The following is a 72089-nucleotide window of genomic DNA, read 5'->3' on the forward strand; positions in this document are numbered from 1 at the left end:
TCTGATTCCGCACATCTGATTCCCTGCCTCTGATTTCCCACCTCTGATTACCCATATCTGATTCCCCGCCTCTGTTTCCCCGCCTCTGATTCCCCGCCTCTGTTTCACCGCCTCTGATTCCCCGCCTCTGTTTCCCCATATCTAATTCCCCGCCTCTGATTCCCCAACACTGATTCACCACTCTGATTCCCCAGCTCTGAATCCCCGCCTCTGATTCCCCGCATCTGATTCCCTGCCTCTGAATCCCCAACTCTGATTCCCCACCTCTGATTCCCGGCTTCTTATTCCCGGATTCTGATTCCCGGCCTCTGATTCCCAGCCTCTGATTCCCCGCTTCTGATTCTGATTCCCTGCCTCTGATTCCCCATCTCTGATTCCACACATCTGATTCCCTGCCTCTGATTCCCCGCCTCTGATTCCCTGCCTATGATTCCCTCCTCCGTTTCCCCACCTCTGATTCCCCGCCTCTGTTTCCCCATATCTAATTCCCCGCCTCTGATTCCCCAAATCTGATTCCCCGCTCTGATTCCCCAGCTCTGAATTCCCGCCTCTGATTTCCCGCATCTGATTCCCTGCCTCTGAATCCCCACCTCTGATTCCCTGCCTCTGATTCCCAACCTCTGATTTCCCTCCTCTGATTCCCCATATCTGATTCCCCTCCTCTGTTTCCCTGCCTCTGATTCCCCGCCTCTGTTACCCCATATCTGATTCCCCGCCTCTGATTCCCCAACTCTGATTCTGCACATCTGATTCCCTGCCTCTTTTTCCCCACCTCTGATTCCCGGCCTCTGATTCCCGGCCTCTGATTCCCGGCCTCTCATTCCCGGCCTCTCATTCCCCGCCTCTGATTCCCGGCCTCTGATTCCCCGCCTCTGATTCCCCGCCTCTGATTCCCTGCCTCTGATTCCCCATCTCTGATTCCGCACATCTGATTCCCTGCCTCTGATTCCCCGCCTCTGATTCCCCGCCTCTGATTCCCTGCCTCTGATTCCCAACCTCTGATTCCCCACCTCTGATTCCCCATATCTGATTCCCCGCCTCTGTTTCCCCGCCTCTGATTCCCCGCCTCTGTTTCCCCATATCTGATTCCCCGCCTCTGTTTCCCCATATCTAATTCCCCGCCTCTGATTCCCCAACTCTGATTCCCCGCTCTGATTCCCCAGCTCTGTATCCACGCCTCTGATTCCCCGCATCTGATTCACTGCCTCTGAATCCCCACCTCTGATTCCCTGCCTCTGATTCACAACCTCTGATTCCCCTCCTCTGATTCCCCATATCTGATTCCCCGCCTCCGTTTCCCTGCCTCTGATTCCCCGCCTCTGTTTCCCCAAATCTGATTCCCCGCCACCATTTCCCTGCCTCTGATTCCCCGCCTCTGTTTCCCCATATCTGATTCCCCGCCTCTGATACCCCAACTCTGATTCCCTGCCTCTGATTCCCCAGCTCTGATTCCCCGCCTCTGACTCCCCGCGTCTGATTCCCAGCCTCTGATTCCCCATGTCTTATTTCCTGCCTCTGATTCCCCGCCTCTGTTTCCCCATATCTGATTCCCCGCCTCTGATTCCCCAACTCTGATTCCCCGCCTCTGATTCCCCGTGTTTGATTCCCTGCCTCTGATTCCCCGCCTCTTATTCCCCATCTCTGATTCAGCGCCTTTGATTCACCACCTCTGATTCCCCATATCTGATGCCCCGCATCTGTTTCCCCGCCTCTGATTCCCCAACTCTGATTCCCCATATCTAATTCCCCTCCTCTGATTCCCCACGTCTGATTCCCCGCCTCAGTTTCCCTGCCTCTGATTCCCCGCCTCTGATTCCCCATATCAGATTCCCCGCCTCTGATTCCCCAACTCTTATTCCCCGCCTGTGATTCGCCAACTATGATTCCCCGCCTCTGATTCCCCGCGTCTGATTCTCTGCCTGTGATTGCCTGCCTCTGATTCCCCATCTCTGTTACCCCGCCTCTGATTCCCCACCTCTGATTCCCCATATCTGATTCCCCTCCTCTGATTCCCCAACTCTGATTCCCCGCCTCTGATTCCCCAGCTCTGATTCTCTGCCTGTGATTCCCTGCCTCTGATTCCCCATCTCTGTTACCCCGCCTCTGATTCCCCGCCTCTGATTCCCCATATCTGATTCCCCTCCTCTGATTCCCCAACTCTGATTCCCCGCCTCTGATTCCCCACCTCTGATTCCCCATCTCTGATTCACCACCTCTGATTCCCCACCTATGATTCCCCATATCTGATTCCCCGTCTCTGTTTCCCCGCCTCTGATTCCCCGCCTCTGATTCCCCATATCTGATTCCCCACCTATGATTTCCCTACTCTGATTCCCCGCCTCTGATTCGCCAGCTATGATTCCACTCCTCTGATTCCCCGCGTCTGAATCCCTGCCTCTGATTCCCCGCCTCTGATTCCAAATATCTGATTCCCCGCCTCCGTTTCCCTGCCTCTGATTCCCCGCCTCTGTTTCCCCATATCTGATTCCCCGCCTCTGATTCCCCAACTCTGATTCCCCGCCTCTGATTCCCCAGCTCTGATTCCCCGCCTCTGACTCCCCGCATCTGATTCCCAGCCTCTGATTCCCCATGTCTGATTTCCTGCCTCTGATTCCCCGCCTCTGATTCGCCATCTCTGATTCATCGCCTCTGATTCCCCACCTCTGATTCCCCATATCTTATTCCCCACCTATGTTTCCCCGCCTCTGATTCCCCTCCTCTGATTCCCCATCTCTGATTCCCACCTCTGATTCCCCATCTCTGATTCCGCACATCCGATTCCCTGCCTCTAATTCCCCGCCTCTGATGCCCCGCCTCTGATTTCATGCCTCTGTTTCCTCATATCTGATTCCCCTCCTCTGATTCCCCAACACTGATTTCCCGCCTCTGATTCCCCAGCTCTGAATCACCACCTCTGATTCCCCGCGTCTGATTCCCCTCCTCTGATTCCCTATCTCTGATTCCCTATCTCTGATTCCCCAATTCTGATTCCCCGCCTTTGATTCCCTGCCTCTGATTCCCAACCTCTGATTCCCGACCTCGGATTCCCCATATCTGATTCCCCGCCTCTGTTTCCCCGCCTCTTATTCCCCGCCTCTGTTTCCACATATCTGATTCCCTGCCTCTCATTCCCCAGCTCTGAATCCCCGCCTCTGACTTCCCGCGTCTGATTCCCAGCCTCTGATTCCCCATGTTTGATTCCCTGCCTCTGATTCCCAACCTCTGATTCCCGGCCTCTTATTCCCGTCATCTGATTCCCGGCCTCTGATTCCCGGCCTCTGATTCCCCGCTTCTGATTCTGATTCCCTGCCTCTGATTCCCCATCTCTGATTCCGCACATCTGATTCCCTGCCTTTGATTTCCCACCTCTGATTACCCATATCTGATTCCCCGCCTCTGTTTCCCCATATCTAATTCCCCGCCTCTGATTCCCCAACTCTGATTCCCCGCTCTGATTCCCCAGCTCTGTATCCACGCCTCTGATTCCCCGCATCTGATTCACTGCCTCTGAATCCCCACCTCTGATTCCCTGCCTCTGATTCACAACCTCTGATTCCCCTCCTCTGATTCCCCATATCTGATTCCCCGCCTCCGTTTCCCTGCCTCTGATTCCCCGCCTCTGTTTCCCCAAATCTGATTCCCCGCCACCATTTCCCTGCCTCTGATTCCCCGCATCTGTTTCCCCACCTCTGATTCCCCATATCTTATTCCCCACCTATGTTTCCCCGCCTCTGATTCCCCGCCTCTGATTCCCCATCTCTGATTCCCAGACTCTGATTCCCCACCTCTGATTCCCTATCTCTGATTCTGCACATCCGATTCCCTGCCTCTGATTCCCCGCCTCTGATTCCCCACCTCTGATTCCCCACCTCTGATTCCCCATATCTGATTCCCCGCCTCTGTTTCCCCGCCTCTGATTCCCTGCCTCTGTTTCCTCATATCTGATTCCCCGCCTCTGATTCCCCAACACTGATTCCCCGCCTCTGATTCCCCAGCTCTGATTCACCACCTCTGATTCCCCGCGTCTGATTCCCCGCTTCTGATTCCCGGCCTCTTATTCCCCACCACTGATTCCCGGCCTCTGATTCCCGGCCTCTGATTCCCGAACTCTCATTCCCGGCCTCTGATTCCCGGCCTCTGATTCCCCGCCTCTGATTCCCCGCCTCTGATTCCCTGCCTCTGATTCCCCATCTCTGATTCCGCACATCTGATTCCCTGCCTCTGATTCCCCGCCTCTGATTCCCTGCCTCTGATTCCCTGCCTCTGATTCCCAACCTCTGATTCCCCACCTCTGATTCCCCATAACTGATTCCCCGCCTCTGTTTCCCCGCCTCTGATTCCCCGCCTCTGTTTCCCCATATCTGATTCCCCGCCTCTGATTCCCCAACTCTGATTCCCCACCTCTGATCCCCAGCTCTGATTCCCCGCCTCTGATTCCCCGTGTTTGATTCCCTGCCTCTGATTCACTGCCTCTGATTCCCAACCTCTGATTCCCCACCTCTGATTCCCCATATCTGATTCCCCGCCTCTGTTTCCCCGCCTCTGATTCCCCGACTCTGTTTCCCCATATCTGATTCCCCGCCTTTGATTGGCCACCTCTGAATCCCCATATGTGATTCCCCGCCTCTGTTTCCCCGCATCTGATTCCCCACCTCTGATTCCCCATATCTCATTCCCCGCCTCTGATTCCCCATATCTGATTCCCTGACTCTGATTCCCCACCTCTGATTCCCGGCCTCTTTTTCCCGGCATCTGATTCCCGGCATCTGATTCCCGGCCTCTGATTCCCGGCCTCTGATTCCCCGCTTCTGATTCTGATTCCCTGCCTCTGATTCCCCATCCCTGATTCCGCACATCTGATTCCCGCCTCTGATTCCCCGCCTCTGATTCCCCATATCTCATTCCCCGCCTCTGATTCCCCGCATCTGATTCCCTACCTCTGAATCCCCACCTCTGATTCCCTGCCTCTGATTCCCAACCTCTGATTCCCCTCCTCTGATTCCCCATATCTGATTCCCCGCCTCCGTTTCCCTGCCTCTGATTGCCCGCCTCTGTTTCCCCATATCTGATTCCCCGCCTCTGATTCCCCAACTCTGATTCCCCGCCTCTGATTCCCCAGCTCTGATTCCCCGCCTCTGATTCCCCGCGTCTGATTCCCAGCCTCTGATTCCCCATGTCTGATTTCCTGCCTCTGATTCCCCGCCTCTGATTCGCCATCTCTGATTCATCGCCTCTGATTCCCCACCTCTGATTCCCCATATCTGATTCCCCACCTATGTTTCCCCGCCTCTGATGCCCCACCTCTGATTCCATGCCTCTGATTCCCAACCTCTGATTCCCCACCTCTGATTCCCCATATCTGATTCCCGCCTCTGTTTCCCCGCCTCTGATTCCCTGCCTCTGTTTCCTCATATCTGATTCCCCGCCTCTGATTCCCCAACACTGATTCCCCGCCTCTGATTCCCCAGCTCTGATTCAACACCTCTGATTCCCCGCGTCTGATTCCCCGCCTCTGATTCCCCATCTCTGATTCCCTATCTCTGATTCCCCAATTCTGATTCCCCGCCTTTGATTCCCTGCCTCTGATTCCTAACCTCTGATTCCCCACCTCTGATTCCCCGCCACTGTTTCCCCGCCTCTTATTCCCCGCCTCTGTTTCCCCATATCTGATTCCCGGCCTCTCATTCCCCAGCTCTGATTCCCCGCCTCTGATTCCCCATATCTGATTCCCCGCCGCTGATTCCCCAACTCTGATAGCCCGCCTCTGATTCCCCAGCTCTGATTCCCCGCCTCTGATTCCCCGCGTCTGAATCCCTGCCTCTGATTCCCTGCCTGTGATTCCCTGCCTCTTATTCCCTGCCTCTGATTCCCCGCCTCTGATTCCCCGCATCTGATTCCCTGCCTCTGAATCCCCACCTCTGATTCCCTGCCTCTGATTCCCAACCTCTGATTCCCCTCCTCTGATTCCCCATATCTGATTCCCCACCTCCATTTCCCTGCCTCTGATTCCCCGCCTCTGTTACCAAATATCTGATTCCCCGCCTCTGATTCCCCAACTCTGATTCTGCACTTCTGATTCCCTGCCTCTTATTCCCCACCTCTAATTCCCGGCCTCTGATTCCCGGCCTCTGATTCCCCATCTCTGATTCCCCATATCTGATTCCCGGACTCTGATTCCCCACCTCTGATTCCCGGCCTCTTATTCCCGGCATCTGATTCCCGGCCTCTGATTCCCGGCCTCTGATTCCCCGCTTCTGATTCTGATTCCCTGCCTCTGATTCCCCATCTCTGATTCCGCACATCTGATTCCCTGCCTCTGATTCCCCACTTCTGATTCCCCATATCTGATTCCCCGCCTCTGTTTCCCCGCCTCTGATTCCCCGCCTCTGTTTCCCCATATCTAATTCCTCGCATCTGATTCCCCAACTCTGATTCCCCGCACTGATTCCCCAGCTCTGAATCCCCGCCTCAGATTCCCCGCATCTGATTCCCTGCCTCTGAATCCCCATCTCTGATTCCGAACATCTGATTCCCTGCCTCTGATTCCCCACTTCAGATTCCCCATATCTGATTCCCCGCCTCTGTTTCCCCGCCTCTGATTCCCCGCCTCTGTTTCCCCATATCTAATTCCTCGCATCTGATTCCCCAACTCTGATTCCCCGCACTGATTCCCCAGCTCTGAATCCCCGCCTCAGATTCCCCGCATCTGATTCCCTGCCTCTGAATCCCCACCTCTGATTCCCTGCCTCTGATTCCCAACCTCTGATTCCCCTCCTCTGATTCCCCATATCTGATTCCCCGCCTCCGTTTCCCTGCCTCTGATTCCCCGCCTCTGTTTCCCCATATCTGATTCCCCGCCTCTGATTCCCCAACTCTGATTCCCCGCCTCTGAATCCCCAGCTCTGATTCCCCGCCTCTGATTCCCCGTGTCTGATTCCCAGCCTCTGATTCCCCGTCTTATTCCCCGCCTCTGATTCGCCATCTCTGATTCATCGCCTCTGATTCCCCACCTCTGATTCCCCATATCTGATTCCCCACCTATGTTTCCCCGCCTCTGATGCCCCACCTCTGATTCCATGCCTCTGATTCCCAACCTCTGATTCCCCACCTCTGATTCCCCATATCTGATTCCCCGCCTCTGTTTCCCCGCCTCTGATTCCCTGCCTCTGTTTCCTCATATCTGATTCCCCGCCTCTGATTCCCCAACACTGATTCCCCGCCTCTGATTCCCCAGGTCTGATTCACCACCTCTGATTCCCCGCGTCTGATTCCCCGCCTCTGATTCCCCATCTCTGATTCCCTATCTCTGATTCCCCAATTCTGATTCCCCGCCTTTGATTCCCTGCCTCTGATTCCCAACCTCTGATTCCCCACCTCTGATATCCCATATCTGATTCCCCGCCTCTGTTTCCCCGCCTCTTATTCCCCGCCTCTGTTTCCCCATATCTGATTCCCGGCCTCTCATTCCCCAGCTCTGATTCCCCGCCTCTGATTCCCCATATCTGATTCCCCGCCGCTGATTCCCCGACTCAGATAGCCCGCCTCTGATTCCCCAGCTCTGATTCCCCGCCTCTGATTCCCCGCGTCTGAATCCCTGCCTCTGATTCCCCGCCTCTGATTCCCCATCTCTGATTCACCACCTCTGATCCCCCGCTTCTGATTCCCCATGTCTGATTCACCGCCTCTGTTTCCCCACCTCTGATTCCCCGCCTCTGATTCCCCATATCTGATTCCCCGCCTCTGATTCCCCAACTCTGATTCGCCGCCTGTGATTCGCCAGCTATGATTCCCCGCATCTGATTCCCCACGTCTGATTCCCTACCTGTGTTTCCCTGCCTCTTATTCCCCGCCTCTGATTCCCCGCATCTGATTCCCTGCCTCTGAATCCCCACCTCTGATTCCCTGCCTCTGATTCCCAACCTCTTATTCCCCTCCTCTGATTCCCCATGTCAGATTCCCCACCTCCATTTCCCTGCCTCTGATTCCCTGCCTCTGTTACCCAATATCTGATTCCCCGCCTCTGATTCCCCAACTCTGATTCTGCACATCTGATTCCCTGCCTCTTATTCCCCACCTCTAATTCCCGGCCTCTGATTCCCGTCCTCTGATTCCCCACCTCTGATTCTCCATATCTGATTCCCCGCCTCTGTTTCCCCGCCTCTGATTCCCCGCCTCTGTTTCCCCATATCTGATTCACCGCCTTTGATTCGCCACCTCTGATTCCCCATATGTGATTCCCCTCCTCTGTTTCCCCGCCTCTGATTCCCCGCCTCTGATTCCCCATATCTCATTCCCCGCCTCTGATTCCCCGCATCTGATTCCCTGCCTCTGAATCCCCACCTCTGATTCCCTGCCTCTGATTCCCAACCTCTGATTCCCCTCCTCTGATTCCCCATATCTGATTCCTCGCCTCCGTTTCCCTGCCTCTGATTAACCGCCTCTGTTTCCCCATATCTGATTCCGCGCCTCTGATTCCCCAACTCTGATTCCCCGCCTCTGATTCCCCAGCTCTGATTCCCCGCCTCTGTTTCCCCGCGTCTGATTCCCAGCCTCTGATTCCCCATGTCTGATTTCCTGCCTCTGATTCCCCGCCTCTGATTCGCCATCTCTGATTCATCGCCTCTGATTCCCCACCTCTGATTCCCCATATCTTATTCCCCACCTATGTTTCCCCGCCTCTGATTCCCCGCCTCTGATTCCCCATCTCTGATTCCCGGACTCTGATTCCCCACCTCTGATTCCCTATCTCTGATTCCACACATCCGATTCCCTGCCTCTGATTCCCCGCCTCTGATGCCCCGCCTCTGATTCCCAATCTCTGATTCCCCTCCTCTGATTCCCCATATCTGATTCCCCGCCTCCGTTTCCCTGCCTCTGATTCCCCGCCTCTGTTTCCCCATATCTGATTCCCCGCCTCTGATTCCCCAACTCTGATTCCCCGCCTCTGATTCCCCAGCTCTGATTCCCCGCCTCTGATTCCCCGCGTCTGATTCCCAGCCTCTGATTCCCCATGTCTTATTCCCCGCCTCTGATTCGCCATCTCTGATTCATCGCCTCTGATTCCCCACCTCTGATTCCCCATATCTGATTCCCACCTATGTTTCCCCGCCTCTGATGCCCCGCCTCTGATTCCATGCCTCTGATTCCCAACCTCTGATTCCCCACCTCTGATTCCCCATATCTGATTCCCCGCCTCTGTTTCCCCTCCTCTGATTCCCTGCCTCTGTTTCCTCATATCGGATTCACCGCCTCTGATTCCCCAAAACTGATTCCCCTCCTCTGATTCCCCAGCTCTGATTCACCACCTCTGATTCCCCACGTCTGATTCCCCGCCTCTGATTCCCCATCTCTGATTCCCTATCTCTGATTCCCCAATTCTGATTCCCCGCCTTTGATTCCCTGCCTCTGATTCCCAACCTCTGATTCCCCACCTCTGATTCCCCATATCTGATTCCCCGCCTCTGTTTCCCCGCCTCTTATTCCCCGCCTCTGTTTCCCCATATCTGATTCCCGGCCTCTCATTCCCAAGCTCTGATTCCCCGCCTCTGATTCCCCATATCTGATTCCCCGCCGCTGATTCCCCAACTCTGATTCCCCAGCTCCGATTCCCCGCCTCTGATTCCCCACGTCTGAATCCCTGCCTCTGATTCCCCGCCTCTGATTCCCCATCTCTGATTCACCACCTCTGATCCCCCGCCTCTGATTCCCCATGTCTGATTCACCGCCTCTGTTTCCCCACCTCTGATTCCCCGCCTCTGATTCCACATATCTGATTCCCCGCCTCTGATTCCCCAACTCTGATTCCCAGCCTGTGATTCGCCAGCTATGATTCCCCGCCTCTGATTCCCCACGTCTAATTCCCTGCCTGTGATTCCCTGCCTCTTATTCCCCGCCTCTGATTCCCCGCATCTGATTCCCTGCCTCTGAATCCCCACCTCTATTCCCTGCCTCTGATTCCCAACCTCTGATTCCCCTCCTCTGATTCCCCATATCTGATTCCCCGCCTCCATTTCCCTGCCTCTGATTCCCCGCCTCTGTTACCCCATATCTGATTCCCCGCCTCTGATTCCCCAACTCTGATTCTGCACATCTGATTCCCTGCCTCTTATTCCCCACCTCTAATTCCCGGCCTCTGATTCCCGGCCTCTGATTCCCCACCTCTGATTCTCCATATCTGATTCCCCGCCTCTGTTTCCCCGCCTCTGATTCCCCACCTCTGTTTCCCCATATCTGATTCCCCGCCTCTGATTCCCCAACTCTGATTCCCCGCCTCTGATTCCCCAGGTCTGATTCCCCGCCTCTGATTCCACGTGTTTGATTACCTGCCTCTGATTCCCCGCCTCTGCTTCCCCATCTCTGATTCACCGCCTTTGATTCGCCACCTCTGATTCCCCATATGTGATTCCCCGCCTCTGTTTCCCCGCCTCTGATTCCCCGCCTCTGATTCCCCATATCTCATTCCCCGCCTCTGATTCCCCGCATCTGATTCCCTGCCTCTGAATCCCCACCTCTGATTCCCTGCCTCTGATTCCCAACCTCTGATTCCCCTCCTCTGATTCCCCATATCTGATTCCCCGCCTCCGTTTCCCTGCCTCTGATTGCCCGCCTCTGTTTCCCCATATCTGATTCCCCGCCTCTGATTCCCCAACTCTGATTCCCCGCCTCTGATTCCCCAGCTCTGATTCCCCGCCTCTGATTCCCCGCGTCTGATTCCCAGCCTCTGATTCCCCATGTCTGATTTCCTGCCTCTGATTCCCCGCCTCTGATTCGCCATCTCTGATTCATCCCCTCTGATTCCCCACCTCTGATTCCCCATATCTTATTCCCCACCTATGTTTCCCCGCCTCTGATTCCCCGCCTCTGATTCCCCATCTCTGATTCCCAGACTCTGATTCCCCACCTCTGATTCCCTATCTCTGATTCTGCACATCCGATTCCCTGCCTCTGATTCCCCGCCTCTGATTCCCCACCTCTGATTCCCCACCTCTGATTCCCCATATCTGATTCCCCGCCTCTGTTTCCCCGCCTCTGATTCCCTGCCTCTGTTTCCTCATATCTGATTCCCCGCCTCTGATTCCCCAACACTGATTCCCCGCCTCTGATTCCCCAGCTCTGATTCACCACCTCTGATTCCCCGCGTCTGATTCCCCGCTTCTGATTCCCGGCCTCTTATTCCCCACCTCTGATTCCCGGCCTCTGATTCCCGGCCTCTGATTCCCGAACTCTCATTCCCGGCCTCTGATTCCCGGCCTCTGATTCCCCGCCTCTGATTCCCCGCCTCTGATTCCCTGCCTCTGATTCCCCATCTCTGATTCCGCACATCTGATTCCCTGCCTCTGATTCCCCGCCTCTGATTCCCTGCCTCTGATTCCCTGCCTCTGATTCCCAACCTCTGATTCCCCACCTCTGATTCCCCATAACTGATTCCCCGCCTCTGTTTCCCCGCCTCTGATTCCCCGCCTCTGTTTCCCCATATCTGATTCCCCGCCTCTGATTCCCCAACTCTGATGCCCCACCTCTGATCCCCAGCTCTGATTCCCCGCCTCTGATTCCCCGTGTTTGATTCCCTGCCTCTGATTCCCTGCCTCTGATTCCCAACCTCTGATTCCCCACCTCTGATTCCCCATATCTGATTCCCCGCCTCTGTTTCCCCGCCTCTGATTCCCCGCCTCTGTTTCCCCATATCTGATTCCCCGCCTTTGATTGGCCACCTCTGAATCCCCATATGTGATTCCCCGCCTCTGTTTCCCCGCATCTGATTCCCCACCTCTGATTCCCCATATCTCATTCCCCGCCTCTGATTCCCCATATCTGATTCCCTGACTCTGATTCCCCACCTCTGATTCCCGTACTCTTTTTCCCGGCATCTGATTCCCGGCATCTGATTCCCGGCCTCTGATTCCCGGCCTCTGATTCCCCGCTTCTGATTCTGATTCCCTGCCTCTGATTCCCCATCCCTGATTCCGCACATCTGATTCCCGCCTCTGATTCCCCGCCTCTGATTCCCCATATCTCATTCCCCGCCTCTGATTCCCCGCATCTGATTCCCTACCTCTGAATCCCCACCTCTGATTCCCTGCCTCTGATTCCCAACCTCTGATTCCCCTCCTCTGATTCCCCATATCTGATTCCCCGCCTCCGTTTCCCTGCCTCTGATTGCCCGCCTCTGTTTCCCCATATCTGATTCCCCGCCTCTGATTCCCCAACTCTGATTCCCCGCCTCTGATTCCCCAGCTCTGATTCCCCGCCTCTGATTCCCCGCGTCTGATTCCCAGCCTCTGATTCCCCATGTCTGATTTCCTGCCTCTGATTCCCCGCCTCTGATTCGCCATCTCTGATTCATCGCCTCTGATTCCCCACCTCTGATTCCCCATATCTGATTCCCCACCTATGTTTCCCCGCCTCTGATGCCCCACCTCTGATTCCATGCCTCTGATTCCCAACCTCTGATTCCCCACCTCTGATTCCCCATATCTGATTCCCGCCTCTGTTTCCCCGCCTCTGATTCCCTGCCTCTGTTTCCTCATATCTGATTCCCCGCCTCTGATTCCCCAACACTGATTCCCCGCCTCTGATTCCCCAGCTCTGATTCAACACCTCTGATTCCCCGCGTCTGATTCCCCGCCTCTGATTCCCCATCTCTGATTCCCTATCTCTGATTCCCCAATTCTGATTCCCCACCTTTGATTCCCTGCCTCTGATTCCTAACCTCTGATTCCCCACCTCTGATTCCCCGCCACTGTTTCCCCGCCTCTTATTCCCCGCCTCTGTTTCCCCATATCTGATTCCCGGCCTCTCATTCCCCAGCTCTGATTCCCCGCCTCTGATTCCCCATATCTGATTCCCTGCCGCTGATTCCCCAACTCTGATAGCCCGCCTCTGATTCCCCAGCTCTGATTCCCCGCCTCTGATTCCCCGCGTCTGAATCCCTGCCTCTGATTCCCCGCCTCTGATTCCCCATATCTCATTCCCCGCCTCTGATTCCCCGCATCTGATTCCCTGCCTCTGAATCCCCACCTCTGATTCCCTGCCTCTGATTCCCAACCTCTGATTCCCCTCCTCTGATTCCCCATATCTGATTCCCCGCCTCCGTTTCCCTGCCTCTGATTAACCGCCTCTGTTTCCCCATATCTGATTCCCCGCCTCTGATTCCCCAACTCTGATTCCCCGCCTCTGATTCCCCAGCTCTGATTCCCCACCTCTGATTCCCCGCGTCTGATTCCCAGCCTCTGATTCCCCATGTCTGATTTCCTGCCTCTGATTCCCCGCCTCTGATTCGCCATCTCTGATTCATCGCCTCTGATTCCCCACCTCTGATTCCCCATATCTTATTCCCCACCTATGTTTCCCCGCCTCTGATTCCCCGCCTCTGATTCCCCATCTCTGATTCCCGGACTCTGATTCCCCACCTCTGATTCCCTATCTCTGATTCCACACATCCGATTCCCCGCCTCTGTTTCCCCATATCTGATGCCCCGCCTCTGATTCCCCAACTCTGATTCCCCGCCTCTGATTCCCCAGCTCTGATTCCCCGCCTCTGATTCCCCGCGTCTGATTCCCAGGCTCTGATTCCCCATGTCTTATTCCCCGCCTCTGATTCGCCATCTCTGATTCATCGCCTCTGATTCCCCACCTCTGATTCCCCATATCTGATTCCCACCTATGTTTCCCCGCCTCTGATGCCCCGCCTCTGATTCCATGCCTCTGATTCCCAACCTCTGATTCCCCACCTCTGATTCCCCATATCTGATTCCCCGCCTCTGTTTCCCCTCCTCTGATTCCCTGCCTCTGTTTCCTCATATCGGATTCCCCGCCTCTGATTCCCCAAAACTGATTCCCCTCCTCTGATTCCCCAGCTCTGATTCACCACCTCTGATTCCCCACGTCTGATTCCCCGCCTCTGATTCCCCATCTCTGATTCCCGATCTCTGATTCCCCAATTCTGATTCCCCGCCTTTGATTCCCTGCCTCTGATTCCCAACCTCTGATTCCCCACCTCTGATTCCCCATATCTGATTCCCCGCCTCTGTTTCCCCGCCTCTTATTCCCCGCCTCTGTTTCCCCATATCTGATTCCCGGCCTCTCATTCCCAAGCTCTGATTCCCCGCCTCTGATTCCCCATATCTGATTCCCCACCGCTGATTCCCCAACTCTGATTCCCCAGCTCCGATTCCCCGCCTCTGATTCCCCACGTCTGAATCCCTGCCTCTGATTCCCCGCCTCTGATTCCCCATCTCTGATTCACCACCTCTGATCCCCCGCCTCTGATTCCCCATGTCTGATTCACCGCCTCTGTTTCCCCACCTCTGATTCCCCGCCTCTGATTCCACATATCTGATTCCCCGCCTCTGATTCCCCAACTCTGATTCCCAGCCTGTGATTCGCCAGCTATGATTCCCCGCCTCTGATTCCCCACGTCTAATTCCCTGCCTGTGATTCCCTGCCTCTTATTCCCCGCCTCTGATTCCCCGCATCTGATTCCCTGCCTCTGAATCCCCACCTCTATTCCCTGCCTCTGATTCCCCACCTCTGATTCCCTGCCTCTGATTCCCAACCTCTTATTCCCCTCCTCTGATTCCCCATGTCAGATTCCCCACCTCCATTTCCCTGCCTCTGATTCCCCGCCTCTGTTACCCAATATCTGATTCCCCGCCTCTGATTCCCCAACTCTGATTCTGCACATCTGATTCCCTGCCTCTTATTCCCCACCTCTAATTCCCGGCCTCTGATTCCCGTCCTCTGATTCCCCACCTCTGATTCTCCATATCTGATTCCCCGCCTCTGTTTCCCCGCCTCTGATTCCCCGCCTCTGTTTCCCCATATCTGATTCACCGCCTTTGATTCGCCACCTCTGATTCCCCATATGTGATTCCCCTCCTCTGTTTCCCCGCCTCTGATTCCCCGCCTCTGATTCCCCATATCTCATTCCCCGCCTCTGATTCCCCGCATCTGATTCCCTGCCTCTGAATCCCCACCTCTGATTCCCTGCCTCTGATTCCCAACCTCTGATTCCCCTCCTCTGATTCCCCATATCTGATTCCTCGCCTCCGTTTCCCTGCCTCTGATTAACCGCCTCTGTTTCCCCATATCTGATTCCGCGCCTCTGATTCCCCAACTCTGATTCCCCGCCTCTGATTCCCCAGCTCTGATTCCCCGCCTCTGTTTCCCCGCGTCTGATTCCCAGCCTCTGATTCCCCATGTCTGATTTCCTGCCTCTGATTCCCCGCCTCTGATTCGCCATCTCTGATTCATCGCCTCTGATTCCCCACCTCTGATTCCCCATATCTTATTCCCCACCTATGTTTCCCCGCCTCTGATTCCCCGCCTCTGATTCCCCATCTCTGATTCCCGGACTCTGATTCCCCACCTCTGATTCCCTATCTCTGATTCCACACATCCGATTCCCTGCCTCTGATTCCCCGCCTCTGATGCCCCGCCTCTGATTCCCAATCTCTGATTCCCCTCCTCTGATTCCCCATATCTGATTCCCCGCCTCCGTTTCCCTGCCTCTGATTCCCCGCCTCTGTTTCCCCATATCTGATTCCCCGCCTCTGATTCCCCAACTCTGATTCCCCGCCTCTGATTCCCCAGCTCTGATTCCCCGCCTCTGATTCCCCGCGTCTGATTCCCAGCCTCTGATTCCCCATGTCTTATTCCCCGCCTCTGATTCGCCATCTCTGATTCATCGCCTCTGATTCCCCACCTCTGATTCCCCATATCTGATTCCCACCTATGTTTCCCCGCCTCTGATGCCCCGCCTCTGATTCCATGCCTCTGATTCCCAACCTCTGATTCCCCACCTCTGATTCCCCATATCTGATTCCCCGCCTCTGTTTCCCCTCCTCTGATTCCCTGCCTCTGTTTCCTCATATCGGATTCCCCGCCTCTGATTCCCCAAAACTGATTCCCCTCCTCTGATTCCCCAGCTCTGATTCACCACCTCTGATTCCCCACGTCTGATTCCCCGCCTCTGATTCCCCATCTCTGATTCCCTATCTCTGATTCCCCAATTCTGATTCCCCGCCTTTGATTCCCTGCCTCTGATTCCCAACCTCTGATTCCCCACCTCTGATTCCCCATATCTGATTCCCCGCCTCTGTTTCCCCGCCTCTTATTCCCCGCCTCTGTTTCCCCATATCTGATTCCCGGCCTCTCATTCCCAAGCTCTGATTCCCCGCCTCTGATTCCCCATATCTGATTCCCCGCCGCTGATTCCCCAACTCTGATTCCCCAGCTCCGATTCCCCGCCTCTGATTCCCCACGTCTGAATCCCTGCCTCTGATTCCCCGCCTCTGATTCCCCATCTCTGATTCACCACCTCTGATCCCCCGCCTCTGATTCCCCATGTCTGATTCACCGCCTCTGTTTCCCCACCTCTGATTCCCCGCCTCTGATTCCACATATCTGATTCCCCGCCTCTGATTCCCCAACTCTGATTCCCAGCCTGTGATTCGCCAGCTATGATTCCCCGCCTCTGATTCCCCACGTCTAATTCCCTGCCTGTGATTCCCTGCCTCTTATTCCCCGCCTCTGATTCCCCGCATCTGATTCCCTGCCTCTGAATCCCCACCTCTATTCCCTGCCTCTGATTCCCAACCTCTGATTCCCCTCCTCTGATTCCCCATATCTGATTCCCCGCCTCCATTTCCCTGCCTCTGATTCCACGCCTCTGTTACCCCATATCTGATTCCCCGCCTCTGATTCCCCAACTCTGATTCTGCACATCTGATTCCCTGCCTCTTATTCCCCACCTCTAATTCCCGGCCTCTGATTCCCGGCCTCTGATTCCCCACCTCTGATTCTCCATATCTGATTCCCCGCCTCTGTTTCCCCGCCTCTGATTCCCCACCTCTGTTTCCCCATATCTGATTCCCCGCCTCTGATTCCCCAACTCTGATTCCCCGCCTCTGATTCCCCAGGTCTGATTCCCCGCCTCTGATTCCACGTGTTTGATTACCTGCCTCTGATTCCCCGCCTCTGCTTCCCCATCTCTGATTCACCGCCTTTGATTCGCCACCTCTGATTCCCCATATGTGATTCCCCGCCTCTGTTTCCCCGCCTCTGATTCCCCGCCTCTGATTCCCCATATCTCATTCCCCGCCTCTGATTCCCCGCATCTGATTCCCTGCCTCTGAATCCCCACCTCTGATTCCCTGCCTCTGATTCCCAACCTCTGATTCCCCTCCTCTGATTCCCCATATCTGATTCCCCGCCTCCGTTTCCCTGCCTCTGATTGCCCGCCTCTGTTTCCCCATATCTGATTCCCCGCCTCTGATTCCCCAACTCTGATTCCCCGCCTCTGATTCCCCAGCTCTGATTCCCCGCCTCTGATTCCCCGCGTCTGATTCCCAGCCTCTGATTCCCCATGTCTGATTTCCTGCCTCTGATTCCCCGCCTCTGATTCGCCATCTCTGATTCATCCCCTCTGATTCCCCACCTCTGATTCCCCATATCTTATTCCCCACCTATGTTTCCCCGCCTCTGATTCCCCGCCTCTGATTCCCCATCTCTGATTCCCAGACTCTGATTTCCCACCTCTGATTCCCTATCTCTGATTCTGCACATCCGATTCCCTGCCTCTGATTCCCCGCCTCTGATTCCCCACCTCTGATTCCCCACCTCTGATTCCCCATATCTGATTCCCCGCCTCTGTTTCCCCGCCTCTGATTCCCTGCCTCTGTTTCCTCATATCTGATTCCCCGCCTCTGATTCCCCAACACTGATTCCCCGCCTCTGATTCCCCAGCTCTGATTCACCACCTCTGATTCCCCGCGTCTGATTCCCCGCTTCTGATTCCCGGCCTCTTATTCCCCACCTCTGATTCCCGGCCTCTGATTCCCGGCCTCTGATTCCCGAACTCTCATTCCCGGCCTCTGATTCCCGGCCTCTGATTCCCCGCCTCTGATTCCCCGCCTCTGATTCCCTGCCTCTGATTCCCCATCTCTGATTCCGCACATCTGATTCCCTGCCTCTGATTCCCCGCCTCTGATTCCCTGCCTCTGATTCCCTGCCTCTGATTCCCAACCTCTGATTCCCCACCTCTGATTCCCCATAACTGATTCCCCGCCTCTGTTTCCCCGCCTCTGATTCCCCGCCTCTGTTTCCCCATATCTGATTCCCCGCCTCTGATTCCCCAACTCTGATGCCCCACCTCTGATCCCCAGCTCTGATTCCCCGCCTCTGATTCCCCGTGTTTGATTCCCTGCCTCTGATTCCCTGCCTCTGATTCCCAACCTCTGATTCCCCACCTCTGATTCCCCATATCTGATTCCCCGCCTCTGTTTCCCCGCCTCTGATTCCCCGCCTCTGTTTCCCCATATCTGATTCCCCGCCTTTGATTGGCCACCTCTGAATCCCCATATGTGATTCCCCGCCTCTGTTTCCCCGCATCTGATTCCCCACCTCTGATTCCCCATATCTCATTCCCCGCCTCTGATTCCCCATATCTGATTCCCTGACTCTGATTCCCCACCTCTGATTCCCGTACTCTTTTTCCCGGCATCTGATTCCCGGCATCTGATTCCCGGCCTCTGATTCCCGGCCTCTGATTCCCCGCTTCTGATTCTGATTCCCTGCCTCTGATTCCCCATCCCTGATTCCGCACATCTGATTCCCGCCTCTGATTCCCCGCCTCTGATTCCCCATATCTCATTCCCCGCCTCTGATTCCCCGCATCTGATTCCCTACCTCTGAATCCCCACCTCTGATTCCCTGCCTCTGATTCCCAACCTCTGATTCCCCTCCTCTGATTCCCCGTATCTGATTCCCCGCCTCCGATTCCCTGCCTCTGATTGCCCGCCTCTGTTTCCCCATATCTGATTCCCCGCCTCTGATTCCCCAACTCTGATTCCCCGCCTCTGATTCCCCAGCTCTGATTCCCCGCCTCTGATTCCCCGCGTCTGATTCCCAGCCTCTGATTCCCCATGTCTGATTTCCTGCCTCTGATTCCCCGCCTCTGATTCGCCATCTCTGATTCATCGCCTCTGATTCCCCACCTCTGATTCCCCATATCTGATTCCCCACCTATGTTTCCCCGCCTCTGATGCCCCACCTCTGATTCCATGCCTCTGATTCCCAACCTCTGATTCCCCACCTCTGATTCCCCATATCTGATTCCCGCCTCTGTTTCCCCGCCTCTGATTCCCTGCCTCTGTTTCCTCATATCTGATTCCCCGCCTCTGATTCCCCAACACTGATTCCCCGCCTCTGATTCCCCAGCTCTGATTCAACACCTCTGATTCCCCGCGTCTGATTCCCCGCCTCTGATTCCCCATCTCTGATTCCCTATCTCTGATTCCCCAATTCTGATTCCCCACCTTTGATTCCCTGCCTCTGATTCCTAACCTCTGATTCCCCACCTCTGATTCCCCGCCACTGTTTCCCCGCCTCTTATTCCCCGCCTCTGTTTCCCCATATCTGATTCCCGGCCTCTCATTCCCCAGCTCTGATTCCCCGCCTCTGATTCCCCATATCTGATTCCCTGCCGCTGATTCCCCAACTCTGATAGCCCGCCTCTGATTCCCCAGCTCTGATTCCCCGCCTCTGATTCCCCGCGTCTGAATCCCTGCCTCTGATTCCCCGCCTCTGATTCCCCATATCTCATTCCCCGCCTCTGATTCCCCGCATCTGATTCCCTGCCTCTGAATCCCCACCTCTGATTCCCTGCCTCTGATTCCCAACCTCTGATTCCCCTCCTCTGATTCCCCATATCTGATTCCCCGCCTCCGTTTCCCTGCCTCTGATTAACCGCCTCTGTTTCCCCATATCTGATTCCCCGCCTCTGATTCCCCAACTCTGATTCCCCGCCTCTGATTCCCCAGCTCTGATTCCCCGCCTCTGATTCCCCGCGTCTGATTCCCAGCCTCTGATTCCCCATGTCTGATTTCCTGCCTCTGATTCCCCGCCTCTGATTCGCCATCTCTGATTCATCGCCTCTGATTCCCCACCTCTGATTCCCCATATCTTATTCCCCACCTATGTTTCCCCGCCTCTGATTCCCCGCCTCTGATTCCCCATCTCTGATTCCCGGACTCTGATTCCCCACCTCTGATTCCCTATCTCTGATTCCACACATCCGATTCCCCGCCTCTGTTTCCCCATATCTGATGCCCCGCCTCTGATTCCCCAACTCTGATTCCCCGCCTCTGATTCCCCAGCTCTGATTCCCCGCCTCTGATTCCCCGCGTCTGATTCCCAGGCTCTGATTCCCCATGTCTTATTCCCCGCCTCTGATTCGCCATCTCTGATTCATCGCCTCTGATTCCCCACCTCTGATTCCCCATATCTGATTCCCACCTATGTTTCCCCGCCTCTGATGCCCCGCCTCTGATTCCATTCCTCTGATTCCCAACCTCTGATTCCCCACCTCTGATTCCCCATATCTGATTCCCCGCCTCTGTTTCCCCTCCTCTGATTCCCTGCCTCTGTTTCCTCATATCGGATTCCCCGCCTCTGATTCCCCAAAACTGATTCCCCTCCTCTGATTCCCCAGCTCTGATTCACCACCTCTGATTCCCCACGTCTGATTCCCCGCCTCTGATTCCCCATCTCTGATTCCCGATCTCTGATTCCCCAATTCTGATTCCCCGCCTTTGATTCCCTGCCTCTGATTCCCAACCTCTGATTCCCCACCTCTGATTCCCCATATCTGATTCCCCGCCTCTGTTTCCCCGCCTCTTATTCCCCGCCTCTGTTTCCCCATATCTGATTCCCGGCCTCTCATTCCCAAGCTCTGATTCCCCGCCTCTGATTCCCCATATCTGATTCCCCACCGCTGATTCCCCAACTCTGATTCCCCAGCTCCGATTCCCCGCCTCTGATTCCCCACATCTGAATCCCTGCCTCTGATTCCCCGCCTCTGATTCCCCATCTCTGATTCACCACCTCTGATCCCCCGCCTCTGATTCCCCATGTCTGATTCACCGCCTCTGTTTCCCCACCTCTGATTCCCCGCCTCTGATTCCACATATCTGATTCCCCGCCTCTGATTCCCCAACTCTGATTCCCAGCCTGTGATTCGCCAGCTATGATTCCCCGCCTCTGATTCCCCACGTCTAATTCCCTGCCTGTGATTCCCTGCCTCTTATTCCCCGCCTCTGATTCCCCGCATCTGATTCCCTGCCTCTGAATCCCCACCTCTATTCCCTGCCTCTGATTCCCAACCTCTGATTCCCCTCCTCTGATTCCCCATATCTGATTCCCCGCCTCCATTTCCCTGCCTCTGATTCCCCGCCTCTGTTACCCCATATCTGATTCCCCGCCTCTGATTCCCCAACTCTGATTCCCCGCCTCTGATTCCCCAGGTCTGATTCCCCGCCTCTGATTCCACGTGTTTGATTACCTGCCTCTGATTCCCCGCCTCTGCTTCCCCATCTCTGATTCACCGCCTTTGATTCGCCACCTCTGATTCCCCATATGTGATTCCCCGCCTCTGTTTCCCCGCCTCTGATTCCCCGCCTCTGATTCCCCATATCTCATTCCCCGCCTCTGATTCCCTGCATCTGATTCCCTGCCTCTGAATCCCCACCTCTGATTCCCTGCCTCTGATTCCCAACCTCTGATTCCCCTCCTCTGATTCCCCATATCTGATTCCCCGCCTCCGTTTCCCTGCCTCTGATTGCCCGCCTCTGTTTCCCCATATCTGATTCCCCGCCTCTGATTCCCCAACTCTGATTCCCCGCCTCTGATTCCCCAGCTCTGATTCCCCGCCTCTGATTCCCCGCGTCTGATTCCCACCCTCTGATTCCCCATGTCTGATTTCCTGCCTCTGATTCCCCGCCTCTGATTCGCCATCTCTGATTCATCCCCTCTGATTCCCCACCTCTGATTCCCCATATCTTATTCCCCACCTATGTTTCCCCGCCTCTGATTCCCCGCCTCTGATTCCCCATCTCTGATTCCCAGACTCTGATTCCCCACCTCTGATTCCCTATCTCTGATTCTGCACATCCGATTCCCTGCCTCTGATTCCCCGCCTCTGATTCCCCACCTCTGATTCCCCACCTCTGATTCCCCATATCTGATTCCCCGCCTCTGTTTCCCCGCCTCTGATTCCCTGCCTCTGTTTCCTCATATCTGATTCCCCGCCTCTGATTCCCCAACACTGATTCCCCGCCTCTGATTCCCCAGCTCTGATTCACCACCTCTGATTCCCCGCGTCTGAATCCCCGCTTCTGATTCCCGGCCTCTTATTCCCCACCTCTGATTCCCGGCCTCTGATTCCCGGCCTCTGATTCCCGAACTCTCATTCCCGGCCTCTGATTCCCGGCCTCTGATTCCCCGCCTCTGATTCCCCGCCTCTGATTCCCTGCCTCTGATTCCCCATCTCTGATTCCGCACATCTGATTCCCTGCCTCTGATTCCCCGCCTCTGATTCCCTGCCTCTGATTCCCTGCCTCTGATTCCCAACCTCTGATTCCCCACCTCTGATTCCCCATAACTGATTCCCCGCCTCTGTTTCCCCGCCTCTGATTCCCCGCCTCTGTTTCCCCATATCTGATTCCCCGCCTCTGATTCCCCAACTCTGATTCCCCACCTCTGATCCCCAGCTCTGAATCCCTGCCTCTGATTCCCCGCCTCTGATTCCCCATCTCTGATTCACCACCTCTGATCCCCCGCTTCTGATTCCCCATGTCTGATTCACCGCCTCTGTTTCCCCACCTCTGATTCCCCGCCTCTGATTCCCCATATCTGATTCCCCGCCTCTGATTCCCCAACTCTGATTCGCCGCCTGTGATTCGCCAGCTATGATTCCCCGCATCTGATTCCCCACGTCTGATTCCCTACCTGTGTTTCCCTGCCTCTTATTCCCCGCCTCTGATTCCCCGCATCTGATTCCCTGCCTCTGAATCCCCTCCTCTGATTCCCTGCCTCTGATTCCCAACCTCTTATTCCCCTCCTCTGATTCCCCATGTCAGATTCCCCACCTCCATTTCCCTGCCTCTGATTCCCCGCCTCTGTTACCCAATATCTGATTCCCCGCCTCTGATTCCCCAACTCTGATTCTGCACATCTGATTCCCTGCCTCTTATTCCCCACCTCTAATTCCCGGCCTCTGATTCCCGTCCTCTGATTCCCCACCTCTGATTCTCCATATCTGATTCCCCGCCTCTGTTTCCCCGCCTCTGATTCCCCGCCTCTGTTTCCCCATATCTGATTCACCGCCTTTGATTCGCCACCTCTGATTCCCCATATGTGATTCCCCTCCTCTGTTTCCCCGCCTCTGATTCCCCGCCTCTGATTCCCCATATCTCATTCCCCGCCTCTGATTCCCCGCATCTGATTCGCTGCCTCTGAATCCCCACCTCTGATTCCCTGCCTCTGATTCCCAACCTCTGATTCCCCTCCTCTGATTCCCCATATCTGATTCCTCGCCTCCGTTTCCCTGCCTCTGATTAACCGCCTCTGTTTCCCCATATCTGATTCCGCGCCTCTGATTCCCCAACTCTGATTCCCCGCCTCTGATTCCCCAGCTCTGATTCCCCGCCTCTGTTTCCCCGCGTCTGATTCCCAGCCTCTGATTCCCCATGTCTGATTTCCTGCCTCTGATTCCCCGCCTCTGATTCGCCATCTCTGATTCATCGCCTCTGATTCCCCACCTCTGATTCCCCATATCTTATTCCCCACCTATGTTTCCCCGCCTCTGATTCCCCGCCTCTGATTCCCCATCTCTGATTCCCGGACTCTGATTCCCCACCTCTGATTCCCTATCTCTGATTCCACACATCCGATTCCCTGCCTCTGATTCCCCGCCTCTGATGCCCCGCCTCTGATTCCCAATCTCTGATTCCCCTCCTCTGATTCCCCATATCTGATTCCCCGCCTCCGTTTCCCTGCCTCTGATTCCCCGCCTCTGTTTCCCCATATCTGATTCCCCGCCTCTGATTCCCCAACTCTGATTCCCCGCCTCTGATTCCCCAGCTCTGATTCCCCGCCTCTGATTCCCCGCGTCTGATTCCCAGCCTCTGATTCCCCATGTCTTATTCCCCGCCTCTGATTCGCCATCTCTGATTCATCGCCTCTGATTCCCCACCTCTGATTCCCCATATCTGATTCCCACCTATGTTTCCCCGCCTCTGATGCCCCGCCTCTGATTCCATGCCTCTGATTCCCAACCTCTGATTCCCCACCTCTGATTCCCCATATCTGATTCCCCGCCTCTGTTTCCCCTCCTCTGATTCCCTGCCTCTGTTTCCTCATATCGGATTCCCCGCCTCTGATTCCCCAAAACTGATTCCCCTCCTCTGATTCCCCAGCTCTGATTCACCACCTCTGATTCCCCACGTCTGATTCCCCGCCTCTGATTCCCCATCTCTGATTCCCTATCTCTGATTCCCCAATTCTGATTCCCCGCCTTTGATTCCCTGCCTCTGATTCCCAACCTCTGATTCCCCACCTCTGATTCCCCATATCTGATTCCCCGCCTCTGTTTCCCCGCCTCTTATTCCCCGCCTCTGTTTCCCCATATCTGATTCCCGGCCTCTCATTCCCAAGCTCTGATTCCCCGCCTCTGATTCCCCATATCTGATTCCCCGCCGCTGATTCCCCAACTCTGATTCCCCAGCTCCGATTCCCCGCCTCTGATTCCCCACGTCTGAATCCCTGCCTCTGATTCCCCGCCTCTGATTCCCCATCTCTGATTCACCACCTCTGATCCCCCGCCTCTGATTCCCCATGTCTGATTCACCGCCTCTGTTTCCCCACCTCTGATTCCCCGCCTCTGATTCCACATATCTGATTCCCCGCCTCTGATTCCCCAACTCTGATTCCCAGCCTGTGATTCGCCAGCTATGATTCCCCGCCTCTGATTCCCCACGTCTAATTCCCTGCCTGTGATTCCCTGCCTCTTATTCCCCGCCTCTGATTCCCCGCATCTGATTCCCTGCCTCTGAATCCCCACCTCTATTCCCTGCCTCTGATTCCCAACCTCTGATTCCCCTCCTCTGATTCCCCATATCTGATTCCCCGCCTCCATTTCCCTGCCTCTGATTCCCCGCCTCTGTTACCCCATATCTGATTCCCCGCCTCTGATTCCCCAACTCTGATTCTGCACATCTGATTCCCTGCCTCTTATTCCCCACCTCTAATTCCCGGCCTCTGATTCCCGGCCTCTGATTCCCCACCTCTGATTCTCCATATCTGATTCCCCGCCTCTGTTTCCCCGCCTCTGATTCCCCACCTCTGTTTCCCCATATCTGATTCCCCGCCTCTGATTCCCCAACTCTGATTCCCCGCCTCTGATTCCCCAGGTCTGATTCCCCGCCTCTGATTCCACGTGTTTGATTACCTGCCTCTGATTCCCCGCCTCTGCTTCCCCATCTCTGATTCACCGCCTTTGATTCGCCACCTCTGATTCCCCATATGTGATTCCCCGCCTCTGTTTCCCCGCCTCTGATTCCCCGCCTCTGATTCCCCATATCTCATTCCCCGCCTCTGATTCCCCGCATCTGATTCCCTGCCTCTGAATCCCCACCTCTGATTCCCTGCCTCTGATTCCCAACCTCTGATTCCCCTCCTCTGATTCCCCATATCTGATTCCCCGCCTCCGTTTCCCTGCCTCTGATTGCCCGCCTCTGTTTCCCCATATCTGATTCCCCGCCTCTGATTCCCCAACTCTGATTCCCCGCCTCTGATTCCCCAGCTCTGATTCCCCGCCTCTGATTCCCCGCGTCTGATTCCCAGACTCTGATTCCCCATGTCTGATTTCCTGCCTCTGATTCCCCGCCTCTGATTCGCCATCTCTGATTCATCCCCTCTGATTCCCCACCTCTGATTCCCCATATCTTATTCCCCACCTATGTTTCCCCGCCTCTGATTCCCCGCCTCTGATTCCCCATCTCTGATTCCCAGACTCTGATTCCCCACCTCTGATTCCCTATCTCTGATTCTGCACATCCGATTCCCTGCCTCTGATTCCCCGCCTCTGATTCCCCACCTCTGATTCCCCACCTCTGATTCCCCATATCTGATTCCCCGCCTCTGTTTCCCCGCCTCTGATTCCCTGCCTCTGTTTCCTCATATCTGATTCCCCGCCTCTGATTCCCCAACACTGATTCCCCGCCTCTGATTCCCCAGCTCTGATTCACCACCTCTGATTCCCCGCGTCTGATTCCCCGCTTCTGATTCCCGGCCTCTTATTCCCCACCTCTGATTCCCGGCCTCTGATTCCCGGCCTCTGATTCCCGAACTCTCATTCCCGGCCTCTGATTCCCGGCCTCTGATTCCCCGCCTCTGATTCCCCGCCTCTGATTCCCTGCCTCTGATTCCCCATCTCTGATTCCGCACATCTGATTCCCTGCCTCTGATTCCCCGCCTCTGATTCCCTGCCTCTGATTCCCTGCCTCTGATTCCCAACCTCTGATTCCCCACCTCTGATTCCCCATAACTGATTCCCCGCCTCTGTTTCCCCGCCTCTGATTCCCCGCCTCTGTTTCCCCATATCTGATTCCCCGCCTCTGATTCCCCAACTCTGATGCCCCACCTCTGATCCCCAGCTCTGATTCCCCGCCTCTGATTCCCCGTGTTTGATTCCCTGCCTCTGATTCCCTGCCTCTGATTCCCAACCTCTGATTCCCCACCTCTGATTCCCCATATCTGATTCCCCGCCTCTGTTTCCCCGCCTCTGATTCCCCGCCTCTGTTTCCCCATATCTGATTCCCCGCCTTTGATTGGCCACCTCTGAATCCCCATATGTGATTCCCCGCCTCTGTTTCCCCGCATCTGATTCCCCACCTCTGATTCCCCATATCTCATTCCCCGCCTCTGATTCCCCATATCTGATTCCCTGACTCTGATTCCCCACCTCTGATTCCCGTACTCTTTTTCCCGGCATCTGATTCCCGGCATCTGATTCCCGGCCTCTGATTCCCGGCCTCTGATTCCCCGCTTCTGATTCTGATTCCCTGCCTCTGATTCCCCATCCCTGATTCCGCACATCTGATTCCCGCCTCTGATTCCCCGCCTCTGATTCCCCATATCTCATTCCCCGCCTCTGATTCCCCGCATCTGATTCCCTACCTCTGAATCCCCACCTCTGATTCCCTGCCTCTGATTCCCAACCTCTGATTCCCCTCCTCTGATTCCCCATATCTGATTCCCCGCCTCCGTTTCCCTGCCTCTGATTGTCCGCCTCTGTTTCCCCATATCTGATTCCCCGCCTCTGATTCCCCAACTCTGATTCCCCGCCTCTGATTCCCCAGCTCTGATTCCCCGCCTCTGATTCCCCGCGTCTGATTCCCAGCCTCTGATTCCCCATGTCTGATTTCCTGCCTCTGATTCCCCGCCTCTGATTCGCCATCTCTGATTCATCGCCTCTGATTCCCCACCTCTGATTCCCCATATCTGATTCCCCACCTATGTTTCCCCGCCTCTGATGCCCCACCTCTGATTCCATGCCTCTGATTCCCAACCTCTGATTCCCCACCTCTGATTCCCCATATCTGATTCCCGCCTCTGTTTCCCCGCCTCTGATTCCCTGCCTCTGTTTCCTCATATCTGATTCCCCGCCTCTGATTCCCCAACACTGATTCCCCGCCTCTGATTCCCCAGCTCTGATTCAACACCTCTGATTCCCCGCGTCTGATTCCCCGCCTCTGATTCCCCATCTCTGATTCCCTATCTCTGATTCCCCAATTCTGATTCCCCACCTTTGATTCCCTGCCTCTGATTCATAACCTCTGATTCCCCACCTCTGATTCCCCGCCACTGTTTCCCCGCCTCTTATTCCCCGCCTCTGTTTCCCCATATCTGATTCCCGGCCTCTCATTCCCCAGCTCTGATTCCCCGCCTCTGATTCCCCATATCTGATTCCCTGCCGCTGATTCCCCAACTCTGATAGCCCGCCTCTGATTCCCCAGCTCTGATTCCCCGCCTCTGATTCCCCGCGTCTGAATCCCTGCCTCTGATTCCCCGCCTCTGATTCCCCATATCTCATTCCCCGCCTCTGATTCCCCGCATCTGATTCCCTGCCTCTGAATCCCCACCTCTGATTCCCTGCCTCTGATTCCCAACCTCTGATTCCCCTCCTCTGATTCCCCATATCTGATTCCCCGCCTCCGTTTCCCTGCCTCTGATTAACCGCCTCTGTTTCCCCATATCTGATTCCCCGCCTCTGATTCCCCAACTCTGATTCCCCGCCTCTGATTCCCCAGCTCTGATTCCCCACCTCTGATTCCCCGCGTCTGATTCCCAGCCTCTGATTCCCCATGTCTGATTTCCTGCCTCTGATTCCCCGCCTCTGATTCGCCATCTCTGATTCATTGCCTCTGATTCCCCACCTCTGATTCCCCATATCTTATTCCCCACCTATGTTTCCCCGCCTCTGATTCCCCGCCTCTGATTCCCCATCTCTGATTCCCGGACTCTGATTCCCCACCTCTGATTCCCTATCTCTGATTCCACACATCCGATTCCCCGCCTCTGTTTCCCCATATCTGATGCCCCGCCTCTGATTCCCCAACTCTGATTCCCCGCCTCTGATTCCCCAGCTCTGATTCCCCGCCTCTGATTCCCCGCGTCTGATTCCCAGGCTCTGATTCCCCATGTCTTATTCCCCGCCTCTGATTCGCCATCTCTGATTCATCGCCTCTGATTCCCCACCTCTGATTCCCCATATCTGATTCCCACCTATGTTTCCCCGCCTCTGATGCCCCGCCTCTGATTCCATGCCTCTGATTCCCAACCTCTGATTCCCCACCTCTGATTCCCCATATCTGATTCCCCGCCTCTGTTTCCCCTCCTCTGATTCCCTGCCTCTGTTTCCTCATATCGGATTCCCCGCCTCTGATTCCCCAAAACTGATTCCCCTCCTCTGATTCCCCAGCTCTGATTCACCACCTCTGATTCCCCACGTCTGATTCCCCGCCTCTGATTCCCCATCTCTGATTCCCGATCTCTGATTCCCCAATTCTGATTCCCCGCCTTTGATTCCCTGCCTCTGATTCCCAACCTCTGATTCCCCACCTCTGATTCCCCATATCTGATTCCCCGCCTCTGTTTCCCCGCCTCTTATTCCCCGCCTCTGTTTCCCCATATCTGATTCCCGGCCTCTCATTCCCAAGCTCTGATTCCCCGCCTCTGATTCCCCATATCTGATTCCCCACCGCTGATTCCCCAACTCTGATTCCCCAGCTCCGATTCCCCGCCTCTGATTCCCCACGTCTGAATCCCTGCCTCTGATTCCCCGCCTCTGATTCCCCATCTCTGATTCACCACCTCTGATCCCCCGCCTCTGATTCCCCATGTCTGATTCACCGCCTCTGTTTCCCCACCTCTGATTCCCCGCCTCTGATTCCACATATCTGATTCCCCGCCTCTGATTCCCCAACTCTGATTCCCAGCCTGTGATTCGCCAGCTATGATTCCCCGCCTCTGATTCCCCACGTCTAATTCCCTGCCTGTGATTCCCTGCCTCTTATTCCCCGCCTCTGATTCCCCGCATCTGATTCCCTGCCTCTGAATCCCCACCTCTATTCCCTGCCTCTGATTCCCCACCTCTGATTCCCTGCCTCTGATTCCCAACCTCTTATTCCCCTCCTCTGATTCCCCATGTCAGATTCCCCACCTCCATTTCCCTGCCTCTGATTCCCCGCCTCTGTTACCCAATATCTGATTCCCCGCCTCTGATTCCCCAACTCTGATTCTGCACATCTGATTCCCTGCCTCTTATTCCCCACCTCTAATTCCCGGCCTCTGATTCCCGTCCTCTGATTCCCCACCTCTGATTCTCCATATCTGATTCCCCGCCTCTGTTTCCCCGCCTCTGATTCCCCGCCTCTGTTTCCCCATATCTGATTCACCGCCTTTGATTCGCCACCTCTGATTCCCCATATGTGATTCCCCTCCTCTGTTTCCCCGCCTCTGATTCCCCGCCTCTGATTCCCCATATCTCATTCCCCGCCTCTGATTCCCCGCATCTGATTCCCTGCCTCTGAATCCCCACCTCTGATTCCCTGCCTCTGATTCCCAACCTCTGATTCCCCTCCTCTGATTCCCCATATCTGATTCCTCGCCTCCGTTTCCCTGCCTCTGATTAACCGCCTCTGTTTCCCCATATCTGATTCCGCGCCTCTGATTCCCCAACTCTGATTCCCCGCCTCTGATTCCCCAGCTCTGATTCCCCGCCTCTGTTTCCCCGCGTCTGATTCCCAGCCTCTGATTCCCCATGTCTGATTTCCTGCCTCTGATTCCCCGCCTCTGATTCGCCATCTCTGATTCATCGCCTCTGATTCCCCACCTCTGATTCCCCATATCTTATTCCCCACCTATGTTTCCCCGCCTCTGATTCCCCGCCTCTGATTCCCCATCTCTGATTCCCGGACTCTGATTCCCCACCTCTGATTCCCTATCTCTGATTCCACACATCCGATTCCCTGCCTCTGATTCCCCGCCTCTGATGCCCCGCCTCTGATTCCCAATCTCTGATTCCCCTCCTCTGATTCCCCATATCTGATTCCCCGCCTCCGTTTCCCTGCCTCTGATTCCCCGCCTCTGTTTCCCCATATCTGATTCCCCGCCTCTGATTCCCCAACTCTGATTCCCCGCCTCTGATTCCCCAGCTCTGATTCCCCGCCTCTGATTCCCCGCGTCTGATTCCCAGCCTCTGATTCCCCATGTCTTATTCCCCGCCTCTGATTCGCCATCTCTGATTCATCGCCTCTGATTCCCCACCTCTGATTCCCCATATCTGATTCCCACCTATGTTTCCCCGCCTCTGATGCCCCGCCTCTGATTCCATGCCTCTGATTCCCAACCTCTGATTCCCCACCTCTGATTCCCCATATCTGATTCCCCGCCTCTGTTTCCCCTCCTCTGATTCCCTGCCTCTGTTTCCTCATATCGGATTCCCCGCCTCTGATTCCCCAAAACTGATTCCCCTCCTCTGATTCCCCAGCTCTGATTCACCACCTCTGATTCCCCACGTCTGATTCCCCGCCTCTGATTCCCCATCTCTGATTCCCTATCTCTGATTCCCCAATTCTGATTCCCCGCCTTTGATTCCCTGCCTCTGATTCCCAACCTCTGATTCCCCACCTCTGATTCCCCATATCTGATTCCCCGCCTCTGTTTCCCCGCCTCTTATTCCCCGCCTCTGTTTCCCCATATCTGATTCCCGGCCTCTCATTCCCAAGCTCTGATTCCCCGCCTCTGATTCCCCATATCTGATTCCCCGCCGCTGATTCCCCAACTCTGATTCCCCAGCTCCGATTCCCCGCCTCTGATTCCCCACGTCTGAATCCCTGCCTCTGATTCCCCGCCTCTGATTCCCCATCTCTGATTCACCACCTCTGATCCCCCGCCTCTGATTCCCCATGTCTGATTCACCGCCTCTGTTTCCCCACCTCTGATTCCCCGCCTCTGATTCCACATATCTGATTCCCCGCCTCTGATTCCCCAACTCTGATTCCCAGCCTGTGATTCGCCAGCTATGATTCCCCGCCTCTGATTCCCCACGTCTAATTCCCTGCCTGTGATTCCCTGCCTCTTATTCCCCGCCTCTGATTCCCCGCATCTGATTCCCTGCCTCTGAATCCCCACCTCTATTCCCTGCCTCTGATTCCCAACCTCTGATTCCCCTCCTCTGATTCCCCATATCTGATTCCCCGCCTCCATTTCCCTGCCTCTGATTCCACGCCTCTGTTACCCCATATCTGATTCCCCGCCTCTGATTCCCCAACTCTGATTCTGCACATCTGATTCCCTGCCTCTTATTCCCCACCTCTAATTCCCGGCCTCTGATTCCCGGCCTCTGATTCCCCACCTCTGATTCTCCATATCTGATTCCCCGCCTCTGTTTCCCCGCCTCTGATTCCCCACCTCTGTTTCCCCATATCTGATTCCCCGCCTCTGATTCCCCAACTCTGATTCCCCGCCTCTGATTCCCCAGGTCTGATTCCCCGCCTCTGATTCCACGTGTTTGATTACCTGCCTCTGATTCCCCGCCTCTGCTTCCCCATCTCTGATTCACCGCCTTTGATTCGCCACCTCTGATTCCCCATATGTGATTCCCCGCCTCTGTTTCCCCGCCTCTGATTCCCCGCCTCTGATTCCCCATATCTCATTCCCCGCCTCTGATTCCCCGCATCTGATTCCCTGCCTCTGAATCCCCACCTCTGATTCCCTGCCTCTGATTCCCAACCTCTGATTCCCCTCCTCTGATTCCCCATATCTGATTCCCCGCCTCCGTTTCCCTGCCTCTGATTGCCCGCCTCTGTTTCCCCATATCTGATTCCCCGCCTCTGATTCCCCAACTCTGATTCCCCGCCTCTGATTCCCCAGCTCTGATTCCCCGCCTCTGATTCCCCGCGTCTGATTCCCAGCCTCTGATTCCCCATGTCTGATTTCCTGCCTCTGATTCCCCGCCTCTGATTCGCCATCTCTGATTCATCCCCTCTGATTCCCCACCTCTGATTCCACATATCTTATTCCCCACCTATGTTTCCCCGCCTCTGATTCCCCGCCTCTGATTCCCCATCTCTGATTCCCAGACTCTGATTCCCCACCTCTGATTCCCTATCTCTGATTCTGCACATCCGATTCCCTGCCTCTGATTCCCCGCCTCTGATTCCCCACCTCTGATTCCCCACCTCTGATTCCCCATATCTGATTCCCCGCCTCTGTTTCCCCGCCTCTGATTCCCTGCCTCTGTTTCCTCATATCTGATTCCCCGCCTCTGATTCCCCAACACTGATTCCCCGCCTCTGATTCCCCAGCTCTGATTCACCACCTCTGATTCCCCGCGTCTGATTCCCCGCTTCTGATTCCCGGCCTCTTATTCCCCACCTCTGATTCCCGGCCTCTGATTCCCGGCCTCTGATTCCCGAACTCTCATTCCCGGCCTCTGATTCCCGGCCTCTGATTCCCCGCCTCTGATTCCCCGCCTCTGATTCCCTGCCTCTGATTCCCCATCTCTGATTCCGCACATCTGATTCCCTGCCTCTGATTCCCCGCCTCTGATTCCCTGCCTCTGATTCCCTGCCTCTGATTCCCAACCTCTGATTCCCCACCTCTGATTCCCCATAACTGATTCCCCGCCTCTGTTTCCCCGCCTCTGATTCCCCGCCTCTGTTTCCCCATATCTGATTCCCCGCCTCTGATTCCCCAACTCTGATGCCCCACCTCTGATCCCCAGCTCTGATTCCCCGCCTCTGATTCCCCGTGTTTGATTCCCTGCCTCTGATTCCCTGCCTCTGATTCCCAACCTCTGATTCCCCACCTCTGATTCCCCATATCTGATTCCCCGCCTCTGTTTCCCCGCCTCTGATTCCCCGCCTCTGTTTCCCCATATCTGATTCCCCGCCTTTGATTGGCCACCTCTGAATCCCCATATGTGATTCCCCGCCTCTGTTTCCCCGCATCTGATTCCCCACCTCTGATTCCCCATATCTCATTCCCCGCCTCTGATTCCCCATATCTGATTCCCTGACTCTGATTCCCCACCTCTGATTCCCGTACTCTTTTTCCCGGCATCTGATTCCCGGCATCTGATTCCCGGCCTCTGATTCCCGGCCTCTGATTCCCCGCTTCTGATTCTGATTCCCTGCCTCTGATTCCCCATCCCTGATTCCGCACATCTGATTCCCGCCTCTGATTCCCCGCCTCTGATTCCCCATATCTCATTCCCCGCCTCTGATTCCCCGCATCTGATTCCCTACCTCTGAATCCCCACCTCTGATTCCCTGCCTCTGATTCCCAACCTCTGATTCCCCTCCTCTGATTCCCCATATCTGATTCCCCGCCTCCGTTTCCCTGCCTCTGATTGCCCGCCTCTGTTTCCCCATATCTGATTCCCCGCCTCTGATTCCCCAACTCTGATTCCCCGCCTCTGATTCCCCAGCTCTGATTCCCCGCCTCTGATTCCCCGCGTCTGATTCCCAGCCTCTGATTCCCCATGTCTGATTTCCTGCCTCTGATTCCCCGCCTCTGATTCGCCATCTCTGATTCATCGCCTCTGATTCCCCACCTCTGATTCCCCATATCTGATTCCCCACCTATGTTTCCCCGCCTCTGATGCCCCACCTCTGATTCCATGCCTCTGATTCCCAACCTCTGATTCCCCACCTCTGATTCCCCATATCTGATTCCCGCCTCTGTTTCCCCGCCTCTGATTCCCTGCCTCTGTTTCCTCATATCTGATTCCCCGCCTCTGATTCCCCAACACTGATTCCCCGCCTCTGATTCCCCAGCTCTGATTCAACACCTCTGATTCCCCGCGTCTGATTCCCCGCCTCTGATTCCCCATCTCTGATTCCCTATCTCTGATTCCCCAATTCTGATTCCCCACCTTTGATTCCCTGCCTCTGATTCCTAACCTCTGATTCCCCACCTCTGATTCCCCGCCACTGTTTCCCCGCCTCTTATTCCCCGCCTCTGTTTCCCCATATCTGATTCCCGGCCTCTCATTCCCCAGCTCTGATTCCCCGCCTCTGATTCCCCATATCTGATTCCCTGCCGCTGATTCCCCAACTCTGATAGCCCGCCTCTGATTCCCCAGCTCTGATTCCCCGCCTCTGATTCCCCGCGTCTGAATCCCTGCCTCTGATTCCCCGCCTCTGATTCCCCATATCTCATTCCCCGCCTCTGATTCCCCGCATCTGATTCCCTGCCTCTGAATCCCCACCTCTGATTCCCTGCCTCTGATTCCCAACCTCTGATTCCCCTCCTCTGATTCCCCATATCTGATTCCCCGCCTCCGTTTCCCTGCCTCTGATTAACCGCCTCTGTTTCCCCATATCTGATTCCCCGCCTCTGATTCCCCAACTCTGATTCCCCGCCTCTGATTCCCCAGCTCTGATTCCCCACCTCTGATTCCCCGCGTCTGATTCCCAGCCTCTGATTCCCCATGTCTGATTTCCTGCCTCTGATTCCCCGCCTCTGATTCGCCATCTCTGATTCATCGCCTCTGATTCCCCACCTCTGATTCCCCATATCTTATTCCCCACCTATGTTTCCCCGCCTCTGATTCCCCGCCTCTGATTCCCCATCTCTGATTCCCGGACTCTGATTCCCCACCTCTGATTCCCTATCTCTGATTCCACACATCCGATTCCCCGCCTCTGTTTCCCCATATCTGATGCCCCGCCTCTGATTCCCCAACTCTGATTCCCCGCCTCTGATTCCCCAGCTCTGATTCCCCGCCTCTGATTCCCCGCGTCTGATTCCCAGGCTCTGATTCCCCATGTCTTATTCCCCGCCTCTGATTCGCCATCTCTGATTCATCGCCTCTGATTCCCCACCTCTGATTCCCCATATCTGATTCCCACCTATGTTTCCCCGCCTCTGATGCCCCGCCTCTGATTCCATGCCTCTGATTCCCAACCTCTGATTCCCCACCTCTGATTCCCCATATCTGATTCCCCGCCTCTGTTTCCCCTCCTCTGATTCCCTGCCTCTGTTTCCTCATATCGGATTCCCCGCCTCTGATTCCCCAAAACTGATTCCCCTCCTCTGATTCCCCAGCTCTGATTCACCACCTCTGATTCCCCACGTCTGATTCCCCGCCTCTGATTCCCCATCTCTGATTCCCGATCTCTGATTCCCCAATTCTGATTCCCCGCCTTTGATTCCCTGCCTCTGATTCCCAACCTCTGATTCCCCACCTCTGATTCCCCATATCTGATTCCCCGCCTCTGTTTCCCCGCCTCTTATTCCCCGCCTCTGTTTCCCCATATCTGATTCCCGGCCTCTCATTCCCAAGCTCTGATTCCCCGCCTCTGATTCCCCATATCTGATTCCCCACCGCTGATTCCCCAACTCTGATTCCCCAGCTCCGATTCCCCGCCTCTGATTCCCCACGTCTGAATCCCTGCCTCTGATTCCCCGCCTCTGATTCCCCATCTCTGATTCACCACCTCTGATCCCCCGCCTCTGATTCCCCATGTCTGATTCACCGCCTCTGTTTCCCCACCTCTGATTCCCCGCCTCTGATTCCACATATCTGATTCCCCGCCTCTGATTCCCCAACTCTGATTCCCAGCCTGTGATTCGCCAGCTATGATTCCCCGCCTCTGATTCCCCACGTCTAATTCCCTGCCTGTGATTCCCTGCCTCTTATTCCCCGCCTCTGATTCCCCGCATCTGATTCCCTGCCTCTGAATCCCCACCTCTATTCCCTGCCTCTGATTCCCCACCTCTGATTCCCTGCCTCTGATTCCCAACCTCTTATTCCCCTCCTCTGATTCCCCATGTCAGATTCCCCACCTCCATTTCCCTGCCTCTGATTCCCCGCCTCTGTTACCCAATATCTGATTCCCCGCCTCTGATTCCCCAACTCTGATTCTGCACATCTGATTCCCTGCCTCTTATTCCCCACCTCTAATTCCCGGCCTCTGATTCCCGTCCTCTGATTCCCCACCTCTGATTCTCCATATCTGATTCCCCGCCTCTGTTTCCCCGCCTCTGATTCCCCGCCTCTGTTTCCCCATATCTGATTCACCGCCTTTGATTCGCCACCTCTGATTCCCCATATGTGATTCCCCTCCTCTGTTTCCCCACCTCTGATTCCCCGCCTCTGATTCCCCATATCTCATTCCCCGCCTCTGATTCCCCGCATCTGATTCCCTGCCTCTGAATCCCCACCTCTGATTCCCTGCCTCTGATTCCCAACCTCTGATTCCCCTCCTCTGATTCCCCATATCTGATTCCTCGCCTCCGTTTCCCTGCCTCTGATTAACCGCCTCTGTTTCCCCATATCTGATTCCGCGCCTCTGATTCCCCAACTCTGATTCCCCGCCTCTGATTCCCCAGCTCTGATTCCCCGCCTCTGTTTCCCCGCGTCTGATTCCCAGCCTCTGATTCCCCATGTCTGATTTCCTGCCTCTGATTCCCCGCCTCTGATTCGCCATCTCTGATTCATCGCCTCTGATTCCCCACCTCTGATTCCCCATATCTTATTCCCCACCTATGTTTCCCCGCCTCTGATTCCCCGCCTCTGATTCCCCATCTCTGATTCCCGGACTCTGATTCCCCACCTCTGATTCCCTATCTCTGATTCCACACATCCGATTCCCTGCCTCTGATTCCCCGCCTCTGATGCCCCGCCTCTGATTCCCAATCTCTGATTCCCCTCCTCTGATTCCCCATATCTGATTCCCCGCCTCCGTTTCCCTGCCTCTGATTCCCCGCCTCTGTTTCCCCATATCTGATTCCCCGCCTCTGATTCCCCAACTCTGATTCCCCGCCTCTGATTCCCCAGCTCTGATTCCCCGCCTCTGATTCCCCGCGTCTGATTCCCAGCCTCTGATTCCCCATGTCTTATTCCCCGCCTCTGATTCGCCATCTCTGATTCATCGCCTCTGATTCCCCACCTCTGATTCCCCATATCTGATTCCCACCTATGTTTCCCCGCCTCTGATGCCCCGCCTCTGATTCCATGCCTCTGATTCCCAACCTCTGATTCCCCACCTCTGATTCCCCATATCTGATTCCCCGCCTCTGTTTCCCCTCCTCTGATTCCCTGCCTCTGTTTCCTCATATCGGATTCCCCGCCTCTGATTCCCCAAAACTGATTCCCCTCCTCTGATTCCCCAGCTCTGATTCACCACCTCTGATTCCCCACGTCTGATTCCCCGCCTCTGATTCCCCATCTCTGATTCCCTATCTCTGATTCCCCAATTCTGATTCCCCGCCTTTGATTCCCTGCCTCTGATTCCCAACCTCTGATTCCCCACCTCTGATTCCCCATATCTGATTCCCCGCCTCTGTTTCCCCGCCTCTTATTCCCCGCCTCTGTTTCCCCATATCTGATTCCCGGCCTCTCATTCCCAAGCTCTGATTCCCCGCCTCTGATTCCCCATATCTGATTCCCCGCCGCTGATTCCCCAACTCTGATTCCCCAGCTCCGATTCCCCGCCTCTGATTCCCCACGTCTGAATCCCTGCCTCTGATTCCCCGCCTCTGATTCCCCATCTCTGATTCACCACCTCTGATCCCCCGCCTCTGATTCCCCATGTCTGATTCACCGCCTCTGTTTCCCCACCTCTGATTCCCCGCCTCTGATTCCACATATCTGATTCCCCGCCTCTGATTCCCCAACTCTGATTCCCAGCCTGTGATTCGCCAGCTATGATTCCCCGCCTCTGATTCCCCACGTCTAATTCCCTGCCTGTGATTCCCTGCCTCTTATTCCCCTCCTCTGATTCCCCATATCTGATTCCCCGCCTCCATTTCCCTGCCTCTGATTCCACGCCTCTGTTACCCCATATCTGATTCCCCGCCTCTGATTCCCCAACTCTGATTCTGCACATCTGATTCCCTGCCTCTTATTCCCCACCTCTAATTCCCGGCCTCTGATTCCCGGCCTCTGATTCCCCACCTCTGATTCTCCATATCTGATTCCCCGCCTCTGTTTCCCCGCCTCTGATTCCCCACCTCTGTTTCCCCATATCTGATTCCCCGCCTCTGATTCCCCAACTCTGATTCCCCGCCTCTGATTCCCCAGGTCTGATTCCCCGCCTCTGATTCCACGTGTTTGATTACCTGCCTCTGATTCCCCGCCTCTGCTTCCCCATCTCTGATTCACCGCCTTTGATTCGCCACCTCTGATTCCCCATATGTGATTCCCCGCCTCTGTTTCCCCGCCTCTGATTCCCCGCCTCTGATTCCCCATATCTCATTCCCCGCCTCTGATTCCCCGCATCTGATTCCCTGCCTCTGAATCCCCACCTCTGATTCCCTGCCTCTGATTCCCAACCTCTGATTCCCCTCCTCTGATTCCCCATATCTGATTCCCCGCCTCCGTTTCCCTGCCTCTGATTGCCCGCCTCTGTTTCCCCATATCTGATTCCCCGCCTCTGATTCCCCAACTCTGATTCCCCGCCTCTGATTCCCCAGCTCTGATTCCCCGCCTCTGATTCCCCGCGTCTGATTCCCAGCCTCTGATTCCCCATGTCTGATTTCCTGCCTCTGATTCCCCGCCTCTGATTCGCCATCTCTGATTCATCCCCTCTGATTCCCCACCTCTGATTCCCCATATCTTATTCCCCACCTATGTTTCCCCGCCTCTGATTCCCCGCCTCTGATTCCCCATCTCTGATTCCCAGACTCTGATTTCCCACCTCTGATTCCCTATCTCTGATTCTGCACATCCGATTCCCTGCCTCTGATTCCCCGCCTCTGATTCCCCACCTCTGATTCCCCACCTCTGATTCCCCATATCTGATTCCCCGCCTCTGTTTCCCCGCCTCTGATTCCCTGCCTCTGTTTCCTCATATCTGATTCCCCGCCTCTGATTCCCCAACACTGATTCCCCGCCTCTGATTCCCCAGCTCTGATTCACCACCTCTGATTCCCCGCGTCTGATTCCCCGCTTCTGATTCCCGGCCTCTTATTCCCCACCTCTGATTCCCGGCCTCTGATTCCCGGCCTCTGATTCCCGAACTCTCATTCCCGGCCTCTGATTCCCGGCCTCTGATTCCCCGCCTCTGATTCCCCGCCTCTGATTCCCTGCCTCTGATTCCCCATCTCTGATTCCGCACATCTGATTCCCTGCCTCTGATTCCCCGCCTCTGATTTCCTGCCTCTGATTCCCTGCCTCTGATTCCCAACCTCTGATTCCCCACCTCTGATTCCCCATAACTGATTCCCCGCCTCTGTTTCCCCGCCTCTGATTCCCCGCCTCTGTTTCCCCATATCTGATTCCCCGCCTCTGATTCCCCAACTCTGATGCCCCACCTCTGATCCCCAGCTCTGATTCCCCGCCTCTGATTCCCCGTGTTTGATTCCCTGCCTCTGATTCCCTGCCTCTGATTCCCAACCTCTGATTCCCCACCTCTGATTCCCCATATCTGATTCCCCGCCTCTGTTTCCCCGCCTCTGATTCCCCGCCTCTGTTTCCCCATATCTGATTCCCCGCCTTTGATTGGCCACCTCTGAATCCCCATATGTGATTCCCCGCCTCTGTTTCCCCGCATCTGATTCCCCACCTCTGATTCCCCATATCTCATTCCCCGCCTCTGATTCCCCATATCTGATTCCCTGACTCTGATTCCCCACCTCTGATTCCCGTACTCTTTTTCCCGGCATCTGATTCCCGGCATCTGATTCCCGGCCTCTGATTCCCGGCCTCTGATTCCCCGCTTCTGATTCTGATTCCCTGCCTCTGATTCCCCATCCCTGATTCCGCACATCTGATTCCCGCCTCTGATTCCCCGCCTCTGATTCCCCATATCTCATTCCCCGCCTCTGATTCCCCGCATCTGATTCCCTACCTCTGAATCCCCACCTCTGATTCCCTGCCTCTGATTCCCAACCTCTGATTCCCCTCCTCTGATTCCCCGTATCTGATTCCCCGCCTCCGATTCCCTGCCTCTGATTGCCCGCCTCTGTTTCCCCATATCTGATTCCCCGCCTCTGATTCCCCAACTCTGATTCCCCGCCTCTGATTCCCCAGCTCTGATTCCCCGCCTCTGATTCCCCGCGTCTGATTCCCAGCCTCTGATTCCCCATGTCTGATTTCCTGCCTCTGATTCCCCGCCTCTGATTCGCCATCTCTGATTCATCGCCTCTGATTCCCCACCTCTGATTCCCCATATCTGATTCCCCACCTATGTTTCCCCGCCTCTGATGCCCCACCTCTGATTCCATGCCTCTGATTCCCAACCTCTGATTCCCCACCTCTGATTCCCCATATCTGATTCCCGCCTCTGTTTCCCCGCCTCTGATTCCCTGCCTCTGTTTCCTCATATCTGATTCCCCGCCTCTGATTCCCCAACACTGATTCCCCGCCTCTGATTCCCCAGCTCTGATTCAACACCTCTGATTCCCCGCGTCTGATTCCCCGCCTCTGATTCCCCATCTCTGATTCCCTATCTCTGATTCCCCAATTCTGATTCCCCACCTTTGATTCCCTGCCTCTGATTCCTAACCTCTGATTCCCCACCTCTGATTCCCCGCCACTGTTTCCCCGCCTCTAATTCCCCGCCTCTGTTTCCCCATATCTGATTCCCGGCCTCTCATTCCCCAGCTCTGATTCCCCGCCTCTGATTCCCCATATCTGATTCCCTGCCGCTGATTCCCCAACTCTGATAGCCCGCCTCTGATTCCCCAGCTCTGATTCCCCGCCTCTGATTCCCCGCGTCTGAATCCCTGCCTCTGATTCCCCGCCTCTGATTCCCCATATCTCATTCCCCGCCTCTGATTCCCCGCATCTGATTCCCTGCCTCTGAATCCCCACCTCTGATTCCCTGCCTCTGATTCCCAACCTCTGATTCCCCTCCTCTGATTCCCCATATCTGATTCCCCGCCTCCGTTTCCCTGCCTCTGATTAACCGCCTCTGTTTCCCCATATCTGATTCCCCGCCTCTGATTCCCCAACTCTGATTCCCCGCCTCTGATTCCCCAGCTCTGATTCCCCGCCTCTGATTCCCCGCGTCTGATTCCCAGCCTCTGATTCCCCATGTCTGATTTCCTGCCTCTGATTCCCCGCCTCTGATTCGCCATCTCTGATTCATCGCCTCTGATTCCCCACCTCTGATTCCCCATATCTTATTCCCCACCTATGTTTCCCCGCCTCTGATTCCCCGCCTCTGATTCCCCATCTCTGATTCCCGGACTCTGATTCCCCACCTCTGATTCCCTATCTCTGATTCCACACATCCGATTCCCCGCCTCTGTTTCCCCATATCTGATGCCCCGCCTCTGATTCCCCAACTCTGATTCCCCGCCTCTGATTCCCCAGCTCTGATTCCCCGCCTCTGATTCCCCGCGTCTGATTCCCAGGCTCTGATTCCCCATGTCTTATTCCCCGCCTCTGATTCGCCATCTCTGATTCATCGCCTCTGATTCCCCACCTCTGATTCCCCATATCTGATTCCCACCTATGTTTCCCCGCCTCTGATGCCCCGCCTCTGATTCCATTCCTCTGATTCCCAACCTCTGATTCCCCACCTCTGATTCCCCATATCTGATTCCCCGCCTCTGTTTCCCCTCCTCTGATTCCCTGCCTCTGTTTCCTCATATCGGATTCCCCGCCTCTGATTCCCCAAAACTGATTCCCCTCCTCTGATTCCCCAGCTCTGATTCACCACCTCTGATTCCCCACGTCTGATTCCCCGCCTCTGATTCCCCATCTCTGATTCCCGATCTCTGATTCCCCAATTCTGATTCCCCGCCTTTGATTCCCTGCCTCTGATTCCCAACCTCTGATTCCCCACCTCTGATTCCCCATATCCGATTCCCCGCCTCTGTTTCCCCGCCTCTTATTCCCCGCCTCTGTTTCCCCATATCTGATTCCCGGCCTCTCATTCCCAAGCTCTGATTCCCCGCCTCTGATTCCCCATATCTGATTCCCCACCGCTGATTCCCCAACTCTGATTCCCCAGCTCCGATTCCCCGCCTCTGATTCCCCACATCTGAATCCCTGCCTCTGATTCCCCGCCTCTGATTCCCCATCTCTGATTCACCACCTCTGATCCCCCGCCTCTGATTCCCCATGTCTGATTCACCGCCTCTGTTTCCCCACCTCTGATTCCCCGCCTCTGATTCCACATATCTGATTCCCCGCCTCTGATTCCCCAACTCTGATTCCCAGCCTGTGATTCGCCAGCTATGATTCCCCGCCTCTGATTCCCCACGTCTAATTCCCTGCCTGTGATTCCCTGCCTCTTATTCCCCGCCTCTGATTCCCCGCATCTGATTCCCTGCCTCTGAATCCCCACCTCTATTCCCTGCCTCTGATTCCCAACCTCTGATTCCCCTCCTCTGATTCCCCATATCTGATTCCCCGCCTCCATTTCCCTGCCTCTGATTCCCCGCCTCTGTTACCCCATATCTGATTCCCCGCCTCTGATTCCCCAACTCTGATTCCCCGCCTCTGATTCCCCAGGTCTGATTCCCCGCCTCTGATTCCACGTGTTTGATTACCTGCCTCTGATTCCCCGCCTCTGCTTCCCCATCTCTGATTCACCGCCTTTGATTCGCCACCTCTGATTCCCCATATGTGATTCCCCGCCTCTGTTTCCCCGCCTCTGATTCCCCGCCTCTGATTCCCCATATCTCATTCCCCGCCTCTGATTCCCCGCATCTGATTCCCTGCCTCTGAATCCCCACCTCTGATTCCCTGCCTCTGATTCCCAACCTCTGATTCCCCTCCTCTGATTCCCCATATCTGATTCCCCGCCTCCGTTTCCCTGCCTCTGATTGCCCGCCTCTGTTTCCCCATATCTGATTCCCCGCCTCTGATTCCCCAACTCTGATTCCCCGCCTCTGATTCCCCAGCTCTGATTCCCCGCCTCTGATTCCCCGCGTCTGATTCCCACCCTCTGATTCCCCATGTCTGATTTCCTGCCTCTGATTCCCCGCCTCTGATTCGCCATCTCTGATTCATCCCCTCTGATTCCCCACCTCTGATTCCCCATATCTTATTCCCCACCTATGTTTCCCCGCCTCTGATTCCCCGCCTCTGATTCCCCATCTCTGATTCCCAGACTCTGATTCCCCACCTCTGATTCCCTATCTCTGATTCTGCACATCCGATTCCCTGCCTCTGATTCCCCGCCTCTGATTCCCCACCTCTGATTCCCCACCTCTGATTCCCCATATCTGATTCCCCGCCTCTGTTTCCCCGCCTCTGATTCCCTGCCTCTGTTTCCTCATATCTGATTCCCCGCCTCTGATTCCCCAACACTGATTCCCCGCCTCTGATTCCCCAGCTCTGATTCACCACCTCTGATTCCCCGCGTCTGAATCCCCGCTTCTGATTCCCGGCCTCTTATTCCCCACCTCTGATTCCCGGCCTCTGATTCCCGGCCTCTGATTCCCGAACTCTCATTCCCGGCCTCTGATTCCCGGCCTCTGATTCCCCGCCTCTGATTCCCCGCCTCTGATTCCCTGCCTCTGATTCCCCATCTCTGATTCCGCACATCTGATTCCCTGCCTCTGATTCCCCGCCTCTGATTCCCTGCCTCTGATTCCCTGCCTCTGATTCCCAACCTCTGATTCCCCACCTCTGATTCCCCATAACTGATTCCCCGCCTCTGTTTCCCCGCCTCTGATTCCCCGCCTCTGTTTCCCCATATCTGATTCCCCGCCTCTGATTCCCCAACTCTGATTCCCCACCTCTGATCCCCAGCTCTGATTCCCCGCCTCTGATTCCCCGTGTTTGATTCCCTGCCTCTGATTCCCTGCCTCTGATTCCCAACCTCTGATTCCCCACCTATGATTCCCCATATCTGATTCCCCGCCTCTGTTTCCCCGCCTCTGATTCCCCGCCTCTGTTTCCCCATATCTGATTCCCCGCCTTTGATTGGCCACCTCTGAATCCCCATATGTGATTCCCCGCCTCTGTTTCCCCGCATCTGATTCCCCACCTCTGATTCCCCATATCTCATTCCCCGCCTCTGATTCCCCATATCTGATTCCCTGACTCTGATTCCCCACCTCTGATTCCCGTACTCTTTTTCCCGGCATCTGATTCCCGGCATCTGATTCCCGGCCTCTGATTCCCCATCCCTGATTCCGCACATCTGATTCCCGCCTCTGATTCCCCGCCTCTGATTCCCCATATCTCATTCCCCGCCTCTGATTCCCCGCATCTGATTCCCTACCTCTGAATCCCCACCTCTGATTCCCTGCCTCTGATTCCCAACCTCTGATTCCCCTCCTCTGATTCCCCATATCTGATTCCCCGCCTCCGTTTCCCTGCCTCTGATTGCCCGCCTCTGTTTCCCCATATCTGATTCCCCGCCTCTGATTCCCCAACTCTGATTCCCCGCCTCTGATTCCCCAGCTCTGATTCCCCGCCTCTGATTCCCCGCATCTGATTCCCAGCCTCTGATTCCCCATGTCTGATTTCCTGCCTCTGATTCCCCGCCTCTGATTCGCCATCTCTGATTCATCGCCTCTGATTCCCCACCTCTGATTCCCCATATCTGATTCCCCACCTATGTTTCCCCGCCTCTGATGCCCCACCTCTGATTCCATGCCTCTGATTCCCAAACTCTGATTCCCCACCTCTGATTCCCCATATCTGATTCCCGCCTCTGTTTCCCCGCCTCTGATTCCCTGCCTCTGTTTCCTCATATCTGATTCCCCGCCTCTGATTCCCCAACACTGATTCCCCGCCTCTGATTCCCCAGCTCTGATTCAACACCTCTGATTCCCCGCGTCTGATTCCCCGCCTCTGATTCCCCATCTCTGATTCCCTATCTCTGATTCCCCAATTCTGATTCCCCACCTTTGATTCCCTGCCTCTGATTCCTAACCTCTGATTCCCCACCTCTGATTCCCCGCCACTGTTTCCCCGCCTCTTATTCCCCGCCTCTGTTTCCCCATATCTGATTCCCGGCCTCTCATTCCCCAGCTCTGATTCCCCGCCTCTGATTCCCCATATCTGATTCCCCGCCGCTGATTCCCCAACTCTGATAGCCCGCCTCTGATTCCCCAGCTCTGATTCCCCGCCTCTGATTCCCCGCGTCTGAATCCCTGCCTCTGATTCCCCGCCTCTGATTCCCCATCTCTGATTCACCACCTCTGATCCCCCGCCTCTGATTCCCCATGTCTGATTCACCGCCTCTGTTTCCCCACCTCTGATTCCCCGCCTCTGATTCCCCATATCTGATTCCCCGCCTCTGATTCCCTGCCTCTTATTCCCCGCCTCTGATTCCCCGCATCTGATTCCCCACGTCTGATTCCCTGCCTGTGATTCCCTGCCTCTTATTCCCTGCCTCTGATTCCCCGCCTCTGATTCACCGCATCTGATTCCCTGCCTCTGAATCCCCACCTCTGATTCCCTGCCTCTGATTCCCAACCTCTGATTCCCCTCCTCTGATTCCCCATATCTGATTCCCCACCTCCATTTCCCTGCCTCTGATTCCCCGCCTCTGTTACCCAATATCTGATTCCCCGCCTCTGATTCCCCAACTCTGATTCTGCACATCTGATTCCCTGCCTCTTATTCCCCACCTCTAATTCCCGGCCTCTGATTCCCGGCCTCTGATTCCCCACCTCTGATTCCCCATATCTGATTCCCGGACTCTGATTCCCCACCTCTGATTCCCGGCCTCTTATTCCCGGCATCTGATTCCCGGCCTCTGGTTCCCGGCCTCTGATTCCCCGCTTCTGATTCTGATTCCCTGCCTCTGATTCCCCATCTCTGATTCCGCACATCTGATTCCCTGCCTCTGATTCCCCACTTCTGATTCCCCATATCTGATTCCCCGCCTCTGTTTCCCCGCCTCTGATTCCCCGCCTCTGTTTCCCCATATCTAATTCCTCGCATCTGATTCCCCAACTCTGATTCCCCGCACTGATTCCCCAGCTCTGAATCCCCGCCTCAGATTCCCCGCATCTGATTCCCTGCCTCTGAATCCCCATCTCTGATTCCGCACATCTGATTCCCTGCCTCTGATTCCCCACTTCTGATTCCCCATATCTGATTCCCCGCCTCTGTTTCCCCGCCTCTGATTCCCCGCCTCTGTTTCCCCATATCTAATTCCTCGCATCTGATTCCCCAACTCTGATTCCCCGCACTGATTCCCCAGCTCTGAATCCCCGCCTCAGATTCCCCGCATCTGATTCCCTGCCTCTGAATCCCCACCTCTGATTCCCTGCCTCTGATTCCCAACCTCTGATTCCCCTCCTCTGATTCCCCATATCTGATTCCCCGCCTCCGTTTTCCTGCCTCTGATTCCCCGCCTCTGTTTCCCCATATCTGATTCCCCGCCTCTGATTCCCCAACTCTGATTCCCCGCCTCTGATTCCCCAGCTCTGATTCCCCGCCTCTGATTCCCCGCGTCTGATTCCCAGCCTCTGATTCCCCGTCTTATTCCCCGCCTCTGATTCGCCATCTCTGATTCATCGCCTCTCGTTCCCCACCTCTGATTCCCCATATCTGATTCCCCACCTATGTTTCCCCGCCTCTGATGCCCCACCTCTGATTCCATGCCTCTGATTCCCAACCTCTGATTCCCCACCTCTGATTCCCCATATCTGATTCCCCGCCTCTGTTTCCCCGCCTCTGATTCCCTGCCTCTGTTTCCTCATATCTGATTCCCCGCCTCTGATTCCCCAACACTGATTCCCCGCCTCTGATTCCCCAGGTCTGATTCACCACCTCTGATTCCCCGCGTCTGATTCCCCGCCTCTGATTCCCCATCTCTGATTCCCTATCTCTGATTCCCCAATTCTGATTCCCCGCCTTTGATTCCCTGCCTCTGATTCCCAACCTCTGATTCCCCACCTCTGATATCCCATATCTGATTCCCCGCCTCTGTTTCCCCGCCTCTTATTCCCCGCCTCTGTTTCCCCATATCTGATTCCCGGCCTCTCATTCCCCAGCTCTGATTCCCCGCCTCTGATTCCCCATATCTGATTCCCCGCCGCTGATTCCCCAACTCAGATAGCCCGCCTCTGATTCCCCAGCTCTGATTCCCCGCCTCTGATTCCCCGCGTCTGAATCCCTGCCTCTGATTCCCCGCCTCTGATTCCCCATCTCTGATTCACCACCTCTGATCCCCCGACTCTGATTCCCCATGTCTGATTCACCGCCTCTGTTTCCCCACCTCTGATTCCCCGCCTCTGATTCCCCATATCTGATTCCCCGCCTCTGATTCCCCAACTCTGATTCGCCGCCTGTGATTCGCCAGCTATGATTCCCCGCATCTGATTCCCCACGTCTGATTCCCTACCTGTGATTCCCTGCCTCTTATTCCCCGCCTCTGATTCCCCGCATCTGATTCCCTGCCTCAGAATCCCCACCTCTGATTCCCTGCCTCTGATTCCCAACCTCTTATTCCCCTCCTCTGATTCCCCATATCTGATTCCCCACCTCCATTTCCCTGCCTCTGATTCCCCGCCTCTGTTACCCAATATCTGATTCCCCGCCTCTGATTCCCCAACTCTGATTCTGCACATCTGATTCCCTGCCTCTTATTCCCCACCTCTAATTCCCGGCCTCTGATTCCCGGCCTCTGATTCCCCACCTCTGATTCTCCATATCTGATTCCCCGCCTCTGTTTCCCCGCCTCTGATTCCCCGCCTCTGTTTCCCCATATCTGATTCACCGCCTCTGATTCCCCAACTCTGATTCCCCGCCTCTGATTCCCCAGCTCTGATTCCCCGCCTCTGATTCCCCGCGTCTGATTCCCAGCCTCTGATTCCCCGTCTTATTCCCCGCCTCTGATTCGCCATCTCTGATTCATCGCCTCTGATTCCCCACCTCTGATTCCCCATATCTGATTCCCCACCTATGTTTCCCCGCCTCTGATGCCCCACCTCTGATTCCATGCCTCTGATTCCCAACCTCTGATTCCCCACCTCTGATTCCCCATATCTGATTCCCCGCCTCTGTTTCCCCGCCTCTGATTCCCTGCCTCTGTTTCCTCATATCTGATTCCCCGCCTCTGATTCCCCAACACTGATTCCCCGCCTCTGATTCCCCAGGTCTGATTCACCACCTCTGATTCCCCGCGTCTGATTCCCCGCCTCTGATTCCCCATCTCTGATTCCCTATCTCTGATTCCCCAATTCTGATTCCCCGCCTTTGATTCCCTGCCTCTGATTCCCAACCTCTGATTCCCCACCTCTGATATCCCATATCTGATTCCCCGCCTCTGTTTCCCCGCCTCTTATTCCCCGCCTCTGTTTCCCCATATCTGATTCCCGGCCTCTCATTCCCCAGCTCTGATTCCCCGCCTCTGATTCCCCATATCTGATTCCCCGCCGCTGATTCCCCAACTCAGATAGCCCGCCTCTGATTCCCCAGCTCTGATTCCCCGCCTCTGATTCCCCGCGTCTGAATCCCTGCCTCAGATTCCCCGCCTCTGATTCCCCATCTCTGATTCACCACCTCTGATCCCCCGACTCTGATTCCCCATGTCTGATTCACCGCCTCTGTTTCCCCACCTCTGATTCCCCGCCTCTGATTCCCCATATCTGATTCCCCGCCTCTGATTCCCCAACTCTGATTCGCCGCCTGTGATTCGCCAGCTATGATTCCCCGCATCTGATTCCCCACGTCTGATTCCCTACCTGTGATTCCCTGCCTCTTATTCCCCGCCTCTGATTCCCCGCATCTGATTCCCTGCCTCAGAATCCCCACCTCTGATTCCCTGCCTCTGATTCCCAACCTCTTATTCCCCTCCTCTGATTCCCCATATCTGATTCCCCACCTCCATTTCCCTGCCTCTGATTCCCCGCCTCTGTTACCCAATATCTGATTCCCCGCCTCTGATTCCCCAACTCTGATTCTGCACATCTGATTCCCTGCCTCTTATTCCCCACCTCTAATTCCCGGCCTCTGATTCCCGGCCTCTGATTCCCCACCTCTGATTCTCCATATCTGATTCCCCGCCTCTGTTTCCCCGCCTCTGATTCCCCGCCTCTGTTTCCCCATATCTGATTCACCGCCTTTGATTCGCCACCTCTGATTCCCCATATGTGATTCCCCTCCTCTGTTTCCCCGCCTCTGATTCCCCGCCTCTGATTCCCCATATCTCATTCCCCGCCTCTGATTCCCCGCATCTGATTCCCTGCCTCTGAATCCCCACCTCTGATTCCCTGCCTCTGATTCCCAACCTCTGATTCCCCTCCTCTGATTCCCCATATCTGATTCCTCGCCTCCGTTTCCCTGCCTCTGATTAACCGCCTCTGTTTCCCCATATCTGATTCCGCGCCTCTGATTCCCCAACTCTGATTCCCCGCCTCTGATTCCCCAGCTCTGATTCCCCGCCTCTGTTTCCCCGCGTCTGATTCCCAGCCTCTGATTCACCATGTCTGATTTCCTGCCTCTGATTCCCCGCCTCTGATTCGCCATCTCTGATTCATCACCTCTGATTCCCCACCTCTGATTCCCCATATCTTATTCCCCACCTATGTTTCCCCGCCTCTGATTCCCCGCCTCTGATTCCCCATCTCTGATTCCCGGACTCTGATTCCCCACCTCTGATTCCCTATCTCTGATTCCGCACATCCGATTCCCTGCCTCTGATTCCCCGCCTCTGATGCCCCGCCTCTGATTCCCAACCTCTGATTCCCCTCCTCTGATTCCCCATATCTGATTCCCCGCCTCCGTTTCCCTGCCTCTGATTCCCCGCCTCTGTTTCCCCATATCTGATTCCCCGCCTCTGATTCCCCAACTCTGATTCCCCGCCTCTGATTCCCCAGCTCTGATTCCCCGCCTCTGATTCCCCACGTCTGATTCCCAGCCTCTGATTCCCCATGTCTTATTCCCCGCCTCTGATTCCCCGCCTCTGATTCGCCATCTCTGATTCATCGCCTCTGATTCCCCACCTCTGATTCCCCATATCTGATTCCCACCTATGTTTCCCCGCCTCTGATGCCCCGCCTCTGATTCCATGCCTCTGATTCCCAACCTCTGATTCCCCACCTCTGATTCCCCATATCTGATTCCCCGCCTCTGTTTCCCCGCCTCTGATTCCCTGCCTCTGTTTCCTCATATCTGATTCCCCGCCTCTGATTCCCCAACACTGATTCCCCTCCTCTGATACCCCAGCTCTGATTCACCACCTCTGATTCCCCGCATCTGATTCCCCACCTCTGATTCCCCATTTCTGATTCCCTATCTCTGATTCCCCAATTCTGATTCCCCGCCTTTGATTCCCTGCCTCTGATTCCCAACCTCTGATTCCCCACCTCTGATTCCCCAGCTCTGATTCCCCGCCTCTGATTCCCCGCGTCTGAATCCCTGCCTCTGATTCCCCGCCTCTGATTCCCCATCTCTGATTCACCACCTCTGATCCCCCGCCTCTGATTCCCCATGTCTGATTCACCGCCTCTGTTTCCCCACCTCTGATTCCCCGCCTCTGATTCCCCATATCTGATTCCCCGCCTCTGATTCCCTGACTCTGTTTCCCCGCCTCTGATTCCCCGCCTCTGATTCCCCATATCTCATTCCCCGCCTCTGATTCCCCGCATCTGATTCCCTGCCTCTGAATCCCCACCTCTGATTCCCTGCCTCTGATTCCCAACCTCTGATTCCCCTCCTCTGATTCCCCATATCTGATTCCCCGCCTCCGTTTCCCTGCCTCTGATTCCCCGCCTCTGTTTCCCCATATCTGATTCCCCGCCTCTGATTCCCCAACTCTGATTCCCCGCCTCTGATTCCCCAGCTCTGATTCCCCGCCTCTGATTCCCCGCGTCTGATTCCCAGCCTCTGATTCCCCATGTCTTATTCCCCGCCTCTGATTCCCCGCCTCTGATTCGCCATCTCTGATTCATCGCCTCTGATTCCCCACCTCTGATTCCCCATATCTGATTCCCACCTATGTTTCCCCGCCTCTGATGCTCCGCCTCTGATTCCATGCCTCTGATTCCCAACCTCTGATTCCCCACCTCTGATTCCCCATATCTGATTCCCCGCCTCTGTTTCCCCGCCTCTGATTCCCTGCCTCTGTTTCCTCATATCTGATTCCCCGCCTCTGATTCCCCAACACTGATTCCCCTCCTCTGATACCCCAGCTCTGATTCACCACCTCTGATTCCCCGCGTCTGATTCCCCGCCTCTGATTCCCCATCTCTGATTCCCTATCTCTGATTCCCCAATTCTGATTCCCCGCCTTTGATTCCCTGCCTCTGATTCCCAACCTCTGATTCCCAACCTCTGATTCCCCATATCTGATTCCCCGCCTCTGTTTCCCCGCCTCTTATTCCCCGCCTCTGTTTCCCCATATCTGATTCCCGGCCTCTCATTCCCCAACACTGATTCCCCGCCTCTGATTCCCCATATCTGATTCCCCGCCGCTGATTCCCCAACTCTGATTCCCCAGCTCTGATTCCCCGCCTCTGATTCCCCGCGTCTGAATCCCTGCCTCTGATTCCCCGCCTCTGATTCCCCATCTCTGATTCACCACCTCTGATCCCCCGCCTCTGATACCCCATGTCTGATTCACCGCCTCTGTTTCCCCACCTCTGATTCCCCGCCTCTGATTCCCCATATCTGATTCCCCGCCTCTGATTCCCCAACTCTGATTCCCCGCCTGTGATTCGCCAGCTATGATTCCCCGCCTCTGATTCCCCACGTCTGATTCCCTGCCTGTGATTCCCTGCCTCTTATTCCCCGCCTCTGATTCCCCGCATCTGATTCCCAACCTCTGATTCCCCTCCTCTTATTCCCCATATCTGATTCCCCGCCTCCATTTCCCTGCCTCTGATTCCCCGCCTCTGTTACCCCATATCTGATTCCCCGCCTCTGATTCCCCAACTCTGATTCTGCACATCTGATTCCCTGCCTCTTATTCCCCACCTCTAATTCCCGGCCTCTGATTCCCGGCCTCTGATTCCCCACCTCTGATTCTCCATATCTGATTCCCCGCCTCTGTTTCCCCGCCTCTGATTCCCCGCCTCTGTTTCCCCATATCTGATTCCCCGCCTCTGATTCCCCAACTCTGATTCCCCGCCTCTGATTCCCCGCCTCTGATTCCCCATATCTCATTCCCCGCCTCTGATTCCCCGCATCTGATTCCCTGCCTCTGAATCCCAACCTCTGATTCCCTGCCTCTGATTCCCAACCTCTGATTCCCCTCCTCTGATTCCCCATATCTGATTCCCCGCCTCCGTTTCCCTGCCTCTGATTGCCCGCCTCTGTTTCCCCATATCTGATTCCCCGCCTCTGATTCCCCAACTCTGATTCCCCGCCTCTGATTCCCCAGCTCTGATTCCCCGCCTCTGATTCCCCGCGTCTGATTCCCAGCCTCTGATTCCCCATGTCTGATTTCCTGCCTCTGATTCCCCGCCTCTGATTCGCCATCTCTGATTCATCCCCTCTGATTCCCCACCTCTGATTCCCCATATCTTATTCCCCACCTATGTTTCCCCGCCTCTGATTCCCCGCCTCTGATTCCCCATCTCTGATTCCCAGACTCTGATTCCCCACCTCTGATTCCCTATCTCTGATTCTGCACATCCGATTCCCTGCCTCTGATTCCCCGCCTCTGATTCCCCACCTCTGATTCCCCACCTCTGATTCCCCATATCTGATTCCCCGCCTCTGTTTCCCCGCCTCTGATTCCCTGCCTCTGTTTCCTCATACCTGATTCCCCGCCTCTGATTCCCCAACACTGATTCCCCGCCTCTGATTCCCCAGCTCTGATTCACCACCTCTGATTCCCCGCGTCTGATTCCCCGCTTCTGATTCCCGGCCTCTTATTCCCCACCTCTGATTCCCGGCCTCTGATTCCCGGCCTCTGATTCCCGAACTCTCATTCCCGGCCTCTGATTCCCGGCCTCTGATTCCCCGCCTCTGATTCCCCGCCTCTGATTCCCTGCCTCTGATTCCCCATCTCTGATTCCGCACATCTGATTCCCTGCCTCTGATTCCCCGCCTCTGATTCCCTGCCTCTGATTCCCTGCCTCTGATTCCCAACCTCTGATTCCCCACCTCTGATTCCCCATAACTGATTCCCCGCCTCTGTTTCCCCGCCTCTGATTCCCCGCCTCTGTTTCCCCATATCTGATTCCCCGCCTCTGATTCCCCAACTCTGATTCCCCACCTCTGATCCCCAGCTCTGATTCCCCGCCTCTGATTCCCCGTATTTGATTCCCTGCCTCTGATTACCTGCCTCTGATTCCCAACCTCTGATTCCCCACCTCTGATTCCCCATATCTGATTCCCCGCCTCTGTTTCCCCGCCTCTGATTCCCCGCCTCTGTTTCCCCATATCTGATTCCCCGCCTTTGATTGGCCACCTCTGAATCCCCATATGTGATTCCCCGCCTCTGTTTCCCCGCATCTGATTCCCCACCTCTGATTCCCCATATCTCATTCCCCGCCTCTGATTCCCCATATCTGATTCCCTGACTCTGATTCCCCACCTCTGATTCCCGTACTCTTTTTCCCGGCATCTGATTCCCGGCATCTGATTCCCGGCCTCTGATTCCCGGCCTCTGATTCCCCGCTTCTGATTCTGATTCCCTGCCTCTGATTCCCCATCCCTGATTCCGCACATCTGATTCCCGCCTCTGATTCCCCACCTCTGATTCCCCATATCTCATTCCCCGCCTCTGATTCCCCGCATCTGATTCCCTACCTCTGAATCCCCACCTCTGATTCCCTGCCTCTGATTCCCAACCTCTGATTCCCCTCCTCTGATTCCCCATATCTGATTCCCCGCCTCCGTTTCCCTGCCTCTGATTGCCCGCCTCTGTTTCCCCATATCTGATTCCCCGCCTCTGATTCCCCAACTCTGATTCCCCGCCTCTGATTCCCCAGCTCTGATTCCCCGCCTCTGATTCCCCGCGTCTGATTCCCAGCCTCTGATTCCCCATGTCTGATTTCCTGCCTCTGATTCCCCGCCTCTGATTCGCCATCTCTGATTCATCGCCTCTGATTCCCCACCTCTGATTCCCCATATCTGATTCCCCACCTATGTTTCCCCGCCTCTGATGCCCCACCTCTGATTCCATGCCTCTGATTCCCAACCTCTGATTCCCCACCTCTGATTCCCCATATCTGATTCCCGCCTCTGTTTCCCCGCCTCTGATTCCCTGCCTCTGTTTCCTCATATCTGATTCCCCGCCTCTGATTCCCCAACACTGATTCCCCGCCTCTGATTCCCCAGCTCTGATTCAACACCTCTGATTCCCCGCGTCTGATTCCCCGCCTCTGATTCCCCATCTCTGATTCCCTATCTCTGATTCCCCAATTCTGATTCCCCGCCTTTGATTCCCTGCCTCTGATTCCTAACCTCTGATTCCCCACCTCTGATTCCCCGCCACTGTTTCCCCGCCTCTTATTCCCCGCCTCTGTTTCCCCATATCTGATTCCCGGCCTCTCATTCCCCAGCTCTGATTCCCCGCCTCTGATTCCCCATATCTGATTCCCCGCCGCTGATTCCCCAACTCTGATAGCCCGCCTCTGATTCCCCAGCTCTGATTCCCCGCCTCAGATTCCCCGCGTCTGAATCCCTGCCTCTGATTCCCCGCCTCTGATTCCCCATCTCTGATTCACCACCTCTGATCCCCCGCCTCTGATTCCCCATGTCTGATTCACCGCCTCTGTTTCCCCACCTCTGATTCCCCGCCTCTGATTCCCCATATCTGATTCCCCGCCTCTGATTCCCTGCCTCTTATTCCCCGCCTCTGATTCCCCGCATCTGATTCCCCACGTCTGATTCCCTGCCTGTGATTCCCTGCCTCTTATTCCCTGCCTCTGATTCCCCGCCTCTGATTCCCCGCATCTGATTCCCTGCCTCTGAATCCCCACCTCTGATTCCCTGCCTCTGATTCCCAACCTCTGATTCCCCTCCTCTGATTCCCCATATCTGATTCCCCACCTCCATTTCCCTGCCTCTGATTCCCCGCCTCTGTTACCAAATATCTGATTCCCCGCCTCTGATTCCCCAACTCTGATTCTGCACATCTGATTCCCTGCCTCTTATTCCCCACCTCTAATTCCCGGCCTCTGATTCCCGGCCTCTGATTCCCCACCTCTGATTCCCCATATCTGATTCCCGGACTCTGATTCCCCACCTCTGATTCCCGGCCTCTTATTCCCGGCATCTGATTCCCGGCCTCTGATTCCCGGCCTCTGATTCCCCGCTTCTGATTCTGATTCCCTGCCTCTGATTCCCCATCTCTGATTCCGCACATCTGATTCCCTGCCTCTGATTCCCCACTTCTGATTCCCCATATCTGATTCCCCGCCTCTGTTTCCCCGCCTCTGATTCCCCGCCTCTGTTTCCCCATATCTAATTCCTCGCATCTGATTCCCCAACTCTGATTCCCCGCACTGATTCCCCAGCTCTGAATCCCCGCCTCAGATTCCCCGCATCTGATTCCCTGCCTCTGAATCCCCATCTCTGATTCCGCACATCTGATTCCCTGCCTCTGATTCCCCACTTCTGATTCCCCATATCTGATTCCCCGCCTCTGTTTCCCGGCCTCTGATTCCCCGCCTCTGTTTCCCCATATCTAATTCCTCGCATCTGATTCCCCAACTCTGATTCCCCGCACTGATTCCCCAGCTCTGAATCCCCGCCTCAGATTCCCCGCATCTGATTCCCTGCCTCTGAATCCCCACCTCTGATTCCCTGCCTCTGATTCCCAACCTCTGATTCCCCTCCTCTGATTCCCCATATCTGATTCCCTGCCTCCGTTTCCCTGCCTCTGATTCCCCGCCTCTGTTTCCCCATATCTTATTCCCCGCCTCTGATTCCCCAACTCTGATTCCCCGCCTCTGATTCCCCAGCTCTGATTCCCCGCCTCTGATTCCCCGCGTCTGATTCCCAGCCTCTGATTCCCCGTCTTATTCCCTGCCTCTGATTCGCCATCTCTGATTCATCGCCTCTGATTCCCCACCTCTGATTCCCCATATCTGATTCCCCACCTATGTTTCCCCGCCTCTGATGCCCCACCTCTGATTCCATGCCTCTGATTCCCAACCTCTGATTCCCCACCTCTGATTCCCCATATCTGATTCCCCGCCTCTGATTCCCTGCCTCTGTTTCCTCATATCTGATTCCCCGTCTCTGATTCCCCAACACTGATTCCCCGCCTCTGATTCCCCAGGTCTGATTCACCACCTCTGATTCCCCGCGTCTGATTCCCCGCCTCTGATTCCCCATCTCTGATTCCCTATCTCTGATTCCCCAATTCTGATTCCCCGCCTTTGATTCCCTGCCTCTGATTCCCAACCTCTGATTCCCCACCTCTGATATCCCATATCTGATTCCCCGCCTCTGTTTCCCCGCCTCTTATTCCCCGCCTCTGTTTCCCCATATCTGATTCCCGGCCTCTCATTCCCCAGCTCTGATTCCCCGCCTCTGATTCCCCATATCTGATTCCCCGCCGCTGATTCCCCAACTCAGATAGCCCGCCTCTGATTCCCCAGCTCTGATTCCCCGCCTCTGATTCCCCGCGTCTGAATCCCTGCCTCTGATTCCCCGCCTCTGATTCCCCATCTCTGATTCACCACCTCTGATCCCCCGCTTCTGATTCCCCATGTCTGATTCACCGCCTCTGTTTCCCCACCTCTGATTCCCCGCCTCTGATTCCCCATATCTGATTCCCCGCCTCTGATTCCCCAACTCTGATTCGCCGCCTGTGATTCGCCAGCTATGATTCCCCGCATCTGATTCCCCACGTCTGATTCCCTACCTGTGATTCCCTGCCTCTTATTCCCCGCCTCTGATTCCCCACATCTGATTCCCTGCCTCTGAATCCCCACCTCTGATTCCCTGCCTCTGATTCCCAACCTCTTATTCCCCTCCTCTGATTCCCCATGTCAGATTCCCCACCTCCATTTCCCTGCCTCTGATTCCCCGCCTCTGTTACCCAATATCTGATTCCCCGCCTCTGATTCCCCAACTCTGATTCTGCACATCTGATTCCCTGCCTCTTATTCCCCATCTCTAATTCCCGGCCTCTGATTCCCGGCCTCTGATTCCCCACCTCTGATTCTCCATATCTGATTCCCCGCCTCTGTTTCCCCGCCTCTGATTCCCCGCCTCTGTTTCCCCATATCCGATTCACCGCCTTTGATTCGCCACCTCTGATTCCCCATATGTGATTCCCCTCCTCTGTTTCCCCGCCTCTGATTCCCCGCCTCTGATTCCCCATATCTCATTCCCCGCCTCTGATTCCCCGCATCTGATTCCCTGCCTCTGAATCCCCACCTCTGATTCCCTGCCTCTGATTCCCAACCTCTGATTCCCCTCCTCTGATTCCCCATATCTGATTCCTCGCCTCCGTTTCCCTGCCTCTGATTAACCGCCTCTGTTTCCCCATATCTGATTCCGCGCCTCTGATTCCCCAACTCTGATTCCCCGCCTCTGATTCCCCAGCTCTGATTCCCCGCCTCTGTTTCCCCGCGTCTGATTCCCAGCCTCTGATTCCCCATGTCTGATTTCCTGCCTCTGATTCCCCGCCTCTGATTCGCCATCTCTGATTCATCGCCTCTGATTCCCCACCTCTAATTCCCCATATCTTATTCCCCACCTATGTTTCCCCGCCTCTGATTCCCCGCCTCTGATTCCCCATCTCTGATTCCCGGACTCTGATTCCCCACCTCTGATTCCCTATCTCTGATTCCGCACATCCGATTCCCTGCCTCTGATTCCCCGCCTCTGATGCCCCGCCTCTGATTCCCAACCTCTGATTCCCCTCCTCTGATTCCCCATATCTGATTCCCCGCCTCCGTTTCCCTGCCTCTGATTCCCCGCCTCTGTTTCCCCATATCTGATTCCCCGCCTCTGATTCCCCAACTCTGATTCCCCGCCTCTGATTCCCCAGCTCTGATTCCCCGCCTCTGATTCCCCGCGTCTGATTCCCAGCCTCTGATTCCCCATGTCTTATTCCCCGCCTCTGATTCCCCGCCTCTGATTCGCCATCTCTGATTCATCGCCTCTGATTCCCCACCTCTGATTCCCCATATCTGATTCCCACCTATGTTTCCCCGCCTCTGATTCCATGCCTCTGATTCCCAACCTCTGATTCCCCACCTCTGATTCCCCATATCTGATTCCCCGCCTCTGTTTCCCCGCCTCTGATTCCCTGCCTCTGTTTCCTCATATCTGATTCCCCGCCTCTGATTCCCCAACACTGATTCCCCTCCTCTGATACCCCAGCTCTGATTCACCACCTCTGATTCCCCGCATCTGATTCCCCACCTCTGATTCCCCATCTCTGATTCCCTATCTCTGATTCCCCAATTCTGATTCCCCGCCTTTGATTCCCTGCCTCTGATTCCCAACCTCTGATTCCCCACCTCTGATTCCCCATCTCTGATTCACCACCTCTGATCCCCCGCCTCTGATTCCCCATGTCTGATTCACCGCCTCTGTTTCCCCACCTCTGATTCCCCGCCTCTGATTCCCCATATCTGATTCCCCGCCTCTGATTCCCTGACTCTGTTTCCCCGCCTCTGATTCCCCGCCTCTGATTCCCCATATCTCATTCCCCGCCTCTGATTCCCCGCATCTGATTCCCTGCCTCTGAATCCCCACCTCTGATTCCCTGCCTCTGATTCCCAACCTCTGATTCCCCTCCTCTGATTCCCCATATCTGATTCCCCGCCTCCGTTTCCCTGCCTCTGATTCCCCGCCTCTGTTTCCCCATATCTGATTCCCCGCCTCTGATTCCCCAACTCTGATTCCCTGCCTCTGATTCCCCAGCTCTGATTCCCCGCCTCTGATTCCCCGCGTCTGATTCCCAGCCTCTGATTCCCCATGTCTTATTCCCCGCCTCTGATTCCCCGCCTCTGATTCGCCATCTCTGATTCATCACCTCTGATTCCCCACCTCTGATTCCCCATATCTGATTCCCACCTATGTTTCCCCGCCTCTGATGCTCCGCCTCTGATTCCATGCCTCTGATTCCCAACCTCTGATTCCCCACCTCTGATTCCCCATATCTGATTCCCCGCCTCTGTTTCCCCGCCTATGATTCCCTGCCTCTGTTTCCTCATATCTGATTCCCCGCCTCTGATTCCCCAACACTGATTCCCCTCCTCTGATACCCCAGCTCTGATTCACCACCTCTGATTCCCCGCGTCTGATTCCCCGCCTCTGATTCCCCATCTCTGATTCCCTATCTCTGATTCCCCAATTCTGATTCCCCGCCTTTGATTCCCTGCCTCTGATTCCCAACCTCTGATTCCCAACCTCTGATTCCCCATATCTGATTCCCCGCCTCTGTTTCCCCGCCTCTTATTCCCCGCCTCTGTTTCCCCATATCTGATTCCCGGCCTCTCATTCCCCAGCTCTGATTCCACGCCTCTGATTCCCCATATCTGATTCCCCGCTGCTGATTCCCCAACTCTGATTCCCCAGCTCTGATTCCCCGCCTCTGATTCCCCGCGTCTGAATCCCTGCCTCTGATTCCCCGCCTCTGATTCCCCATCTCTGATTCACCACCTCTGATCCCCCGCCTCTGATACCCCATGTCTGATTCACCGCCTCTGTTTCCCCACCTCTGATTCCCCGCCTCTGATTCCCCATATCTGATTCCCCGCCTCTGATTCCCCAACTCTGATTCCCCGCCTGTGATTCGCCAGCTATGATTCCCCGCCTCTGATTCCTCACGTCTGATTCCCTGCCTGTGATTCCCTGCCTCTTATTCCCCGCCTCTGATTCCCCGCATCTGATTCCCAATCTCTGATTCCCCTCCTCTTATTCCCCATATCTGATTCCCCGCCTCCATTTCCCTGCCTCTGATTCCCCGCCTCTGTTACCCCATATCTGATTCCCCGCCTCTCATTCCCCAACTCTGATTCTGCACATCTGATTCCCTGCCTCTTATTCCCCACCTCTAATTCCCGGACTCTGATTCCCGGCCTCTGATTCCCCACCTCTGATTCTCCATATCTGATTCCCCGCCTCTGTTTCCCCGCCTCTGATTCCCCGCCTCTGTTTCCCCATATCTGATTCCCCGCCTCTGATTCCCCAACTCTGATTCCCCGCCTCTGATTCCCCAGGTCTGATTCCCCGCCTCTGATTCCACGTGTTTGATTACCTGCCTCTGATTCCCCGCCTCTGCTTCCACATCTCTGATTCACCGCCTTTGATTCGCCACCTCTGATTCCCCATATGTGATTCCCCGCCTCTGTTTTCCCGCCTCTGATTCCCCGCCTCTGATTCCCCATATCTCATTCCCCGCCTCTGATTCCCCGCATCTGATTCCCTGCCTCTGAATCCCCACCTCTGATTCCCTGCCTCTGATTCCCAACCTCTGATTCCCCTCCTCTGATTCCCCATATCTGATTCCCCGCCTCCGTTTCCCTGCCTCTGATTCCCCGCCTCTGTTTCCCCATATCTGATTCCCCGCCTCTGATTCCCCAACTCTGATTCCTCGCCTCTGATTCCCCAGCTCTGATTCCCCGCCTCTGATTCCCCGCGTCTGATTCCCAGCCTCTGATTCCCCATGTCTTATTCCCCGCCTCTGATTCGCCATCTCTGATTCATCGCCTCTGATTCCCCACCTCTGATTCCCCATATCTGATTCCCCACCTATGTTTCCCCGCCTCTGATGCCCCACTTCTGATTCCATGCCTCTGATTCCCAACCTCTGATTCCCCACCTGTGATTCCCCATATCTGATTCCCCGCCTCTGTTTCCCCGCCTCTGATTCCCTGCCTCTGTTTCCTCATATCTGATTCCCCGCCTCTGATTCCCCAACACTGATTCCCCGCCTCTGATTCCCCAGGTCTGATTCACCACCTCTGATTCCCCGCGTCTGATTCCCCGCCTCTGATTCCCCATCTCTGATTCCCTATCTCTGATTCCCCAATTCTGATTCCCCGCCTTTGATTCCCTGCCTCTGATTCCCAACCTCTGATTCCCCACCTCTGATATCCCATATCTGATTCCCCGCCTCTGTTTCCCCGCCTCTTATTCCCCGCCTCTGTTTCCCCATATCTGATTCCCGGCCTCTCGTTCACCACCTCTGATTCCCTGCCTCTGATTCCCAACCTCTGATTCCCCTCCTCTGATTCCCCATATCTGATTCCCCGCCTCCGTTTCCCTGCCTCTGATTGCCCGCCTCTGTTTCCCCATATCTGATTCCCCGCCTCTGATTCCCCAACTCTGATTCCCCGCCTCTGATTCCCCATCTCTGATTCACCACCTCTGATCCCCCGCCTCTGATTCCCCATGTCTGATTCACCGCCTCTGTTTCCCCACCTCTGATTCCCCGCCTCTGATTCCCCATATCTGATTCCCCGCCTCTGATTCCCTGACTCTGTTTCCCCGCCTCTGATTCCCCGCCTCTGATTCCCCATATCTCATTCCCCGCCTCTGATTCCCCGCATCTGATTCCCTGCCTCTGAATCCCCACCTCTGATTCCCTGCCTCTGATTCCCAACCTCTGATTCCCCTCCTCTGATTCCTCATATCTGATTCCCCGCCTCCGTTTCCCTGCCTCTGATTCCCCGCCTCTGTTTCCCCATATCTGATTCCCCGCCTCTGATTCCCCAACTCTGATTCCCTGCCTCTGATTCCCCAGCTCTGATTCCCCGCCTCTGATTCCCCGCGTCTGATTCCCAGCCTCTGATTCCCCATGTCTTATTCCCCGCCTCTGATTCCCCGCCTCTGATTCGCCATCTCTGATTCATCACCTCTGATTCCCCACCTCTGATTCCCCATATCTGATTCCCACCTATGTTTCCCCGCCTCTGATGCTCCGCCTCTGATTCCATGCCTCTGATTCCCAACCTCTGATTCCCCACATCTGATTCCCCATATCTGATTCCCCGCCTCTGTTTCCCCGCCTATGATTCCCTGCCTCTGTTTCCTCATATCTGATTCCCCGCCTCTGATTCCCCAACACTGATTCCCCTCCTCTGATACCCCAGCTCTGATTCACCACCTCTGATTCCCCGCGTCTGATTCCCCGCCTCTGATTCCCCATCTCTGATTCCCTATCTCTGATTCCCCAATTCTGATTCCCCGCCTTTGATTCCCTGCCTCTGATTCCCAACCTCTGATTCCCAACCTCTGATTCCCCATATCTGATTCCCCGCCTCTGTTTCCCCGCCTCTTATTCCCCGCCTCTGTTTCCCCATATCTGATTCCCGGCCTCTCATTCCCCAGCTCTGATTCCACGCCTCTGATTCCCCATATCTGATTCCCCGCTGCTGATTCCCCAACTCTGATTCCCCAGCTCTGATTCCCCGCCTCTGATTCCCCGCGTCTGAATCCCTGCCTCTGATTCCCCGCCTCTGATTCCCCATCTCTGATTCACCACCTCTGATCCCCCGCCTCTGATACCCCATGTCTGATTCACCGCCTCTGTTTCCCCACCTCTGATTCCCCGCCTCTGATTCCCCATATCTGATTCCCCGCCTCTGATTCCCCAACTCTGATTCCCCGCCTGTGATTCGCCAGCTATGATTCCCCGCCTCTGATTCCTCACGTCTGATTCCCTGCCTGTGATTCCCTGCCTCTTATTCCCCGCCTCTGATTCCCCGCATCTGATTCCCAATCTCTGATTCCCCTCCTCTTATTCCCCATATCTGATTCCCCGCCTCCATTTCCCTGCCTCTGATTCCCCGCCTCTGTTACCCCATATCTGATTCCCCGCCTCTGATTCCCCAACTCTGATTCTGCACATCTGATTCCCTGCCTCTTATTCCCCACCTCTAATTCCCGGACTCTGATTCCCGGCCTCTGATTCCCCACCTCTGATTCTCCATATCTGATTCCCCGCCTCTGTTTCCCCGCCTCTGATTCCCCGCCTCTGTTTCCCCATATCTGATTCCCCGCCTCTGATTCCCCAACTCTGATTCCCCGCCTCTGATTCCCCAGGTCTGATTCCCCGCCTCTGATTCCACGTGTTTGATTACCTGCCTCTGATTCCCCGCCTCTGCTTCCACATCTCTGATTCACCGCCTTTGATTCGCCACCTCTGATTCCCCATATGTGATTCCCCGCCTCTGTTTTCCCGCCTCTGATTCCCCGCCTCTGATTCCCCATATCTCATTCCCCGCCTCTGATTCCCCGCATCTGATTCCCTGCCTCTGAATCCCCACCTCTGATTCCCTGCCTCTGATTCCCAACCTCTGATTCCCCTCCTCTGATTCCCCATATCTGATTCCCCGCCTCCGTTTCCCTGCCTCTGATTCCCCGCCTCTGTTTCCCCATATCTGATTCCCCGCCTCTGATTCCCCAACTCTGATTCCTCGCCTCTGATTCCCCAGCTCTGATTCCCCGCCTCTGATTCCCCGCGTCTGATTCCCAGCCTCTGATTCCCCATGTCTTATTCCCCGCCTCTGATTCGCCATCTCTGATTCATCGCCTCTGATTCCCCACCTCTGATTCCCCATATCTGATTCCCCACCTATGTTTCCCCGCCTCTGATGCCCCACCTCTGATTCCATGCCTCTGATTCCCAACCTCTGATTCCCCACCTCTGATTCCCCATATCTGATTCCCCGCCTCTGTTTCCCCGCCTCTGATTCCCTGCCTCTGTTTCCTCATATCTGATTCCCCGCCTCTGATTCCCCAACACTGATTCCCCGCCTCTGATTCCCCAGGTCTGATTCACCACCTCTGATTCCCCGCGTCTGATTCCCCGCCTCTGATTCCCCATCTCTGATTCCCTATCTCTGATTCCCCAATTCTGATTCCCCGCCTTTGATTCCCTGCCTCTGATTCCCAACCTCTGATTCCCCACCTCTGATATCCCATATCTGATTCCCCGCCTCTGTTTCCCCGCCTCTTATTCCCCGCCTCTGTTTCCCCATATCTGATTCCCGGCCTCTCGTTCACCACCTCTGATTCCCTGCCTCTGATTCCCAACCTCTGATTCCCCTCCTCTGATTCCCCATATCTGATTCCCCGCCTCCGTTTCCCTGCCTCTGATTGCCCGCCTCTGTTTCCCCATATCTGATTCCCCGCCTCTGATTCCCCAACTCTGATTCCCCGCCTCTGATTCCCCAGCTCTGATTCCCCGCCTCTGATTCCCCGCGTCTGATTCCCAGCCTCTGATTCCCCATGTCTGATTTCCTGCCTCTGATTCCCCGCCTCTGATTCGCCATCTCTGATTCATCGCCTCTGATTCCCCACCTCTGATTCCCCATATCTGATTCCCCACCTATGTTTCCCCGCCTCTGATGCCCCACCTCTGATTCCATGCCTCTGATTCCCAACCTCTGATTCCCCACCTCTGATTCCCCATATCTGATTCCCGCCTCTGTTTCCCCGCCTCTGATTCCCTGCCTCTGTTTCCTCATATCTGATTCCCCGCCTCTGATTCCCCAACACTGATTCCCCGCCTCTGATTCCCCAGCTCTGATTCAACACCTCTGATTCCCCGCGTCTGATTCCCCGCCTCTGATTCCCCATCTCTGATTCCCTATCTCTGATTCCCCAATTCTGATTCCCCGCCTTTGATTCCCTGCCTCTGATTCCTAACCTCTGATTCCCCACCTCTGATTCCCCGCCACTGTTTCCCCGCCTCTTATTCCCCGCCTCTGTTTCCCCATATCTGATTCCCGGCCTCTCATTCCCCAGCTCTGATTCCCCGCCTCTGATTCCCCATATCTGATTCCCCGCCGCTGATTCCCCAACTCTGATAGCCCGCCTCTGATTCCCCAGCTCTGATTCCCCGCCTCTGATTCCCCGCGTCTGAATCCCTGCCTCTGATTCCCCGCCTCTGATTCCCCATCTCTGATTCACCACCTCTGATCCCCCGCCTCTGATTCCCCATGTCTGATTCACCGCCTCTGTTTCCCCACCTCTGATTCCCCGCCTCTGATTCCCCATATCTGATTCCCCGCCTCTGATTCCCTGCCTCTTATTCCCCGCCTCTGATTCCCCGCATCTGATTCCCCACGTCTGATTCCCTGCCTGTGATTCCCTGCCTCTTATTCCCTGCCTCTGATTCCCCGCCTCTGATTCCCCGCATCTGATTCCCTGCCTCTGAATCCCCACCTCTGATTCCCTGCCTCTGATTCCCAACCTCTGATTCCCCTCCTCTGATTCCCCATATCTGATTCCCCACCTCCATTTCCCTGCCTCTGATTCCCCGCCTCTGTTACCAAATATCTGATTCCCCGCCTCTGATTCCCCAACTCTGATTCTGCACATCTGATTCCCTGCCTCTTATTCCCCACCTCTAATTCCCGGCCTCTGATTCCCGGCCTCTGATTCCCCACCTCTGATTCCCCATATCTGATTCCCGGACTCTGATTCCCCACCTCTGATTCCCGGCCTCTTATTCCCGGCATCTGATTCCCGGCCTCTGATTCCCAGCCTCTGATTCCCCGCTTCTGATTCTGATTCCCTGCCTCTGATTCCCCATCTCTGATTCCGCACATCTGATTCCCTGCCTCTGATTCCCCACTTCTGATTCCCCATATCTGATTCCCCGCCTCTGTTTCCCCGCCTCTGATTCCCCGCCTCTGTTTCCCCATATCTAATTCCTCGCATCTGATTCCCCAACTCTGATTCCCCGCACTGATTCCCCAGCTCTGAATCCCCGCCTCAGATTCCCCGCATCTGATTCCCTGCCTCTGAATCCCCATCTCTGATTCCGCACATCTGATTCCCTGCCTCTGATTCCCCACTTCTGATTCCCCATATCTGATTCCCCGCCTCTGTTTCCCGGCCTCTGATTCCCCGCCTCTGTTTCCCCATATCTAATTCCTCGCATCTGATTCCCCAACTCTGATTCCCCGCACTGATTCCCCAGCTCTGAATCCCCGCCTCAGATTCCCCGCATCTGATTCCCTGCCTCTGAATCCCCACCTCTGATTCCCTGCCTCTGATTCCCAACCTCTGATTCCCCTCCTCTGATTCCCCATATCTGATTCCCTGCCTCCGTTTCCCTGCCTCTGATTCCCCGCCTCTGTTTCCCCATATCTTATTCCCCGCCTCTGATTCCCCAACTCTGATTCCCCGCCTCTGATTCCCCAGCTCTGATTCCCCGCCTCTGATTCCCCGCGTCTGATTCCCAGCCTCTGATTCCCCGTCTTATTCCCTGCCTCTGATTCGCCATCTCTGATTCATCGCCTCTGATTCCCCACCTCTGATTCCCCATATCTGATTCCCCACCTATGTTTCCCCGCCTCTGATGCCCCACCTCTGATTCCATGCCTCTGATTACCAACCTCTGATTCCCCACCTCTGATTCCCCATATCTGATTCCCCGCCTCTGTTTCCCCGCCTCTGATTCCCTGCCTCTGTTTCCTCATATCTGATTCCCCGCCTCTGATTCCCCAACACTGATTCCCCGCCTCTGATTCCCCAGGTCTGATTCACCACCTCTGATTCCCCGCGTCTGATTCCCCGCCTCTGATTCCCCATCTCTGATTCCCTATCTCTGATTCCCCAATTCTGATTCCCCGCCTTTGATTCCCTGCCTCTGATTCCCAACCTCTGATTCCCCACCTCTGATATCCCATATCTGATTCCCCGCCTCTGTTTCCCCGCCTCTTATTCCCCGCCTCTGTTTCCCCATATCTGATTCCCGGCCTCTCATTCCCCAGCTCTGATTCCCCGCCTCTGATTCCCCATATCTGATTCCACGCCGCTGGTTCCCCAACTCAGATAGCCCGCCTCTGATTCCCCAGCTCTGATTCCCCGCCTCTGATTCCCCGCGTCTGAATCCCTGCCTCTGATTCCCCGCCTCTGATTCCCCATCTCTGATTCACCACCTCTGATCCCCCGCTTCTGATTCCCCATGTCTGATTCACCGCCTCTGTTTCCCCACCTCTGATTCCCCGCCTCTGATTCCCCATATCTGATTCCCCGCCTCTGATTCCCCAACTCTGATTCGCCGCCTGTGATTCGCCAGCTATGATTCCCCGCATCTGATTCCCCACGTCTGATTCCCTACCTGTGATTCCCTGCCTCTTATTCCCCGCCTCTGATTCCCCACATCTGATTCCCTGCCTCTGAATCCCCACCTCTGATTCCCTGCCTCTGATTCCCAACCTCTTATTCCCCTCCTCTGATTCCCCATGTCAGATTCCCCACCTCCATTTCCCTGCCTCTGATTCCCCGCCTCTGTTACCCAATATCTGATTCCCCGCCTCTGATTCCCCAACTCTGATTCTGCACATCTGATTCCCTGCCTCTTATTCCCCATCTCTAATTCCCGGCCTCTGATTCCCGGCCTCTGATTCCCCACCTCTGATTCTCCATATCTGATTCCCCGCCTCTGTTTCCCCGCCTCTGATTCCCCGCCTCTGTTTCCCCATATCCGATTCACCGCCTTTGATTCGCCACCTCTGATTCCCCATATGTGATTCCCCTCCTCTGTTTCCCCGCCTCTGATTCCCCGCCTCTGATTCCCCATATCTCATTCCCCGCCTCTGATTCCCCGCATCTGATTCCCTGCCTCTGAATCCCCACCTCTGATTCCCTGCCTCTGATTCCCAACCTCTGATTCCCCTCCTCTGATTCCCCATATCTGATTCCTCGCCTCCGTTTCCCTGCCTCTGATTAACCGCCTCTGTTTCCCCATATCTGATTCCGCGCCTCTGATTCCCCAACTCTGATTCCCCGCCTCTGATTCCCCAGCTCTGATTCCCCGCCTCTGTTTCCCCGCGTCTGATTCCCAGCCTCTGATTCCCCATGTCTGATTTCCTGCCTCTGATTCCCCGCCTCTGATTCGCCATCTCTGATTCATCGCCTCTGATTCCCCACCTCTAATTCCCCATATCTTATTCCCCACCTATGTTTCCCCGCCTCTGATTCCCCGCCTCTGATTCCCCATCTCTGATTCCCGGACTCTGATTCCCCACCTCTGATTCCCTATCTCTGATTCCGCACATCCGATTCCCTGCCTCTGATTCCCCGCCTCTGATGCCCCGCCTCTGATTCCCAACCTCTGATTCCCCTCCTCTGATTCCCCATATCTGATTCCCCGCCTCCGTTTCCCTGCCTCTGATTCCCCGCCTCTGTTTCCCCATATCTGATTCCCCGCCTCTGATTCCCCAACTCTGATTCCCCGCCTCTGATTCCCCAGCTCTGATTCCCCGCCTCTGATTCCCCGCGTCTGATTCCCAGCCTCTGATTCCCCATGTCTTATTCCCCGCCTCTGATTCCCCGCCTCTGATTCGCCATCTCTGATTCATCGCCTCTGATTCCCCACCTCTGATTCCCCATATCTGATTCCCACCTATGTTTCCCCGCCTCTGATTCCATGCCTCTGATTCCCAACCTCTGATTCCCCACCTCTGATTCCCCATATCTGATTCCCCGCCTCTGTTTCCCCGCCTCTGATTCCCTGCCTCTGTTTCCTCATATCTGATTCCCCGCCTCTGATTCCCCAACACTGATTCCCCTCCTCTGATACCCCAGCTCTGATTCACCACCTCTGATTCCCCGCATCTGATTCCCCACCTCTGATTCCCCATCTCTGATTCCCTATCTCTGATTCCCCAATTCTGATTCCCCGCCTTTGATTCCCTGCCTCTGATTCCCAACCTCTGATTCCCCACCTCTGATTCCCCATCTCTGATTCACCACCTCTGATCCCCCGCCTCTGATTCCCCATGTCTGATTCACCGCCTCTGTTTCCCCACCTCTGATTCCCCGCCTCTGATTCCCCATATCTGATTCCCCGCCTCTGATTCCCTGACTCTGTTTCCCCGCCTCTGATTCCCCGCCTCTGATTCCCCATATCTCATTCCCCGCCTCTGATTCCCCGCATCTGATTCCCTGCCTCTGAATCCCCACCTCTGATTCCCTGCCTCTGATTCCCAACCTCTGATTCCCCTCCTCTGATTCCCCATATCTGATTCCCCGCCTCCGTTTCCCTGCCTCTGATTCCCCGCCTCTGTTTCCCCATATCTGATTCCCCGCCTCTGATTCCCCAACTCTGATTCCCTGCCTCTGATTCCCCAGCTCTGATTCCCCGCCTCTGATTCCCCGCGTCTGATTCCCAGCCTCTGATTCCCCATGTCTTATTCCCCGCCTCTGATTCCCCGCCTCTGATTCGCCATCTCTGATTCATCACCTCTGATTCCCCACCTCTGATTCCCCATATCTGATTCCCACCTATGTTTCCCCGCCTCTGATGCTCCGCCTCTGATTCCATGCCTCTGATTCCCAACCTCTGATTCCCCACCTCTGATTCCCCATATCTGATTCCCCGCCTCTGTTTCCCCGCCTCTGATTCCCTGCCTCTGTTTCCTCATATCTGATTCCCCGCCTCTGATTCCCCAACACTGATTCCCCTCCTCTGATACCCCAGCTCTGATTCACCACCTCTGATTCCCCGCGTCTGATTCCCCGCCTCTGATTCCCCATCTCTGATTCCCTATCTCTGATTCCCCAATTCTGATTCCCCGCCTTTGATTCCCTGCCTCTGATTCCCAACCTCTGATTCCCAACCTCTGATTCCCCATATCTGATTCCCCGCCTCTGTTTCCCCGCCTCTTATTCCCCGCCTCTGTTTCCCCATATCTGATTCCCGGCCTCTCATTCCCCAGCTCTGATTCCACGCCTCTGATTCCCCATATCTGATTCCCCGCTGCTGATTCCCCAACTCTGATTCCCCAGCTCTGATTCCCCGCCTCTGATTCCCCGCGTCTGAATCCCTGCCTCTGATTCCCCGCCTCTGATTCCCCATCTCTGATTCACCACCTCTGATCCCCCGCCTCTGATACCCCATGTCTGATTCACCGCCTCTGTTTCCCCACCTCTGATTCCCCGCCTCTGATTCCCCATATCTGATTCCCCGCCTCTGATTCCCCAACTCTGATTCCCCGCCTGTGATTCGCCAGCTATGATTCCCCGCCTCTGATTCCTCACGTCTGATTCCCTGCCTGTGATTCCCTGCCTCTTATTCCCCGCCTCTGATTCCCCGCATCTGATTCCCAATCTCTGATTCCCCTCCTCTTATTCCCCATATCTGATTCCCCGCCTCCATTTCCCTGCCTCTGATTCCCCGCCTCTGTTACCCCATATCTGATTCCCCGCCTCTGATTCCCCAACTCTGATTCTGCACATCTGATTCCCTGCCTCTTATTCCCCACCTCTAATTCCCGGACTCTGATTCCCGGCCTCTGATTCCCCACCTCTGATTCTCCATATCTGATTCCCCGCCTCTGTTTCCCCGCCTCTGATTCCCCGCCTCTGTTTCCCCATATCTGATTCCCCGCCTCTGATTCCCCAACTCTGATTCCCCGCCTCTGATTCCCCAGGTCTGATTCCCCGCCTCTGATTCCACGTGTTTGATTACCTGCCTCTGATTCCCCGCCTCTGCTTCCACATCTCTGATTCACCGCCTTTGATTCGCCACCTCTGATTCCCCATATGTGATTCCCCGCCTCTGTTTTCCCGCCTCTGATTCCCCGCCTCTGATTCCCCATATCTCATTCCCCGCCTCTGATTCCCCGCATCTGATTCCCTGCCTCTGAATCCCCACCTCTGATTCCCTGCCTCTGATTCCCAACCTCTGATTCCCCTCCTCTGATTCCCCATATCTGATTCCCCGCCTCCGTTTCCCTGCCTCTGATTCCCCGCCTCTGTTTCCCCATATCTGATTCCCCGCCTCTGATTCCCCAACTCTGATTCCTCGCCTCTGATTCCCCAGCTCTGATTCCCCGCCTCTGATTCCCCGCGTCTGATTCCCAGCCTCTGATTCCCCATGTCTTATTCCCCGCCTCTGATTCGCCATCTCTGATTCATCGCCTCTGATTCCCCACCTCTGATTCCCCATATCTGATTCCCCACCTATGTTTCCCCGCCTCTGATGCCCCACCTCTGATTCCATGCCTCTGATTCCCAACCTCTGATTCCCCACCTCTGATTCCCCATATCTGATTCCCCGCCTCTGTTTCCCCGCCTCTGATTCCCTGCCTCTGTTTCCTCATATCTGATTCCCCGCCTCTGATTCCCCAACACTGATTCCCCGCCTCTGATTCCCCAGGTCTGATTCACCACCTCTGATTCCCCGCGTCTGATTCCCCGCCTCTGATTCCCCATCTCTGATTCCCTATCTCTGATTCCCCAATTCTGATTCCCCGCCTTTGATTCCCTGCCTCTGATTCCCAACCTCTGATTCCCCACCTCTGATATCCCATATCTGATTCCCCGCCTCTGTTTCCCCGCCTCTTATTCCCCGCCTCTGTTTCCCCATATCTGATTCCCGGCCTCTCGTTCACCAGCTCTGATTCCCCGCCTCTGATTCCCCATATCTGATTCCCCGCCGCTGATTCCCCAACTCAGATAGCCCGCCTCTGATTCCCCAGCTCTGATTCCCCGCCTCTGATTCCCCGCGTCTGAATCCCTGCCTCTGATTCCCCGCCTCTGATTCCCCATCTCTGATTCACCACCTCTGATCCCCCGCCTCTGATTCCCCATGTCTGATTCACCGCCTCTGTTTCCCCACCTCTGATTCCCCGCCTCTGATTCCCCATATCTGATTCCCCGCCTCTGATTCCCCAACTCTGATTCGCCGCCTGTGATTCGCCAGCTATGATTCCCCGCATCTGATTCCCCACGTCTGATTCCCTGCCTGTGATTCCCTGCCTCTTATTCCCCGCCTCTGATTCCCCGCATCTGATTCCCTTCCTCTGAATCCCCACCTCTGATTCCCTGCCTCTGATTCCCAACCTCTTATTCCCCTCCTCTGATTCCCCATATCTGATTCCCCACCTCCATTTACCTGCCTCTGATTCCCCGCCTCTGTTACCCAATATCTGATTCCCCGCCTCTGATTCCCTAACTCTGATTCTGCACATCTGATTCCCTGCCT

Source organism: Narcine bancroftii, chromosome 1 (genome assembly GCF_036971445.1).
Source record: "Narcine bancroftii isolate sNarBan1 chromosome 1, sNarBan1.hap1, whole genome shotgun sequence".
In the NCBI taxonomy this organism is placed as follows: Eukaryota; Metazoa; Chordata; class Chondrichthyes; order Torpediniformes; family Narcinidae; genus Narcine; species Narcine bancroftii.